The 72,089-nt window shown below is 40.4% G+C and overlaps 2 protein-coding genes across 2 annotated transcripts in view; one reads left to right on the top strand and one right to left on the bottom strand.

The window, feature by feature from the left end:
• The window catches only part of SPTBN5 (spectrin beta, non-erythrocytic 5), a gene marked incomplete at its 5' end in the record, with an annotated part of 88,578 nt that extends 66,474 nt beyond the window's left edge, over positions 1 to 22,104 (top strand). The window contains 22 exon segments of the mRNA XM_085305541.1: positions 886 to 976; positions 1,604 to 1,750; positions 3,048 to 3,185; positions 3,874 to 4,130; positions 4,304 to 4,490; positions 7,431 to 7,643; positions 8,039 to 8,235; positions 8,843 to 9,047; positions 9,811 to 10,005; positions 11,187 to 11,342; positions 11,869 to 12,086; positions 13,593 to 13,782; positions 14,773 to 14,949; positions 15,040 to 15,144; positions 16,158 to 16,778; positions 17,990 to 18,061; positions 19,495 to 19,581; positions 20,005 to 20,096; positions 20,294 to 20,379; positions 20,843 to 20,978; positions 21,753 to 21,894; positions 21,897 to 22,104. Coding sequence (XP_085161667.1) covers positions 886 to 976; positions 1,604 to 1,750; positions 3,048 to 3,185; positions 3,874 to 4,130; positions 4,304 to 4,490; positions 7,431 to 7,643; positions 8,039 to 8,235; positions 8,843 to 9,047; positions 9,811 to 10,005; positions 11,187 to 11,342; positions 11,869 to 12,086; positions 13,593 to 13,782; positions 14,773 to 14,949; positions 15,040 to 15,144; positions 16,158 to 16,778; positions 17,990 to 18,061; positions 19,495 to 19,581; positions 20,005 to 20,096; positions 20,294 to 20,379; positions 20,843 to 20,978; positions 21,753 to 21,894; positions 21,897 to 21,938 — 3,754 coding nt within the window.
• A 9,410-nt stretch (positions 22,105 to 31,514) lies between these two features.
• On the bottom strand, positions 31,515 to 62,954 carry LOC146601463 (cytosolic phospholipase A2 beta-like). The gene is made up of 21 exons (XM_085306866.1): positions 62,847 to 62,954; positions 56,786 to 56,858; positions 55,511 to 55,687; positions 54,725 to 54,861; positions 53,860 to 53,991; positions 52,245 to 52,303; positions 50,491 to 50,533; positions 49,187 to 49,250; positions 48,619 to 48,746; positions 48,387 to 48,497; positions 47,265 to 47,302; positions 46,220 to 46,355; positions 45,110 to 45,246; positions 44,642 to 44,864; positions 43,918 to 44,035; positions 42,736 to 42,873; positions 41,380 to 41,484; positions 40,572 to 40,757; positions 36,858 to 37,024; positions 35,514 to 35,700; positions 31,515 to 32,265 (listed from the first exon to the last, which is right to left on the bottom strand). Exons 1-21 carry the CDS (start codon positions 62,865 to 62,867, stop codon positions 32,021 to 32,023), a joined length of 2,625 nt encoding a protein of 874 aa, XP_085162992.1. The 5' UTR covers positions 62,868 to 62,954; the 3' UTR covers positions 31,515 to 32,020.
• Positions 62,955 to 72,089: the final 9,135 nt, after the last annotated feature.

Here is a 72,089-nt window from a genome sequence, read left to right as displayed (position 1 = left end):
GGAGGTTTCCAAAGCACAATTAAATAGAGGGTGGGATTCAGGGAAAAAGGCAATTTTCCTGTAATTCTGTATCCTGGCTTGGCATTAGGCGTAGTGCTTCAAACAACCCACAGAGGCCTGCTGTGCCAGTAAATACTTCATTGTCATTAAATATCATCAAGAAAGGTCATTTACTACTTTTTCACTGCTCTAAGGGAATTGACCTTAAAGCCCTGCTCATGTTCTCCATTAGGGCATTTGCAGTTCTTTCTGATCAGATCTTGCCCTTTCAGGTGAATTATTTTATTTCTCCTAGCATGTTTCATATTATTTCTCTTAAACAAATGCTGATAGTAGAGGCAGTTACATTCAATGCTATGGTAGAGCAAAAATGATGTGCAAAATTTACAAAGTCCTTGGAGATCTTTTATATGAAAGGAAATATATAAATTCATTAATCTGATCGAACTGTCTCATTCTTGCATTAACTTGAATAAAGTGCTAAAGCCCATATTTGGGGGAGAAATGAGAGAATGGTGTAAGTTTGGTTTATCAGACAACAGCAGTGTCAAATACCCTTATATCCACAGACTTTCCATATAGAAACATCTAAGCTTATGTTTCATTGCCCCTGAAAGACACTAGTGGTGATTCTTAGAGGCAGGTATACAGACTGTATACAGAATAAATGCATACTTTAAACACAACCTTCTGCAAGTAGTCCTTGATACAGTGCCCTGAGCGTCTTCTCTGGCAATCTGAATCATGGAAGACTGCATGTTATGAACAACTGTCTCCTAGAAATGAAGGATTAGATCATGTGGCTTTTAGAGATGAAATTTGAAAACTCATATTCTAACTAATCCACTCTGTGGGTTTTACTTCACACATTTGCCTTCAACTCAGGAAAGAGAAACTACTGGAGACTGCTGCTGCTCGCAGACGTCTGCTAGAGGAATCAAGGCTTCTGCAGAGGTTGCTGAGGAATTCCTTTGAGGTACAATTACATTTGGATTCATGGTGTTCTGGTTTCTTAAAACAAACCATGCTGCATAAGCCTGAATCCCTGAAGGGATCTACTAGGAGAAAAACTAAATAACTGAGTTTGAAATGAGATGAGCTTGGAAAAGACGAGGATAAGAGAGAAAGGATCTTTTTCAGCTTTCAAGTCAATGGTTCCCTCCGGTGCCTAGATGTAAGGTCTCATTCTGATATTCTCCTCAAACTACAGCACAATGCAGAAGAAATAGGTGTATTAAAAGAGAATGTTCCATCATTTGAAAATTAATGGGCAAAGGCAAACTTCCTTTTCCTATGAGATATTGATAATGGGGTTAGAAATATGGATACAGTTTCCCTTTCTCCCCCATAAGCACACATGCACACACACTCATACTGCTTAAMGTTATCTCATGCATGCAGTCTCTTTTCCAGCAGGCAGTGCTCATAAAGGTGTATGAATGATCWTCTTATGAAAGACATAGGAGCTTAGGAAAGCAGAATCTCAGGACAACAACTGATTTTTGTCCTTACTCGCTAGTCCTATGTGCCAGAAAAGAATCTGGCAGACTGGAGCTGAAGAAAATCTGAATTTTTGCCTACTTCTATTCTTTCCTCCCCAAAGGTGGCTGCCTGGATCAATGAGAAGAATAGTATTGCCCAGGATGACAGCTGGAAGGATCCAAGCAACCTGCAGACCAAACTGCAGAAGCACCAGACTTTTCAAGCGGAGATCATGGCCAATAGAAATCGCCTGGACTCCATCAAATCTGTAAGAGGAGTTGGGTTGATGGCAGGGCTTGAAAACTGGCACAAAAGACTGCAGACAGTCTGAATCACAAGATCTCAAACAAGCAAGGSAGATCAATGTCCCTCTTGCTGACACTGTTTGTTTTATTTACCTCTAAGGAGGTTTGAAAACTTACTCCTTTAATCCATCAAGAACTTTCTAGGCCTTCGATAAAAGGCAAGGGATTCTTCCAGCTTATCTGTTGGAGTCCAGTGTGAGCTTACTGTCTGTATTCAGTATATCTACAATGGAAAAARATGGTTGTTTCCAATGAATGATTCATTCCACTGATTTTAGACATTTCTATTTGGGGTGAATCATACTTTGGAGGTATACCTATTTTTTTCCTGCAGGGATCCGAGGTAACTAGATGCACAGTTTCAAGAAAATCAGATGAGTTTTCAAGTGTTGCCTTTGCAGAGACATGCTAGTAGGAGAGATGTGAGAGAAGCCTGACAAACTTTGTCAGATACTTGGCAGAAGCTGTGATCAGATGATGGGTTTGGAAGGACAGACTGTTATATGTTTCTTAAACAAAGTGTCAGCACAACACTTACTAGCTGTATTTTGCAATAGGTAACCGAGCATTAAGGATAAGGCTCCTCCTCTGATTTGTCTACATCCGGTGGTGTAGAAACCATTGTTTCATAGTCATCAACAGTGCAGACACAACAGGACGATTAAGGATGGAGTTACATGGAGGACTCTCTTGCTGTGCTTCCTCTACTTCTTTTTCAGCCAATCTGTAAAGCATCTGTAGGACAAGGATTAGAAATGCAGACTGACTTTTACTGTATCATACAGAGATACAAAGGTACCGTTGTATGATATAGTAAAACTTCTAACGTGCAAGGAAGGGAATAGAAATGGGTAGGTAGCTGAACGATCACAAATAGTGATCACAGAATATGGGACATATCATAGAAATAACATAGTGCTTGCAAACTAGACACACTGCTAGCCTTTAGGTGATACAGCTATTGAATAACAGAGATTCTCTTTAGCCTTCAAATGCCYTCTAACATTGGCTTTGTAACATTTCAAATAACTTCAGAGGCCAGAAATACAGAAAAATCAGTCTCTGCCATAGTTTCAATATGCATTTTGCCTTTATCCCTTTTCCTTTGTCTATGCAGCCTCTTTATTTTATGTCAGGAAGTGATGGCTGCAGCTGACTTTTTGCCTAGCAGTGCCAATAGAATTTGTGATTGAGGCAAATGTGATATATTCTCATACATTCAGCAAARGAAGAAAGTTTTGACAAGTCTCTTTGCTGTAGGAAGGGGAGAAGATGCTCCATGAGAGGCACTACGCCCCTGAGGCCATTCAGTCCAGATTGCAAGAAATGGAAGAGCTATGGGATGAACTGCTAGAAAGCTGCCAGGATAAACAGGCCAAGCTGCAAGATGCATACAAGGTAACATAGAGATACCGGTGGTTGGGACTTGGTGTTGTTTCCAGAGATATCATGGCTGGCTTGGTGGACAGTCTCATCTACTAGTATGTCACTTGATACAGCTAGATTTGATTCCTCAAGATCATTATAGCAATGAAACTACTAAGCACAAACTGGTTGAATAGAACTAGTGGGAAAACTGKGAAGGAAAATGATTTGTAGGATGTGTGGCCTTGTGCTTTCTGCTGCTGGTTTGGAGTCAAGGTTCCAGAGAGGGATATTGAGAGGAAATATGCTCACTCACTGCATCTGTCAACTCTCTGGATCTGTCCCAGTGGCACAAGTGAGAAAAGCWCACAGCTGCACATGACTTTCCTCCCTGTGAGCTTTACATGCACATTCAGACACAGTGTAGGTATAAAATAAAACTTCTCTTTCAAATTGGCCTCCTTCTTAATATTGTGTCCATCAGTAATATTTGTGCAACCTAAGTAAGATTAGCTCAAATGTTCTCTGCATCTGTTCTTGCATTTGCTCTAACTGAATTCTCTTCTCCATTTGTACTACCATCACACCTGGGGAGAGGTCATTGAGCACTGGAAAGTTTCCCTGCACTGTGTGTGTAATCCTGCTTGAAAGTGGCTGAGATTTTATACTATATTATGTATCCTAAAGATTTAATTGACCTTTCCTTTTTGCTTGTCCCCAGGCCCTTCATTTCCAGCGGAGTGTAGAGGATATGGAGAAATGGTTGGAAGATGTGGAAAATGAGCTAAAGGCACCATATAGTAGCAATGATCTGGTGGTTTTGAACAGTCATCTGAAGAAACAAGAGGAACTGGAGGAAGATATCACTGGCCATAGGGACCGGCTGCAAGAGCTTGTGACCACAGCTCAGGAATTTCAGCAGGAGAAGCATTTCCTTGCTGATGAACTTGAAGACAGAGTAGATCAGCTTGTGCAGAGGTGTGTGAGTGCCTGACCTGTTTCCTGCCATTTTTATCCTATTTTTCTCAGCCTTTTTATTCCCTACATCATCTTTTATTTCTTTTTCTTTTCCACATCATWTTGAAAAGACCATTTTGTATTAGTTCATGATCATTCTGTTGTCCTTATTGAATTCCATTTAAAACCTGCAGATACAAACGTCTACGTGATCCAGTGCAGGAGAGACGTGGGAGTTTGGAGGCAAGGAGACTTGAGTACCAGTTCTTCCGAGATGTTGATGAAGAGTTGGCCTGGGTTCGTGAGAAACTCCCGATGGCTTCTTCCAGGGATTATGGCCAATCCTTAGCAACTGTTCAGAGTCTACAAGAAAAGCATCAGGTAATGTAATATGAAAAGCATTCTCAGTCTTTAGAATCACAGAGAAAGAATGGAATTCAMCTGTCTGGCAAGCCTCATCTGCTGTGCTTTGGCTGACAGGAGTCAYGATGCTAGGAATAACTCTCATTCTGGTCTGATTTTTACAACATTTTTTATAGGATGTGTGCATGACTTGGCAACACCTGGGACTCCATGCTGCTTATCACTGCAGTGCTCTAAGTAGCACACCATATGCTGTGGATACATTAGCTCTTTCTGCAAACAACTGAATTTCAAATCCTAAAGTCTGCAGTATGAAATAGTTTTTACAAGCTGTTGTGCATGTTGGTGTACCTTCTTTGGCAACAGATGTCCTCATAAAATGTGCTTTCAACTCATTAAGTGCATCCAAGCATACTCATTGCTCAGATGTCTCAGGATRAGTTCCCAGAGAACCATCTCTTCCCACTCTGGAGGGAGGGAGTTAACAGGATATTATGATTTTGAGCCGACCTTCATTCTAGCAATAGTTTTCAAGATTAGTTATTTTGCAAAGTTCAGATGGGCCATCAGAGACAGTGTTGCCTGGAACACTGGCACCTCAAATACCAACAAAACCACAGCTGCCTTTCTAATTGTTTTGGAGTAAAAAGCACTGTCCCTTTGCAAAAACATGAGGTGGAAGAAAAAAAAATCCTGCTAAAAGTCTCCAGATACTCTTGGAATTTAGTATTAGCAAAGGGCAGCTCATTTAAGTGGGACATCAAAYGCCTCTGAGGAAATCTGCAATAGGGCTGGGAAAGACGGAAGATTTTATAAAGTGAGAATATTATATAATATATATATGTATAYACACACACAYATATTGGGCACAGACTTTTGGTGCAATCTGATGTGTATCTAGAAATAAGAATCTGAACTCRCAAAAAAATTTTAAAGTCTCCAGGGTAAAAAGTGAAGACTGGTAAGGTCGTATACTAGGACAGGGATGAAGTCTCTTAGGAAGTAGGATTTTTATCCTGGGTGTGCTTACAACTTAATGAAGAATGATAAAATGGTTTTAAATGCATCTTCCAGAATAGTCCCAAGTAAGACCCATGGGAATATTGTGAATCATTAGCACCTTCTTAGTATTTGATGTAATTTCTCATATGTGTAAATATTCTGAAKATTGAGRTGCAATTGGTGACTTTGAGAACAGRCAGTAAGAACAAAAGGGTTGTTTCAYCATCATTTGAAAGTGTGAATGTTATTATGCCTGTTATTACTCCTAAAAATATGAGCTGATTGATATGGTAGGGAAGTAGATTAGACTGACAGAAAGAAGGGATGTTTGAGCTGGATTTATCTGAGATAGTATTTAGCCTATTTTAGGCTGCAATGATYTTTGTGTTAATTGGCCAGATTTCAAAATACTTCAGTAATTTGTGAAAATGAGGGAAACAGGCTGTAATACTAGTGCAGAATCAAAGTCAGTTCTTCTTGACATTTTGCTTCTTATTCTCCTCAAAGCAGGATTAAAATATAAGTTTTGAATTCGGAATGCTTCGGTAGCTAGAGTCTCTACCTTTTCTTTTCTTTCTTTCTTTTTCTTTTTTTTTTTTTTTTAAAAAAAAACTTTGACTTAAAGGGACATGTCAGAGGTAAGAAATCAGTAAGAAATTCAGTTTACTGTTAGCTCCACCATCTGTTGTTTGTCCTGATTAGCCAGATTTGCAGAATTCAGCCCATGTTTTGCTACCACAAAAAGTAGTCATACATGAAATGCATCAAGCTAAAAAAATTACTGTCTTGCAAAAGTGTGTTCACATGCGAATGTAACAAGTATAAGCAGAACTGCTTGGGTTGGAAGCAGTGTTTCCCCTTGCACACCTTTCACACTTTTTTTTTTTTTAATCCAGTGGATATAAATGAATAACTGTGAAAATAAGTTCCTAAATGCCCAATTGTAAAGTTTTCTTCACATTGCCAGTTTATTATTAATACACAGTACAAGATGTTTYGTAATCTTTGCCACTGGATTCTGTTCTGCTGTGGTCAGATATGGTGTCACTTTTCAACAACATAGTGGCTGTCCTGAAATTAATAGGGGAAGTTAAAGGCAAGATTAGAATCAGAGCTCCCCTCTTTTGCAGCCAAGAGATCTGATAGTTGAGTTGAAAGAACAGCTCCTGTCTCCAGAGGGTGTCTCTTCTACATAAGATAGCACTGCAGCCTTACTCTGAAACTGCCTGTTTTCAYAGTTCTGAAAATAAATAGACAGAACAGTTGTAAAATGCTGGGGCTTGCTTTGTGCACGAGGTGCTTAGGCTTAGTTAGCTGTGGAACGAACCCAGGTCGAAGATCTGGTACTTGCTCACCCAGGCAAAGACAACCCAAGGGAATATATGGAGGTATGCATGTGGTTTAGCAAATCTGCAAGGCTCCAAAAACTAGTTTCGAAGAAGGTCTTTGAGAGCCGGTTCAAGTAGTTTGTTTCTCCTGCTGTTGTGCTTTTGGCTGCCTATTAGTACATGTTTGCAGTGTTTGCAATGGTTATATGGTTATAGGCAAAACTGCATCTCCTGGAATGGTGCTGGGAAGGGATAAATACTGGTTAGCAGGGGAGCTGATTGTCCTTCCTTAGAAACATTTTACTTGGAGAAGCACGGTGAAATGTGGATGAAACTGGCTATGTTTTAGTGGTGTCTACTGATAAGAGGCTTCTAGTTAGAATCTCTTCCCTCCATGCTCTGAGGAGGATACACAGCAGGGTGCAAACTTTGTGGCTAGATTTGATTTCTGTAAATGCTCCTTTGCCCCAAAACCCTCCACTCTGCTTTGAGTATTCACTCAGACTTCGCATTCCTGATTCCTCTTTCCATACAGAAAACAGATTTGTAATGGAAATAAAGGATTACATTACCTGGTAGAAAAATCTCCATGGCTTTTATTTTTGGTTTGTCATTTTACTCTTTCCAGATTTTGGAGAATGAGATAAATAGTCGTGATGCTTTGACCAAAGTGGTGCTCAGTACAGGACAGAAATTGGTAAGAGGAGGCCACTCAGCCTCCCGTAAGATTATGGAGCATCTGAAGGAGCTGGAGACATCTGTTGAAAACCTGAAGGCAGAGGCTCAGGGGAGAAGAGAGATGCTCRTGAAGTCATATGAGGCCCATCAGTACCTTACTGAGGTAAGGATGAATCATGAAAAATTTTCATTTGGCCTTTATTTGCTTAAAGGACCAGATACTATATTGCTGGGTGTCTWGAAGTCTTGAGATAGCAGCAAAATTAATACTGTTCTGATTTTTCATATCTGGTAAACATGGATACAGTARAGAAATAAGAGTTATTTTCCCTAGGAAGTGCAGTGAGGGATAAACATGTAACCATAACAACTGGCATTAGTTCCTGGGATTAGTATTTTTTGAAATAACATTAGATTTTATTACAGACAGGCCTGCTAGGTGCTTTCTGTTCTCACTGCTGTTTCTCTTTGGGCATCACTGCTTTTCAGTTTGGTTGGTTTTTTTGTGTGTGACCTAAATAACAGCTGTGCTCATGCTCATCACCATATTTCATACAGCTACTGGAGGTGGAGGCCTGGCTAGCAGAGAGGAGCTTCATCTTGGAGACTTCTGATTATGGGAAGAATGAAGAATCCACCCAGGCTTTACTTCGTAAACTTGAAGCCACCAAGCTGGACATKGAGGGTTTCAGGCCCCGGATTGAGAAAGTACAGGAGACAGGCACTAGCTTGMTAAACAAAGACAACCCAGAGAGGTAGGAAAATGAAAACTGGCATCTGTTCCAGATCTGTCAGAAATGCCCACGGAAGACAAATATTGAGAAGTTCAGCCTTTAGAAGCTGTTTGTTGGCTCATTCAGAAATATGACTTCAGGGAACATCAATCCCTCTGTCGCTACCATCAAACACTCCAATCCCCACCCACCCCCCCCAAAATATAATTAAATAAAAATGGACRATTGTTCTGTTCTTTTCATAACTGTTGTTTTTTCAACAACAGGCCAGAGGCTGTAGATCGACTTCTTTGTCTACTGTCTATTCCCAGGAGCTGTCATCTAGTTGTCATTTAATATGAAGGTTCAGAAAGCACCATGCTTGGGAAAGGAAACTGATATTCTTGWCATTTCATTGCTTTTCATTGCCAATTTGCTTTTATATCTGGGGAGAAGGAGGTGAAAAGAGCAGACAGATGTTCATGCAAGATACTTTAATTTCCTGGACTTTATGTCCTGGCCTAACTCACTCATAATGATATCTGGTGTTCTGTATTTTGACAGCATTGCAAATTCAACCTATCAGAAAAGAYAGTGTTCAAAAATAACAGTAAGACAAAGACATATTTCTGATTTTTGTTCTTTGCAGTCCAGCCATACTTTCGAAGCTCCAGGGGATCCTAACAGACTATCAGTCTCTCCTACAGAAGGCTGAGATACAGAGAAAAAATCTGCAAGAGCAATTCCAGCTGTATCAGTTTGAAAGAGAATTCCAGCTGGTGGAAGCCTGGCTTTCCAGTAAACAGTCTGTGGCAGAGTCTGATGACTATGGGCAGGACTTGGATGATGTTGAGGTAAAAAAAAAAAAAAAAAGAAAAAAAAAAAAGAAAAGAAAAGAAAAGGTCATGCATGGCAAAGCAGAAATACATTTACTCTGTTTTTTTGTGTAGCTAGTGACAGTGAAGCATTTTACAATGGCACAATCCGGGCAAAACAGTGCCCTCTGCAGCAGGCACTGAAATTTTTCTGCCTGCTTATACAGGGGTAGCACCCTCTGAAGTAGCGTTCTCCAAACAGAAAAGGTAGGTGCACCAGAACGTTGTCTTTTTCTGGGGATAAGGTGAGGCCACTGTACTTCACTTATGGCCCTAATTATTAACTTGTCAGGACCCAATCATTTGGGCACAGTCTTACAGCACTGTTAGTGGGAAACGCAAAGATGGACCATTCACACCAGCAGCTGAAGAGCTGCAGAGTTCAAGCATGATTTTCTCCTAGTATAGAGGTATACTTCATACTGTCCACTCCTCAGTTCAGTGAATTAATGCTTTCAACAGCTATTACATATGTGGACAAGCTAAACTGGTTTGTTTGGCAACATCTACATCTGTCAGGGTGTAGGTGATTTTTTTTTCTCTGTGGTATAAGATGTTGAGTGATCATAACAATAGATGTTTTCTTCTGACTCTAGACCACTTAAGTTTTTCAGTTGGTTTGTGCTTATAGTCTGCAATACATAGATTTTTGTTCTACAGTAGGGAGAAAGTTATTCCTTTTGCCTCTGTAAAAGAGATAGGCAGAAATTCTTTTATCTGTGTCCCCTCCTTTATCCTGTAGGTGTTGGAGAAAAAATTTAAAGATTTCATAAATGAGGTGAAACCTCTGGGACATTCCAAAGTTCTTTCCCTAAATGAATTAGCATCTAAACTGGAGAAAGAGGACCACAGCAAGACAGAAGTTATCCAGAAGAGAACAAAGCAAATCAATGAAATGTGGGAAAAATTATGCCATGCCATCCAGACAAGGACAGAGGTAGGAAATACATGAAAAACTGGTAGGGCATTGAATTCCCTGCATTTTCCTGTGTCCTTCTTTCTCAAGCCATCAACACTGTTGATGTTAAAACACAAKGTCTGTAGGAGTGGCCTGTTTCTATTTCCTACCACTTCTTACCCTGGCAAGGTTTATGTTTGAAAGATATGTATCAGCCTAGAGTCACTCCGTTTTCCTAAATTCACTGCAACCTGCAGTTTCCTGAAAACCTAAGCCAACCTAATGGTTTACAACAACCAACAGAAGGAAGTTTCACTCTCCGTAACTCTCCGTAACTCTCCGTATCCTCCTTTCCCTCCTGCTTTACTCCTGGCTGTGCAGTCCCACCCTTGTCCCATCTCTGGCACTGACTGGACTCTTTCTTCCACTACTTCAGTTCATTAAACCAGCAAAAAAACCTACTCAGATTTGTTTGCTGGGTTAGGGAGCTGAAGTCAGAGAGAGAATGGGAGATAAGGTGGTAGAGGGCAAAGAGCCAAAGCCTCTGACTTTTGGCAGCAGTTGGCTTTTAAATCAGCTCACCTCACCCTGTAAAACTGCAGCCACAGATCTACTAGGAAATTCAAAGAAGAGAGGACTTACTGAACTTGATATATGTGTTTGCTTTAAGGAGATTGTAAAATGTTGGATGTCTTCTACTCTTTCAGTTACTGTTACATACTGACATTTTACATATGAAGTAGGTGAAGCCCACTATTGTGTGTTAGCAGCAGTTATTCTTGACAAGTATTTTTAATGTGAAATCTGAATGCAAAATGCTGTTAGAACATTTATAATCCTCTCATCTCAGAAACCCTAATTTTCACCTAACTTGCCTTATTTTCACAGTTTGAAATGTACGCCTCTGTCCCAAGCAAGTTTTCTAGGRCTCTTTCTACAGTCAAGATAGGTATCTATACATGGTAGTTCATGTTCTCTATCTTGATCATTCATCTTAAGGATGAATTGCTCTAGAGAGGCATCTGTTTCTTTTYATTGACATAGAGAACCTGGGAAACTAGGTTAGGTTGGAAAACTCTTTTAGATCACTTAATTGGGAAGATGTTTCATTCCTCCACTTGTTCAGTCTGTACTGCATGAGGATATGACATTAGGGTTGCCTATTTTTACACTGCAGATGTGATATATCATATTACCAGTAAATTGTTTCTTTATTCCAGAATCTACAAGCAGCCCAGCAAGTTCATCAGTATGATCATGATGTGGATGAAGTAAAGGGCTGGATGCAGGAGAAAGAAGCAGTGGTGGACATAGAAGATTATGGATATGACCTTCCAGGTGTACAGACACTTCTCAGCCAGCTTGAGGGAGTTGAGGTAAAGAGATCTGTCACAAAGCAGGGGCAGAAAACTGTAAAAAAGGAGATGCTGCACATTTTGAAATCTTTTTGGCTGCCTCATTTGCAGGCCAACAAAAGATAAATGTATTCCATCCTGAAATATCCACTGAGTCTCATAGCAAGGGAGCATTTTTCTCCTATTTCTACCATTGTGATGTTATATTATTACTACTTTTATTTCTCAAGATGAACTTTTCTTCTAAAGTTTATTCAAAAATTGTTGTTGTAATTGCAGAGGTGTCACCTGAAATGCAAGAAGAGACTTCAGCTCCATGCTTGTCAAAATGATCAGTGTGTTGCATCTAAAGAAGCTTCTTTTGTGTTTGGTGATGTTTACAGGCATTAGGAGGAAACTGAGAGGAAAACACTAGATAGCATCATAGTTTCAGCCTCTGCACAATCAGTGGTTATAAAAAATAGGCACTGTCTTTAAGATACGCTTTTGGTAGTGTCTTYGTGTAAATAGAGACCTGATCTTACAGTCAGTTTTGTCTCTGTTCCAGAGAGACCTAGGAGCCATCATGAAAGAGCTGGAGCGGGTTCGGGGAGAGGCTTGGCACCTCAGCCGCACCTACCCACAAGTCAAGGAAAACATTATGGAGAGACTCACAGATGTGAATGAGTGCTGGGAAAACCTGGGCCGAAAGTTCCTGGAGAGGAAGGCAAGACTGAGCCAGGCAGAACAAGTCCAACTCTACTTCAATGACTGTGGGGAGCTGATGTATGTGTGGGCCCCTTGCATTTGACAGTGGRCTGATTTCTTCTCTATCCCTCCTAGGGTTTTCTATATCACACCTGTGGGTGGTATGACTCCTGTCCCAGGTGTTCTGAAGCTTGATTATGGATTTGTTTGAATAATAATAACACAAGGCATCTTCTCGACAATACTCAACAGAATCTATCACACCACAGAAGGGACTATGCCACTCTGCTTCAGCACAGTGTGCATGATAGACCAACATTTTTAGGCTATTTCCTATAAAGTTTTGGAGAATTCAGTCACTTTGGATAGTTTTGGTAGTCTCACTGCCGATTCTTTTGGAAGATGGGGAAATTATTCTAGATATTCAAGTAATTTATGTGCTTTTATTAGAGTCAAAATAACTATATTAAAGACAATCTTCTAGAACAGATTAGTACTTGCTCAAGTGATGGAAGTGCTGGGCACATTTTTTTTAATATTATTACTCATATGTGCACACTCTCCTGTCCATTCTTATCAAGTGTCAATATTTAGTAGTAACTCAGTTGCTGGGAAATTCCATTATTTTTTTTTTATTTTTTAATCTGAATTAGAACAAAAGGCTGAATGTTAAGAGCATCTACAAAACACCTTTCAAAAAATTAAGTTGAACTAAAACATCTCATTTTGATTAAATCAACCATGCCAACATATCTGCAAGCAGGGGTCTAACGTAAAAGTTGAAATAACTGATGAAAATAATCTTTACTGAAAGTGGCAGATCAACATTATTAAAATACTAGATTTTATCATTTTTACAGAATCATAGAATCGGTAAGGTTGGAAGGGACCTCTGGAGATCATCTAGTCCAACCCCCCTGCTCAAGCAGGGTCGCCTAGAGCATAAACTATGGGAATAGAAATATGAGAATTTCAGAATCTGTGAAGTGACTGAAAGGGCTAATGCACCTTAGGAGTAGAAATCGAAAGACAGTGAAGTGGTTACCACGGACTACTGGGCACTTGTAATGCTAATGGATAGATCCAGAGCTCAAATAAAGCAAGATGCATTGGTTTATGCCAGTTGAGGCTTGTGCCCAGGAATACAAAATTTCCCTTAAAACAGCGTACTGACGGATAGTTTTACGTGAGTGCTCTGTATGCATAAGAAGTGCTCTTGTGCATGCTGTTAAGGTTACATGGGCATCTGAAAGCCTGTATGACCCTGTATAAAAGCGCTGTGCTTCTGCTGTTTCAGGCGTTCCTTCTAAGGATTTAAATTCTTGTCACTTTAGTATGTAGAGGTGCTGCCGCTGCTTGTCCAGCAGCCTAAATATTGCAGCATCAGTGGGAATATTATAGAAAGTTATAAAATATCTATAAATGTGTGTGTTAGCCTACACCAATGTATTTGTGTATTTGTATCTTTCATGGTGAAATAAAGGTCTGTGTACATATGTCCACATCCGTGGGACGTATGCCTTCCTGGATAGCTAGAGGATTCCGATTCCTTCCATTTTTTTCTCTTTTGACCCTGCTCTGTAGGGCTTGGGCCAATGAGATGCACGCACTAGTGATATCTGAGGAACTGGCAAATGATGTCCTGGGAGCTGAGTTGCTTATCAAGCGTCATGAGGAGTACAAGCGTGAGATAGAGAAGCAGTGGCTAAAATATGAGGAAATGCAGCRGACAGGAGATGACCTGATGAAGAATGGACATTTCATGTCTGTGGAGGTGTGTGGATGATGGATTAAATATGTTATAAATAAAAGTGAATTAGGAAGACTTATGAAATGGGTGGATGCCTGGTTGCGGTATAGGAAAAGAGGTTTCAGTAAGTTTTCAGAAGAACTTTTGAAATTCAAAGGCATCATGTATTTACAGATTTGCCTCTCACTTCTTGAGACTTATTAAAAAGGAAAGCACTTTCTAAAGTTCTTCCTCACTCCTCTAAAAACTAAGAGCTAATCATAGAAGGAAGAGTAGTCACTGCATTGATTATGGCTGTGTGGAGGAGCAGAAGATTTTGCTGTTCCATAGAAAAGACGTACCACACAAATAAGTTTTTAGCATTTAACTCAAAAGAAGTAGGATAAAATACATCACAGTGCAGATCAAATATACGGCAGGGTGAGGTCTATAAGAACAACAGAATCAAAATATGCAATCCTTCAGAAATTTTAGAAGGAGGAATAACTTAACTTTAAAACCACTATGATCCTCTTATCTATGTAACTGTAGATTTTTGATCTCTGCAATGGTCCCAAACTTGTCTTGAGACTGTCAGTGGATTCAGAGATCACAGTTAAAGACATCTTCAGAATGTATGCAAGATTACATTACTTCCACTGCAGAGAGAATTAGTGGGTTTTCAACAATTTAAGAACTTCCATTTTTGCCCTGCTATAAATGCATAAATTTGTCAAGTCTTCTGGGTTCTCTTTAGTTCCATAATACAAATTGTCTGGATATAAAATTTGACCATAAGACAGCACAGCATGCAGAATATGCATAAAATTACGAAGTATAGCTATGTAAGGTGGAGAATAAATGAATCCAGCTAAGTAAAATGAGGACTCAAACTTCCTTTCTAAATTATGTTAGCATCACAGAATTATCTATAGGTCATTTGTGTCTGAAGGTCCAAATACATGTTTGTTGGATGTCAAAAGATAGCCTAACTGTATCTTTCACCTGCTGGCACTAGAAATGTTATTTTTCTAGATTGAAGAAAAATTGTTAGAGCTGTCAGAGCTGATGAAGAAGGTAAAGGAGAGCTGGGACATGAGGAAAGAGTTGTATGAAGAAAACTGGGAGATTCAGTTGCTCCGGAGAGAGCTAGAACAAGCAGAAGCATGGCTGGCTGCCAAGGAGAGCTTTCTTTCAGATCCTAGCTATGGGGTGAGTACCACCATTTGGCTGAATAGAATGGGTAGGTCTGAAAATCTCAGGCTTAACTTCTGTATCTGTTGTTGATTTTTTTCCACTCAGGATTCAGTGTCTGAAGTAGAACAACTATTGAAGAAACACCAGGATTTTGAGAAGATGCTTGCAGCTCAGGAGGAGAAATTTGCTCAGCTCAAYAGGAAAACTAAGGTGAGAAGTAGAGTTGTATATGAGGCAAGATTTTGTCACAGGACAAGCTGGCTCCTTAGATTTTTTGGAGCCTTGATAGAATGAACTCCTGTGGTGAGATGGCGATGAATGACCAAAGCTGAGCTACCAGAAAGAGCATCTGAGAAAATAAGAGCTCTCTGTAGGTCAGTGGAGCCCAAGTAGCCTGCAAAAGCTCTAGCGGAGAAATGGAAGCTTTGTTCTTCCAGCATGTGTAGCAGAGCACGTGCTGCTGTGTGAGAAACTAGGTGATCCCTCACTGTTACAAAGAGGATGGAGAGACGTTTGATACACTCAGAATTTCAGCAGGTAGCTGCAGTCCCCTAGCAGTGCTGCAGGGTACCGAGCGGCTGAAAGCAAAGCGAGACTGAGGCAGAAGTAGGCCCTTCTCTTCTGGGCATCGTTGTTCTAGAATGGATCATGTTCAGTAACAAAAATATTCATACAGCCTCCCAGATCCTCTCTCCTTTCTTTTTCAAAACATTTACCTGAAATAACCAGCAAACATAGCGTTTGTATTTGGCATTAGGTTGAAAAGAGTTTGAGCTTGCCTTTTGCGCTGTGGGCTTTTTTTTTCTTTTTTCAGATTGGCTCAATGTAGGGACAGAGGTCCTTCTCTCAAAATTTTCTATGAGAATAYTCTTGGATAATAGTTGTTTCTACAGTAGACTTAAAGCAAGCAGTGCCACAATATAGAGACACAATTTCTCTGGAGGTTATTAAAGTCTCAACCTCTAAAGATCTTAGAAAGGGCTGAAATTCACTGTATTTGAGATTAATTTCCATCAATGTTCATAGCTGGTAAAATAACACTTGGCATAGYAATTAAGACCAGTTCTAACTAAACATGCTAGTGGAGGTACAGTCCTTTAAAGTCAGTGCCAGGAGAAGGTGTATTTGAAAATTATTCTTGCTTAACTAAAATATTTTTAGGTAAGTATCCATAAGTGCACTCACATAGGTAATTTCACAAATGTAATATTTGTGTCCTACAGAGGGAGATGAAACTTCTGAAGCAGACTGACACAGAAGAAAATGATCCAAAGGAGAAAGGCAAAATCATACGGGTTCCCTCTCTGAAAAGAAAGACATCTGAGAAAAGAAGTCCATTACCAAGAGCAATAGAGATAAAGAGCACAAAGCCACCACCAGCTRTGCCCTTACCAGGCTTGGCCTTGAGAGCTCCCCTTGAAACTATTTTCTCCCCCATCGAGAAGTCTTCAGCGGCATTTCAACCATTCAGTCCTGGGGGAGTCCCAGAGGTGTTGGGCAGCACCAAAACAGAAATGAAAGCTGAGAGGAGGCTCAGTGAGGTTACCCCTCCACCTACACCAAAGCCAGTGGATCCACAAACTGCATCTTTGAAAAGCCATGGACCTCTAACCTCTCCTTTTTCTCCTACTCCCACAAACCAGCAGCTCAGCAGCGGTTTGTTGGAATCACATTCTCAAGGCCTTTTATCACCCCAAGAAAAAAATGCTAAAAGATCCTCCTTCTCTGACCTGCAGACAAAAGTAGTGGCAACTCCACCTGAGCCTGGCCAAAGGGCACAAGATAAATCACTGAACTTACTGCTGTCTGGTTCCTCTCAGGAGAGATTAGAGAATGCATCTTCTGTAAGTGCTGAGGATTTCTGACTCTGTCCTCACAAAACCTTTGTCTCATGCTACCATGGGCTAGTTAAAATAGCAGAATAAAGGAATTTTTGTAAGAAAGTCACAAAAAGTACTGTGCAGTGGTCCTTTCAATGGACTCCCTCGTGAATCCAAAGGGCAAGAACATTTAATGTGCCTTTGCAGAGCCAACACATTCTCTAGAAAGATAGTTGCCTTAACCAACTAGGCATAACTTAGAAGTGTTTTTAATTTGCTCACTTCTATAGACTAGGGCTAGACAACAATGTTAGGCTGTGTTTTTCTTTCCCAAGTTATTCGTGGTGCTGGGTGCTCAGCAGAACACTTTAAAAAGAACCAGAAAATGCTACCTCAAAAAGAGAAAGGCAGGAATCAGGTGCTGCTGCTCTGCAGGTGCTTCTGCTGCCGGCTTTCCGTCCTGCATCTCAGCCTGCCTGGAGCCCCCTTTGGCAAAYGTGTCCATGTTTGCTCACCATGGCAGGGAAAGCACTGTCAGCTCATGGACAGATAAAAGTTGTTCTCTTCCTGTTTTTCACTTCAAGATATGTATTTGTCACATATCCAAGTGTACCAGTGCAAAGCTATACATCAGTGTAACTCAGCATTTACTGCCTGGTTGTTATAAATAACTGACCAWTTATTTACATTGTAAATTGTTTTCAATCACATAAAAATAACATTCAAAATTAAGAAATTTTMATTTTCTCTAGTAGTAGTTTTTATCATATGGTATCACAGCCAAGTCTTTGAACAGCTCTTGATTTCACAAAGTTTGCATGGGAAGCAGACATAGTAATTGTATTGTGAGGGGGTCACGTCTGCCCCTTGAAAACAATATGTGAATGTACCTTGTTCAGTATAGTCATGCTCATTTACACCTCATAATRGGATGTTGCTCCAACTAAGCAAACRGCTGGATTACAAAAGAAACCTTTAATTAATACATTGTGATAGAGGACAGTCCATGACAAAATTTTTCTAAAAGCGGATACAAATTGTCTTAATTTAGTTAGTAAATCAGAGGTGTGATTGCAATCTAGAGAGGAGTTCCAAATATGCTGTAAATGTAAAGGCTAAGAGGCAGCAGAGATCAGTTCCTCTGTGTGGAATATATCTAGAAATAGCTTCAGAAATTCTAACACATATTTAAGGGCTCCTTTAAAATTAAACAGTAATGTCTTTGTGTGTTACAGGTTTCTGCAAGTCTTCTCTACATGGAGGGATTCCTCGAAAAGAGAGACCAGCTCCTTCCGGGAAGACACCAGGTAGAAACAAAAGCCTCCGCTCTGGGTTAATTCATCTTTCCTTGAATTATAATCCAGCATATGACTTSCACAAGACAAACTCTTGCTGAAGGGGCGTTCAGGACTGTGGATTTAATTCRTTTCCCACTAAAAAAATACAAAGAAGTCTCCACGGACTTCAGCAGTGCTTGATCTAGTCCTTAGCAGAAAGACAATGGGATTTTTGCCTGTCAGGGGAATCATGCAGTACAGGGTCAGTCTACATTTGATGGGTTTATTAACAGAACCTGGACTGTATGACAGTTAATTACACTCCTCTTCAAAAAGTGTCAAGGCTTTGTATCAGTGCATGATGGTTCATCAGCAATGAAAGCCCCRTTCCAATGCTTCTAGGGCTTATAACTTCTAACTGTACTAGAAGTGAATTAAGGTTTCAGTTCATCTTTGGRTAGTGGGTGGAAGAAGCGGTTTGTTTAACCCAGTTGGAAGGAAACTGAAACCTAAGTTCTCATCCTGATAAAGCATATAGCTTCAGTTCAGTAGGATAAGGCTCATAAYAGGGCAGGAAATTCTCTAATATTCACCACAAGTATGTAGACGTCTGAGTGCTTGCTTAGGTATGGCATGCAAACAGGTTGTCCTGGATTGTTTGTCCCACAGACTATTTCCTCCTCCAAAATTTTTAACCTGCAAGAACTCTTAAAAAAATGAAAAACCATACTGAATTTCATCATCTGGAAGCAGAATTAGTTATTCCTTTGTTCTGAATACACTGAGTTAAGTAAGTTTGCTGTGTTAACTGCACTCCCATCTCGCCAACAAAGAAAAATTATGACATATCTTCCTCAGGATTTTCTTCTTCCTTCTCTCTGACTCATCAAATAAATCAGCTTGATTTACTGGTGTAACAAAATAGGAATATATACAAGTAATAGAATCTTTCATCCAGAAGGATCCCATGGTGCAAAGCTACATAGTTGGGGTAGGAAATAGTAGCCGCTTTTGCACAGTGTTCAGGGGATAGTTCAGGAAGTGAAGAAGAATTCAGAAGCCCCATTAGAATGAAACCATATATGGACCAAAACTAGAATATGAAAAGCAAGCGAGGGCCAATGTTCCAGCACCTGGAGAGATAAAGTGGAGATTTCAGTGGTCAGAAATAGATACAAGTTTGATAATCCATCTTCTCGCAGAGATGTTGAGATCACAACAGTGTAGAGCTTGCTTGCCCCATGTTATGTCATCTGCTGTCCTGGCTCACAAAGAGCCCCTTGTTGAATCACCCACCCCATTAACTACAGCAGGCTCTGTTTTTCTAAGAGAAAATCATGAGCTTCTGTGATCATAATCTGGGCAGGTCCTGGCTCCCTATGAAGCTGCCCACAGAAAATTTCACTACTGTAATTAAATATGTAACTATTAATTGGATTTTATCATTGTTCCTATGCATGTAGCCAGGATCAAGGTCTTGGAAATCCTTCTATGTAAAACTGGATGGGCTCAAACTTGATTTCTATAATGATGAAAAAGAAGCCTCTAAGGTAATATCTTTTTTTTGAATCTTTCTAGTAATCTGTTTCTCTATTTAAAATATAATTTAAAAAACAAATAAATCAGAGTTACATTGGTTTGGTTTGGGACTAGAGATAATTAATAATCTTTCAAATGTTAGTTGGGTCAAATCCAACAACTGTTTATGTATAGGAACTGTAAGACTGAAAAATAAGCTTTCAAAAAATTTTCAAACTTGTTCCTCAAAAGAAGTATCTTATTCAAAAATTGCCTTCAAGATAAATGTAATACTCCATTATTCCCTCACTCTTCTTCCTATTGAGTGATCCTAATTGTAATTTTAGAAGCAGAAAAGGCATTGTGGGGGTGTAGTCAGCATGCAAGTTGGAATAGGATTGAATCCTAGAGGAAAGACACAGAAAACATTCTATCATAATTTCATCCTCCTTCAGAATGTATCCACACTTCTATCTCTCAACATTGCTGGCGCCACATGTGAGAGGTTGGTCAAGTATGTCAGGAAAGAGAACACCTTCATGTTACGGTAAGTCATGCAGAGAAGTGCGCTAGTAAACGCCTACACAGCTATTCTGTATGGTTGCATTTACTTGCAGAGTAAAGACTAAGACTGCTGGTAAGCAGTATAGCTGAAATGTCTTGCAGCACTTGCACCACTCATAAAGACAGGAAGGTATAAGGTGAGACTAACCAGAATGCCTCTCCGACTACCCTTATTTACAGGCTGAGAGATGGGGCAGAGTATTTCTTCGCAGCACCTTCTCAGATGCTGATGGAGGACTGGCTACAATCACTACAGAATAATATAGGTAGGTTCTCACTTGCTTCAAGGATGAACTGTGTTGATAGCAAGGGACGGTGTAGAAAGGCAAGAGAATGAAATATTCTAGTGTTTCCTGACCTGTCCTTTTTGCCTATGTTAGATAGCAGTACATGAGTCACCTTGCAACRTAATGACCTGGCAGGAGAATATTCAGGGTGACTTAAAAAGCAGCTTCTCAGTTACATGGCATCAAGTTATTCCCAGAGRGGTGCCTTGCCTAAAGACTGTTTCCATCATTTTAATAGAGAGTTACTTTGGCTCTTGATCAACAGCTTTTCTTCCAAATCTAGCTCTCATTCTAGACACCTCAATAGGCAGTGGCATACTAGAAAGGGTGCCAGGACACAAAGATGACTGGTGTTCAGACAAATTTCTTACAGACCCAGAAGTGGCAGGCTGCCTCTAACTCTACTTCAGAAGGTTTTACTGTAGTTCTTGACACTCTGCAGAGCACAGCAACAGACCAAACTCCAGGGCAAAGGTGCARCCTTTTGTTCCAAACACCGAGACCTCTCAGACAAGATTGCGGCACTTTCCAGAAAGAGACTCTGCTGAAAGACTAACCAGCAAAAGCTCGCTCCTGAGGTAAGGTCTCTGCGCTTCACGGCTGAGCAGGTATTACTGTTATTTGCATTCAGGTAGCAGTCACCTGCAGAGTAAGATTACCTGAACGTCAGAAAGTCCCACTCATCTGTCCCTAATCAAGCAGAATACAGTATTCTTGAGTATGACTCAGTTTCAATCCATATTTGTCATTTATGATGTGCTACAGCCAGTTTTTAAATACGGGACCTCACTGAAGTCAGCTATATCCTGGTCTAGCTGGTGACTTCAAAATGGGACACACAGAGGAATACTTGTACCACCAGCCTCAGGCTGCAGAGTTACCGAAATGGAGTGTCTGAACTGAAGGCTGGGTTGTGTGCAGGCTCACCAGAAAGAAAGTGGCTCCAGTAGGTAAGGGAGTCAGAGCAGGAGTCTAGAAATCAGTGCCTTGGGTCTTCCTCTCAATATTCTCTCCAGCAGCAGCCAAAAGAAACCCAGCCTTCTATCTTAAGAAGCCAGATCAGTTGCCTAAAGTTAGACTGTTTGAATATTTTCCTCATTTTGAGAATCCARACACAGGCATTGAAAATACAGCCACTGCCCCTGTCAGGAAATATGGTCCATAGTGTAAATCAGGTTATGTTGCATTTGGGGTCTGTAGGAATCTTACAGACTCTGATGTGAAATCCTAGTCCCTCTGCCAGGTGGATTTTCGGTGCTGAGCTGGATGCCTAACAAAGTTCATACATAAACATAGTGACTTGAATTCATCCAGATTATCCCTGATTTTCTGGTGATGCTTGTTGTTGATAGGCGAACACCTTCCTTCAAAATCAAACCGGAGAAAGAGCCTGCAGAATTTTCCAGAAATTTTAAGGAAGATGGGACTACCATAGCATAAGCCTCCATCACCACGATGAGACCAAAACAAAATGGTAATAATAATAATAAAAAAAAAAACTGCCTCCGTCTCTGCTAGAAGCAGGAAGAGAAAAATGACATTTGCCACAATGAATGTCATACCCTTCACCACTGCATCTTAACCTAGCTCCTCTGGAAATGTGCTGATACATTTTAACTTAATCACTTCCTTGGAACTTACTTTAATTACCCATTAAATCTAGTAAAGCCTTTAAATATAATTAAGCATGGCTGCCTCTGGTATACTTTTGTGGATACAATGACTCCCTCATTCATCACGTCACCTAGGATGTACCAAAATGTATCTACTCCAGGTTTCCTAATGAAAGATCAAAGGGACCTCAAGGGAAGTGACTCCATGGGATGGAAATAGAGAGCACTGAGCACTGAGCAAAGCTGTGACTGAACAGCAGCCACCTGCAGGCAGCTTTGCCAATGTCGACAGCTAAGACTCAAAAGCGGAGGGTTGTGCAGTCTGTACATCACATAGTTAGAGGTCTCTTAGGGTACATTTGTTATATAATTCCTACAGGGTTTTGTAGCCTCTGGAATCTTTCATTTTTACAATATGTTAGCCAGCTGCTTCATAACTATTTGCCAATTCTTTCTGGATCAAGTTACTAGGGAAAAAAACCTGAAGTTATTCATATTTAGTGGACTCCAAAACTGAAATTAYGCATGAGCAATCAGTCTCTCAGTGTAAAAGGGGAGGAAAAGTAGGATGCCAAGGAGGAAGTACACAAAACTTACCACACCTCTGGGAAAGCTTAAAAGCTAGTTTAATTTTACATTAGCATGAGCCTACCAGGAAGCTGGACTGAGTAGAAAATATATGAAATAGTCTTTGGGGGCTATGCGGGACAAGGAAAAAATCATGTCCTCTAGTGTGTTATCTGTACAAAGTCTCACCTTGTTCCCATTAAACTATTGGCTGTTTTCACACTTRCATTTCTGCAGCTAAAGAGTATGTTGGGTGTGCACCACATTACCAGCTTTTTCTCCCCATGGTTCATGCGGAAAGTTCCAGCAYGATGCAGCAGCAGTTTCATTAAAGGCAAGTGACCCCCAGCAACAGGAGTCTGTTCTCTGGCAGAATCCAGTCATTGCACCATAAAGGGCAAACAGATAGTTCAAACAAGGTTTACCCTTGCTAAATCCATGCTGGGTGTTTCCAATTACCTTCTTTCCTTCGTGTGCTTGGAAATGGAGTCCAAGTCCATGCTGCATGGAGGGGTTGAGGTGAGGTTGTTGGCCACATCTATAGTTCATCAGATCCTTTTTCCTGCCTTCCCCCCCCCCAAAAAAAAAAAAAAAAAAAGCTGTAACATTAGCCTTTATCAGTCATTGAGGACCTCCCCCAGCCACTATAACTCTTCATAGATGACGGAGCAGTAGTCTCTCAGTTGCATGAGACAACTATTTCTGCACTTTTGCTGAGTTTTTCCCTATGGGGAACTAGACAGAACCTTCTCGACAAACACAAACACGCACATGCACATGCACTTCCTGGCATGAGAAGAAGCTCATGGTCCCAATTCCCCATCCCAAYAGCAATGCAGTATTGCTATTTTCTTTTCAGTGGCTAAAACTGAGCACCCAAGTGTGAAGACAAGGACCCATTCTAGTCCACTGACCACAATGAAGCAAGATCTAGAGCCTGATGGAAAGGAGGAGAAACAAAAGAAAGAAAAAATATCTTGAAAAAGTTCTTTACTGTGGAATAAGGGCACAGCTTAAAGCTATTTTCTGGAAAAGATGGTCTGTTTCCCTTCAAAACACTGTTGCTTTGGAAACAAAATGACATGTCAGAAGAGTACATACTGAGAGAACAGTCTGATCATATAATCACGATGGAAGCAATTTTCAGAAAAGAGTTGTCATCATTTTCAGAAATTGAACAGTCACAATCCAGGTGGCCAGAGCTGCAGGCCTATGAAAGACTTCAGTCTTTACATATTAGAGATTAATATTTGCAAATGGAAGGAGTTAAGATMCAGTCAGGTACATACCTTGCTCTCAGGGATGGTCAATTATGCCAGATCAAGTTACTGTGGTCTTGGATGAGATCTAGCTAATAATAACTGCAACTTGATCCCAGATCTCTATGGATGAAAGATTATTGCACTTAATACTTTGTCTCATCTCATAATATTTTTGTGCTCTGTTTTACCTTGAGACGCTCACGTAAAGGACTTCTGGACTCAGCTGAGCAGACCTTTGGTGTAATAGATTTGCCTGCAGTGCTCTGAATGGCACTCTGCAAAGTCACGGTAGTAGATACAAGCATCAACCTTGCTCATGATTTGACAAAATCTTTGGCAGCCACCTGYGTGTCAGGCCTGTGAAGAAGGCAAACAAAAGAGCAGTTATTTCCTAATAAAACGAACTCTTCAGGGCTTGCCAGATTCTTTCAGGGAAGACCTTTAAGCTGTCAAAATGACTCATGTATTAGAAATGCAGAACACCATGGGATTAAATTRTTGAGTGTAAACCTCCCTTTCTGCACCTGCCAATGTACCAATGCACTGCCTGCTATTTCACTGTAAATCATTTTCAACAATTAAAAAAAATGGAAAAGATTATCAGACCTAGGTGGGCTATAATTTAGGGGGCAGAACATATGACTACTACGATCAAGGCACATTTGCAGAACTATAATGCTAAGGTATATGTTCAAGTTGGTAGTTTCTGCAGTATTTTCAGAAGTGTTGCATTTACCAGTTTTCTGAGTAAATAAAGAGGAAAACATCTCTTTTGACATTTACCAGAGGGATGGAGGTGGGAAGCCTGGCACTGTTGTATGTAATATACTGTTATATGTAAGCATTTAGTGCGTTATTGCAAATGTTAATAGAATAAATTAATGCTTTGGGTTTCTAAGCATCCACACCCACAGGTAACCTGGGGCTTACTAGTAAATTATAGATGCAACATGTACAGCACTTTATATTGTAGTGTAGGTCTCTCAGTATTTTTCCTAATAGGACTTCATGGTCTGCTGGTATCACCTCTGGATTGCTCAGTCCTTACACTTTTTTACCAAATCTAGCTTGCAAAGCAGAAGTCTCATGGGCCCTATGATCCCAAATGAGGACCCCCACCACCACCACCACCATCCATGCAGTTCCTATCCACCTCTGTGTGTCTCATTTCTTCCACCCCATAAGTTACATCTCAAGGCCAATGTCCTCRCCAGCCCTGCACAGAACGCCGCAGAGGCACAAGCCATTGCTTCCCACAAGGTATAAGCTACTATTGCTCAATAAAATCTCTAGTAATTGCCAGCTGTAACTGATGAAAGTGTGGCTTTTACACTGAGATGTTTATGAGATATTTCAACACTGCTTATTCCAGAGAAGCTTTCCCAGCAGAATCACCAGAGAGGGTGACAGGCTGTGCACATCATGATGTACCTCAGCAGTGGAAGGACCTCCCTCCAGGTGCACCAGAAGTAGGGGTATTGTGTGCTTAGTCTGAGCACAAAGATAAAATTACCRGTCTTGTTTTGACTGATAAATTTGATATTGATAAAAGTCTACAACAGTGCTAACTACCAGGACTCAGTTAGGAACAAACTGAAGCAACACCATGTAATCATCTCAGGCATGAAGTCTGGTTTGGCTTTCCAACCAAGCCTGATTGTGCTCCGTCCTTTGATGTTTCTCCCCTTTTCCATCCTGCAAACTACTCTTCCGGAACTGGTTGATGTCCCCTGAATGTGGATTATATACCTATTTTTTTGTTACCTATATCAGCATCATTATTAAAGCTGCTGCTTCTATAGGCCTGGGCACTTATGGTTCTGCTTGGATTTGTCATTCTGCAACATATACTATTTGGCTGACTCTCGCCAGCTTCCTCTCTCCTCTAGTACTGGACATTAAATTGTTCTGAGGCTCTAGGAAAAACTTTGTGTCCTTGAATATGGAACTGTGTGGATATGCTATGGATTATTACACGCTTTTTCCGGAGGAATCTGGACTAGATATATGCAATTGTTACAATCCTGGATTCCCACAAAAAAGACAGTTCGTAGCTTTTGCTCAGGGTGTGTTACAGTGGCTTGGAAGTAAGGAAGTGCAGTGCCAGGGAGAATGAGAGCCAGGAGAGGCAGGTTTGGTTCTTCCAGTGACTTTGGGTGGGAGAAATGAAAGATCTCACATGAAAGTAAGCCAGCAAGCCCATTCCCTCTGCCCCTTCTTACACATACAAACCCACCCTGAAAAAAAACCAAATCAAACCATATCTAAGTCATTTCTTCAACGTTAACAAATATCATGGTTTTTCCCTAAYACATCTCTCAACGCCCTAAGCATTTCTGCTTCCCAAGGGAAGATGTGCAAGCGCAGCAGTGGGCTCTGCTGAACACCCTGCTGCCCCAACTCGCACCCAAGCCCAGGCAGGGCACTGGGAGCCCCACGCATGGCTCTGGGGGGGACTCTGACTGGCACAGACCAACCCTAGGCACATTATCAGCACTACTCACAGTGTAGCACAAAAACCAAAACCAATTTAAAATCTCTCTCTCTCCCTCCCTCCTATATATGTAACTGCAGCAGATTTTCTTACTAACGAAGGCTGACAGCCTCATATCACAGAGCTCATTTTTTTTCCTGTTGYCTCCACAAAACCTATTTGTCTCTACACCAGACAAATGTCTCTGCTAAAAGCTGGTTTCTCCTAGGAGGCCCTATCTGAGTGGTGATTTAGCAACATGCTGTACTTGGAAATTGTTAGAAGGTGTGGACAGTAAAACGCCTTCTTTTTCTTTGGGGGCAGAGGAAGAATCACCAATTAGGGTAGGTTTAGAGGTGTAGCTTCTCCCTGTGAACAGGAATGAGATGGTCAGTGCTCTTCCAGGGGAAAGCCCTAGCCTGGATGCATTAAGATGCAGCTGGGATTCTMACTTTTGTAGCCCTTAAATCCATATGGCTAAGAAGTATAATAACAATAACAAATAATAGGTAAAGGGAAAGTGGCAGACATGCAATTAAAATGGGTCATGAGCTTTCTTCYAGCAACCAAACACTTGTGTCTGGAGGCTCACCTCTCCACCAGGCTAGTAGAAAGCAAGCTTCATCTCTCTGATGCTGAAATAGCATTTTAAACCAGTGAAGCAGAGCAGACCAAAAGGAAAGACAGAGCTCAAAATAACATGCTGGTATGAATGCTCACCTGAGCCTCAACTGCAAGTCCTGCTGCGTGGGGCTCAGCTTGGCTTCCGAGGCCAAAGGGAAGGAGTGATCAACTGAACCCCTCCAGCGTAGGTTGGGACCTGCATCGCCCTTTTCAACTTAAACACTTACCTACTGGTAAAAGCACTTGGATTTTAGACATCATGAAGGTATGGTGCGATCATGGCTAATTTATTTATTTATACTTCTCTCTGTTGCTGAGCCAAAGAAAAGTTACCTAGCACAAATGTGAGAAGGGCATTTTAGGCTCTTCCTTGAGCAGTGAGAGATTTAGTTTCAAGTCCTTACTCACCTGACAAGGACTTGAGACTCAGTCCTTTTTTTTTTATTTGTTCTGGAGCATGTGTTTCTTGCTTTTTGTTGCAGTTTTCTACTTTGTATTAACTGATTTTCCAGTGGGAGGGAAAAAGAGTGCATAACACAAGGTTTAYATAAGTACTTACTGGATAAATGCAACATCTAAAGTTTAAATTTGTGTTTTGACTGATTCAAATTATTCCCAACAAGGTGAACTAATCATTTGGGGAAGGGKGGGGGGGAGGGTTGGCCAGCCTGACTCTCTTATCTGCTGTACCTCTGCTGGTGCTGTTTTCTTTCACACACAAAAAAAATAGAAAATTTATAGATTTTTCTTTCRTTGTTAATAGATTTTAACTACTTTCACTCAGAAAACAATATTTACAGGAGGGAGGGGTTATCTTTAATGAATAACAATGAAGTTAAGGGAAAGGGTTAGACTTCGGCACATACCTAAAAACAAAATCACCAAGAGGCAATATAATATCATCTCTTGGTTGTGGCCCAGTACAGCTGTGCTCCTACACTCTTACGCCAGTCCACTGAAAAAGTTTTATTGGCCTCTAAGATAGATTTTTTTCCACTTTTCCAAGGCTCTCAATGCCTTGGAAAGTTCTTGTGAGCCAGAAGTTCTGATTTGTCCAGSCAGTCCTGAAACCAGTAAATGTTCCACAAACCACCAAGCAGACAGCTAGCGTAAGTAGCGCTGACACACATCAGTTACTGTGGTCCTCTATTTAAGTGCATAAAGATTTTCTGGCTCCAGTGCTCATTATGCAGTATTTTATTTTTAAAGATTATATTATTAAACAGTTTTAGAAGATGCAAGCAATTTCTATAAAGAGTTGTTAAGAGAGAGAAAAACTTGTTTCCTCTGTGTTTGGCAGCAGATAGCAAGCTCTGTATTTGTGAGATTTTTCCAGAAGAACATCCATCCAAGAACAGGGATCTGGGTGCATTTTGGGTGAGCTTTTTGCATGTGTGAATTCAGCTTCATCAGTCATGCACACATGAATCCTTCAGAGCAGCATGGACCTGCTTAGAAGCATGCCACGTGCCTTGTCAYGCATCCCTTCCCATGGTGAGATGCAGAGAGGTAGCTTTCTTCTCGCAGTACCCGCTTTGTTTTTCATTCCTTCCAGTCAGTCATTTGACAGCACATGGCATAAGGCCAGACAAGAAACAGGGTAAAAGAAACAAACACATAACATTTGAGGAACAAGCACACAATATTGCAGTGATCCATTCCTTAAGACCCCATATATACTGCTAAAGAAAACAGGACCAAGGAGCAGACCTGAGCACTGGTCTCTGATCATCCCTGGTTCTTCACTGTAACTACGCTCCACAGTTTTGCGGCTTTGGGCTGTGCAAACCCTCATGCTCTGAAACAGTAGGCAGGAGCAGTTTGGGAGACRGCATGTGCCACCACCACCTCCCAAGAAGCTGCATGTACAGGACAACCAAGGCCCGTTCCCTTCACCTTGCAGAGTCCTCCAGCACCATCTTGGSAGGCTTTGCCCACACAGACACCCTCAGGTCCTCCTACCACCAGGCCAAAACATATTTCCTCAACTTCATGCTACCAAAACCAAAAAACAACCAAGTAAACCTCCACAACCACCACTCTGATGGACAATGATACAGCCCTCACATAATTTCAGATTCCTTGAAACCTCTCCTAGGTATCATCTTTTAAGGCTACAGGAGAGGCCAAGRGACATGCATGTGGCCAGTCTGTGCCTTTTGTCTGCAAGATCAAACAGCAGCTCCCAGTCCCACTTTATTTAGCAGTGTAGGCACAGCCTCAGGGGACAGTTCTCCTGGGTAAAGGGACATTACAACACTCCTCTACTTTGCTCTTACAGCCACCTCTATTTGCTTTATAACGGGTTTTAACAGTCCCTCAAGAAAGTTATTCTCCACTGACCCATGTGGRTTACTTGAAAATCTTGTTTGTTTTGGTGCGTCCACATTTTATTGTGCATTTCTGTCTGTATTAGCAGCATTATGAATGCACCAAGCAAGTCCCAGGTACTGGTTGGTGGAGCATTTGAAGAGACCCAATTTTCTCAGTCCCCGTGAGGTGACTTGCTGCCAAGCACATGCTTGCAAGGAGAGCTAAGGAGCATTCACTCTGGCCTCTGAGAGAAATGGGGATACTCTGCAGCAGTAGCAGAGTATGAAAATTAGACGGATGAGGTAAAACAGTATTTCTCATACTGACATGGCTGAGGCATAAACAAAAGGCAATTACACACCTTCACTGGTGATCTATTTTGTAAAGCATTGGCTGTATTTATGGGGCTCCCTCCCGAATCTTTCTTCCTGAAGGCCAAGTCTCCCAGCTTCGGTTAGATACTGTTTTAAKGTCTAAAGAAACCCCAGCTGCCTCTTGCGGAGGCCACCAGCGTCCCTCACTGCCCGAAGGCCTTCGAGCACGGCTGCAAAAAGGGGCGCTGCTCCTGCGGCCCGCAGCAAGCGCGTCAGCCCCAGCCCTCCCTCGGCTCAGCCCCTCGCTGACAGGGCCGCGCTGGAAGAGGCAGGCAGCAACGCGGCGCCCAGCGCGCCCCGCCACGAGGGCACGGGCCCGCCTGCTCCCAGCGGCAGGAGGCAAAGCCGCCGCGGCGCCGAGCACGCGGCGATGCTGCCGAAACGAGGCGGGCACCAGGCCGCGGGTGCGGGCGCGAGCTGGAGACGGGCTGTGTCCTGCGCAGACGGGTAACGTGAAGGGGTTTCTTCACGAGATCGGCCGGAAGAGCGCGAGACCAGCCTGCGCCCGTGCTTGTGCGTGCGCACAGCCGCGCATCTGTACACACGTGCACCCGCCCCGCGGTGTACCGCTCTCGTCGGCGACAGCGTCCTGCTCTTCAACTCAAAACGGATTTTCAGTTTCTCCTGCAGCCAACGTCCGATTAGGTCTTACCAACTCATGGCCTGAATTCATTTATACAGTTGCATTCACAGCTGTTAAAACTCCTCACAATGCTGGTTAACACAGTAAATAAAATTACACACAGAATATTCGGAATACTCCTGAGACAGCTGCTCTCTTATTCACTGTTTTTACTTGCAGCAGAAGACAGCGTTCAATGGATGCAGGGTTAAGGCAACGGAGCCTTCTCTAAACACTCGCCCTCTGACCTTGACTGTGGGCTGTATATACCAAAAAGGCAGACCCGTATTTCTCTTTCTTTGTCTAATTTTCAAGTAAAAGTAATTCTAGATGCCAGGTGAATTTCCAGTACGTGTGAGACGTGTAGGATTTTCTTTGGAGGTCCCAGTGAATATGCCCAAGGCAAGTCCAAATCCTTTGGTGCTATAAAGCAAGGTATCTTTGACTTCAGTGGAGTTCTGTTGTTTTGCACCAGATGAAGATCTGTTTCATATTGCTCAGCATCCTTTCATACCACTTTTTTAATATAGCAGAGAGCTATAAAGATATTCCAAGCTCCTAGCACAAAGTAATGATGTCTCTCACTGCACTCCAAAGCAAATGAAAACCAGGCATCATTTTCCCCAAACATTTTTCTCCAGCAAAGAGGTGTGAAAAAGAAGTCCCTTTTTTTATTTGTCTTCTTCTATTTTAGTGTAGCACCTATTAAAAAAAATACCTTGCCTATGATGTTAGGGTTAGAAGACTGTACAGGGAAAAAAAATCTTCCAAGTGTGAAAATACAATACACTCCGTATTACATGACTCAGTATTTTACCCTACATTCAGTTCATATGTGTATGAAAGCAGCATTAGCTTATATCTGTCATTATTATTAAATTAAATGTACCTGTGCCGAAGATGRTAAGTCCCCTGGAGCTTCTGATGTCAAAAGCTTGTTTCAGACTTCTGACATTTTAATTCATAAAGGCACTACCCAGTATAAATCACTATAATCTCTCATGCATTATGCAGAGTTTTTCCTCCTGCCAGCACTCAGATGAACTGTACTCACTCCCTGTAGCTCATGTCATCTTTCCTTGAAATGTAACTGCTCCCCTAGTGGYGGTCTAGAGCAGTGTTTCTGTGCCAAACTCCCTTAGGGCAATGGAATAAAGGAATAATTTCTAAGTAAGTCAGCAAGGGAAATTAGCCAGACAGAATGTAACCGTCCACGTTGCAGTTTGGCCATCGTTCACAAATATATACGACTCTTTGGCCTGACTTCAGAGGTGAGCCCACCAAGGCCGTACAAATCTAGCTGCTCAGCCTATCTGAAAACCTGGGCACGACTGAATGCAAATGGCCAGGACTTGGTTTGTAATGAATGAATCTTCCAAAAGACACTGATAATGGGCTTGACATGGTGGGAACAGAGGCATACAAAGAACTATTACTACCACCTCCACCTTTTATTTATTTATTTATTTATTTAATAACACAGGGATGTTCCTGGAAGATCTCTGCTAATCAGGACCCAACTTCTTTACAAATAAGACCCCAGTGTGATGCTGTCATGGTCTGAAAACGTGGCCAGGGAGGGGGGGAGAGGGAGTAAGGGGGCTAAATAAGCCCTTTTGAAAGCTAGGAACTCGAACAAGACACAATGAGAAATGTACAGGTTCTTCAGTTTCCTTCCACTAATGAACACTGCGATATGTTGTAATGTAACTGTGATGTGTTGTAATGTGACTGCCATAGCATTCAGTGGAAAAATAGTGCAAAAATCCAGCCTAGGCATATTCAGCTCCAGAGTGGCTAGGCAGATTCCCAGTCCTGCTGCCTCTCCTCCGTTCCACCGCACTCCAGATTGCCTGAAGGAGCATGTCTTTATTATTGAGGATGTTGTACCTGCTCAGGTTCACCAGTTTATCAAAATTTTCAGAGGAGTAGATTAGCTTAACAAGGTAATAGGGTGAGCATCTGTTCTCCAGATTTACGTTGCCCTCTTCCATCTCCGTGTGACAACGCCTTACCCCTGCAGAGGAAGAGAAAAGCCACCACAATAAGCTAAATCTGGAATAAAATACACATGGTGTTGGAGAGGATTGATCTAGTTAGCAGAACTAGCTGTTAAAAACAGCCTCCAGGAAACTGTGCTCCCTGAGACTRCAGACCTCACCCCCACATGCCTTGAAAAAGTCATTTATGGTCAGCTTTCCCAGCTGCTCTTTCTTTCCCTTCCTGCTGAGTTTTAATTCAGCCTTGGAAATCCTCGAGGGGGGCTCAGAGGAATTGTTATTATCTGCCCCCTTTGTCCTGCTGCTGCAGCCAGTCATTACTGGGCAACATACTCCTGGGTCCATGTTCTTTCCCAAGTCCTACCCGGCTGATTCTCAGACAGGCTACACACCCAGAATACCTTCCCAAATTCATGATTAGAGCTAGCATTCAGTATATCTGCCAGCTAGAGTGAGTGGACAATCTAGAACATATGAGGAGACCTCGTGATGCTAACCAGGCATAATTGCCTGTTCTCATCCACACTCCCTGTTGCATAATTTTTTTTTTTTGCTAAGTAGCAAGACACTGTGGTTATCTCCAAGGGCCAATGACTTCAACAACCTCATATTTATGCTGCTTTTACCTAACTCCTTACAACTTGAACCAAATGTGGCCAAATCAGAAATGCAATGCAATATGATTGGCAGTTGGGCAACAAACAGACTGCATTTGAGATATTATTATTAAGATATATACAATGCCCACGAGAACCACATAAAAATGATACATGAACTATGCTTGAGACATAGCAGGTTTTTTTGTCTAAGCTAGTGGTTTCTTGATAGCATGACCTCAAGGTGTTGGGTCCAAGCTGCCACTAGAARTGGCTGTATCACAAAAGTCCAAGCTTTGCTTCATTGAGCCTCTCAATATTGAGAGAACCATATAATCTGCACTGTCTACATCCATGCAGCTGCATCTGTCTTAAGCACACAAAGCACAGATGATAGCTGCCATGCAAATGTGCACATTGAAAGCCATTTTTTTTCTCTTTTCTAGAATTTAAATACTTAAAAGCAGAAAAAAACAAATACGCATATTCCACAAGGTGTCTCTCAGCCATTTAGAAATGAAAAGCTCCACTGTTAAACTTGAAATCACCAAGTTGCCAAGAGCCCTCCTCCCCARTCACCCACATCAGCTGCTGGTTGTCAGCTTGACTGATGAATCACCCAGAGACATGCAGGTGAGTATCACAGCTCAAAGATTTGGGCCTAGAGCACTGAGAAGCTGCAGCAGCTGCTTTACTCTGCATGATCTTGTCCATCCTTCATTCAGAGTGATTCTAAAACACTCACCTGTTTTGCTTGCTAGCCATTGTTAAGCAGCCAAACCTGACTGCCCCTTGCCATCTGGACTATCTCTGGCCTCTCCCTAACATGCTTAGTCCCCTCTACAGCATACCTCCTCTATCTGTTCATCTGCGGAGTTTCTAAATGRAATTTTGTTGGTGTATCTGTTCATGCATGTATTCTCTGAACATGCAACTGGTGAATGTCATRGCAGAAAAAGAGCATTACTTAACTTACTGTTTTGTTGCTGTTCAYAACTTTCCCCAAATGTTCCCTCGGAGACAGACATTTTGCTTGTTTTGGTCCCAGAAACAYGATATGGTTTTGGGTTAAGCTGGAAGGAGAGTAAATGCCCTGTCTCTTGTGCTGAGCAGTGGGGACAGAAATTCTCTGTGGGCCTGGTAACTCAAGAGGGAGTATGTGTGATACTTCAGGATTGGTTGCTGTGAGAGCTCCAAGCCAAAAGGAAGGTCTGAGTTTAAGGAATACAGGCAGCAGAGACATCAGCAAAATAAAACYTGTTGATTTTTGAAGAGACACAGACTCTTGGGAGAACCTGGACTTTAGTGAGGCCCCCTTGTTCTTTGCTGCTTCATGCCTACAGTCAAAGAGAGCACTAGAAGGAAGAGCYCGCTGCCCAGGGACTGCTGAGCCTCCCAGGAGAATGGACCCAACTGCATGTGCCCCTATAGCAAAGCAACATCTGTCACTGGAGGAAGGATATGAGTTGTGGTATCTGAGAAACTTACAGACTTGCTTTCTGTCAATCGTACACAGTCAACAAACTCTTTTGCAATGTTCTTTAGCAAGTACTGGGTAAGGTCCTTCTCTGTGAGCTAATATAGGCTTTTCCTCAAGTATTCCCCAAACCAACAGAGCTATTCCTTAGCAGCTCTTTCTATTCACTATCTTTTTATTAAAGCAAGAAACCTCCTTGTCCCATGATGCCTGCACCAACACCACGCAATGGCTAGGCCAATGTAGAACAATCAGCAACTGTTAGTCTTTTCTCTGTGCCAATTAATCATAGCATGCACTTCATCTCCTACCATTTATTCTTCTGACCATGTCCATAACAGAATTACTGCACTCAGCTGCTAGATAAKCATGTGCCTATTCCTTCTGCTCTGACTCCCTCCTGACTCTCAGGCTACAAGCATCATCCTTACCATCACTGGACAAAGGAACAAGGGTGTGAGAGAAACCACCTCTGCCTAGCCTACTTGTTTACTGCTGCATCCCAAATTGACATAGGGTAGGGGAGGGAAGAAGAAGCTGGTCTAGCACAGATGATTTAGGTCCTTTCTAGGCCAAGGAATTCTAGCCTTCCCTCTTCCCTAACATCTTCCCACTGCAAGTAGTACCTTCTCCAGTAAGTATTGTAAAAGCAACTTCAAGACTGTGTCTTGAAGCCATAGTCTACCCTTTAATGCATCACTGARTCTGTTGTGGTTTGCTAAACTTCTTCTTGAGCTGATGTGTGGAGGCTGACCTGTACAAACATAGATCTGCCTCAGATACTTCTGTTGCCTCATGGGGATATGCCATTAAAGAGAGCGAGCATTTCACTCTGCAGATGGGTAACATAAACCAGGTTTTGGCGAAAAGGTTAGCACAGGTAGGTTAACAGGAAAAAAGCGTTAACACGTCCTTCTTCTCTGCCGTGGTAGGAATTCATGTATTTCAAGCTTAGCGCAGTATCCTAAACTTGGCCTGAGAGAGGACTGGACATCCTCATTCATAGCCCAATGGAAGTGGCAGTCCCATGTATATGACCAYAATAGGTGGGGGACAGGGTGGTTTCACTCACACAAGGGTTGTACCTTCTCTTAGAGCTATTGCTACAMAAGACAAATAGGATTCTTGTTGTAGAAAGACAGCTGGCTCAAGCTCAACTAAAATGAATAGTTCTTATTGACTGTGAACTTACCAGGCTCCTTGAATTCYTTAAACGTATCATTTACCAGGGGAAAATGGATTACTATAGGTGCTCTGGGGTCCTCTGCATCTGAAAACACGTAACACTCCTTTGGGTTCTTCTCTTCTTCTTTACTTAGCTCCACTTTGGGGAATGGGATTCCTTGTATCTTGCAATATTTATATGTCATTTCTAAGTGCTATGGACACAGAATGAGATCACCTTAAAGTCATTACTGAGACAATAATCAGGTTTATTGGGATAACACAAAAACACTGTGGCAACCAAATTTAATCGTTGGAATGACTCTGCAATGAATGTATGGTCCAAAAAAGCCAAGAATAACCCTTTCTGCCACCACTCACCACAAGTCAGAAGACACTTTCCCTCAGCCTGTAACATGTTTTACAGTTAGAGGGAGTGACCAAAAGCACCACCTAGAATATATCATGAGGGCAGAGCAGGAAAATAACAGTCATGTCTCTGGTGCCCAATTGTACTGCAATTCCCAGAGGATCCTAGGCAGTGTATGCTACAACCCTCTAAAGAGAAAAGAGCACAAGAGTTTCCATAATTCTGATCTTGGTGAAAATTTCCTTCTTGTTCCCAGATATGGTAATCGGCTTACTCTTGAGCCTATGATTAAGATTTTGACTGCCACATACTTGAGAGTTTTAATAACAAAAACATCTGCCATATTCTGTCTTACGTCTTGTTAGTCAATCCCCAACCTCCTCCCCTACAAACACCAAAGCCAAATAAAGGGAAAGGGGAGTAATTTTCCTGACCACCCAAGTGGACCTGTAGAAGCCGTGAAATACAAGATTAAACCTGCATAAGCAATACAACCTACTTGTATTGCTCAGTTGGTTAGAACRTGGTGCTAATARTGCCAAGGTCGCRGGTTCGATCCCTGTATGGGCCATTCATTTGAGGGCTGGACTAGATGATCTCCAGAKGTCCCTTCCAACCTTACCGATTCTATGATCTATTTGGGGGCAGGTTWAGCTCTGTTGGTTAGAGCATGGTGCTGCTAATGCCAAGGTCATGGGTTCAATCCCTGTATGGGGCTATGCTGAGGGTTGGACTAGATGATGTCCAGAGGTCCCTTCCAACCTTATGATTCTATGATACAGTGACCAAWCCTCATTCAATCCTCCATTTCAGAACACCGGCAAACTCCATTACTCACCCCACAAGCTGACTTTTCTAATGCTCAGCAGTTACACATTTTCAGAGCAACTGGTCGTTTGTACCATGAGCAGCAGATATTAATTTGGCTATTGTTAAACTTCACAGCTTCACAAGAAGCAGCACAGGGCTGCAAGGAGCAGGATATGTCAATCATCTTCTTACCTTGAACACATTTCCCAAACCGTAATCAAGTGAGATAATGACATCCACATTCCTCTCTGGATTGAAGAGTGCTGCACCACTGGTGTTAATGAAATAGCCAACATCTATCAGGCAAAGATATTTCTCCAGTGGTGTCAGATTGTTAGGAAAAGAATCCAGCACAGTGTCTGAAAAACATTTTGAATACAATTAYTAGTGCATTGGTAAGAAACAAGTAATCACTAATTCCGGCGGTATTATGTGTTAAGGGCAGCCCCACGGTTGCCCTCAAAAACAGGCTCCCTTCCCTCCGTAGTGCGACCCAAGAGACGTGGCCTCAGGAGCACACTCTCCAAACTGCACATCTGAGCACATCTGGCCTGTTACGACGCTCCCCCGGGCACGCTCCCCCAGGCAGGCTGCGAGGCAGCCAGGCAGAGGGTAGGCGAGACACAGACCCCACTGGCCTCACGGCTGCACTGGGGATTGATTTTTCAGAGAAAATAAACAGAGCTGATTTTTTCCCCCTGCTAAGAACTGAGAAAAATGCAAACAATTTCACAGTGTAGCAACAAATCTAACAAATGCAGTAGTACATCACTGCGCTCTTCTCCAGATGCAGCCATTAATCCCACAGGAGATGTCTTTTGCTTTTGCACTCTCAGGATTAGACTCCTCTCCCAACTCAAAAACTCTGATTACAGCCTGCTTTCAGCAACCTCTCATGTAAATTATATTAGTCATTCCACAAAAAAAAAAAACATGTCACGTATTCAGCATAAAATATTGCTTGAATTAATTAAGCCTCACATTTCACCTCAAAGCAGGCAAAAGTGGGTTATACCAAGTGGTAAGCTGAGATCTAAACTCCTGACAGCCAGATCCTTAATTTCTCTGCTAGCAATCCTGTCAGGCTCCCTGTAGACTGCAACGCCACCACTGTTCTCCTCCAGAAAATACCACTACTACATTACTAGTCCCATGGAATAAGAAACTTTCTGCCATGGTTTTAAATATAAAAATAGGGTTTTGAATGATTTCCTCAAGTYCAAAAAATGAGGTAGCAAAGCCCAAAGCAGACCCAGCAAGCCTTGATTCATAGAATCATAGAATCAGTGAGGTTGGAAGGGACCTCTGGAGATCATCTAGTGCAGCCTCCCTGCTCAAGCAGGGTCACCTAGAGCATGGTAGACAGGGTTGCATCCAGGCAGGCCTTGAATATCTCCAGAGAAGGAGACTCCACAGCCTCTCTGGGCAACCTGGTCCAGTGCTCCATCACTCCCACAGGGAAGAAATTCCCCCTCATGGTCCGGCRAAACTTCCTGTGCTTCAGTTTCTGCCCATTGCCTCTTGGCCTGTCACACGGGACAACTGAAAAGAGTTTGGCCCCGTCCCCTTGACACCCTCCCTTCAGGTACTTGTACACATTGATCAGATCCCCCCTCAGTCTTCTCTTCCCCAGGCTGAAGAGGCCCAGCTCTCGCAGCCGTTCCTCATACGGCAGATGCTCCAGCCCTCTGATCATCTTCATAGCCCTACACCAGGCTCTCTGYTTTAGAGAACTGTTGACCACAGATATAGTACAGGTAAGTTCCTRCATTTCATTTCTTTCAATCTTTCTGCCTCCCTGGCCTCATTCTGTACTGTTGATTTAAACTGAGTAGAAAAACTCATTTGTTCCACAGCCTGGAATGTTTGACAGCATCTTGAAGTAATAACTCATATTTTTTTCCATCCCCTCTCTGTCAGATCTTTACAAAATCATTTGCTTATTTTAGCATTCATGGCTGCTGGGAATTCTCAGATTCTGATGTAATGAGAGACATTTTCCTTGCAGTTCCTCATAGAAGAAACAGAGTGTGCTTTTTGGTTTTATTTGGCCAGGTGAATATTTTTCGTTAAAATTCCGTTACCCTTATTTTCTTATTATGGAGATGGACCAGTGCACCCCTTCTCTTATTCACAGCTTGATATGTGAATCAGAAATAAGCAGTTCTTTGAGACAGTGTCTACTTCTATTTCACACCCTAAAAGAGATGTTAGAGAAGTCCTTCCGAAGGAATTCCCTCAAAAGCATGAGCCCTACCATAAATGTATTATCCTGATTGCTGCTATGMGAACTCAAATTTATCATCAAATTCACCATGAAAATTAGGCTTCTCCACAAGCCATTTAAAGTCCTGTTCTAATGTGTCATATAATATGAGCTGCAGGCAAGTCTTTAAAACATAGTTATATTCTGGAAACTTCACCATCATATCACTTCTGTTCATAGAGCTGGCATCTCCTCCTGCCTCTCTGCTAGAGATGGATCCACACCTGTTTTTTCTTTGGTTTCATACAAGTAGGAAAAAGAGCCTATAATATCTGCTAACATTTCCCACTCCAAGTTTTTTTTTTTTTCCTTTCCTTTTCCCACTCCAGACTATATACTTTCCACTTATTTTACTTTATTTGTAGAATACCTACCCTGAGGTAGTCTTTATTATCCCTACGCCCTCTTCCTCTATATCCTCCTTGAAACCTGCTTCTACTCATCYGCATTTACAAAATTGCTAGTCAAAAAACATAAGGGAAAAGATTTTTTTAAGATATACTGGCTGGAAATTTTGTCCTTCACGAACCTGCTTAGGTTGCTTGTTTTCTCCCCTCGCTCATCCTTCTTATGCMGTTTTTTTCTTACAGCAGGCTCTTTTAGGACTAGCATTTTTTGCTTACTGAATATTCTGAAAGCATTTAGCCCACTGTGGGCTCTGCCTTAGGCTGCAAAAAACTCCATCGCCTCTTGCCATCGTCAGCTAAATTCAGGTAGCAATGGCAGCCAGAGACAAACGTGTTGTAACTTGCACAAAACAGGGGAGAAAAAATGCAAGTTGCCAAAGAGAAGGATTCAGAGGAGGCTGACAGCTTAACTTGTTTTCCTGCCGAAGATTAAAATTAATACTATGGGGCCCTCCTACACTCTACCCGCTCATGATATATGGAACAAATGAGGGAGCTGGGATTACAGGAAGGTTTGTGATGCACAATAACTCAACTTCAGCACCTTATTATCATTTCAGACAGTTTCATAGATTCAGAGGTAAGTCTGTTTACTTTGCCCTCCTGTAGAGTACAAGCTATAGAAAAACACCATTCAATTTATATATCAGGTCTACTGATACGTAAATTGAGGTATAATATAATCTGTTTGAGGTATAATATAATCAGTCTAAACCTCAGTGGCTTTATTCTTCTGCTGTTGCATCTTGTTATGCCTGTTTCTGAAGGGTCAAAGAGAGGTCCCCGGGTAGATAAATCAGAAATACCACATATACGTGCAGCTGCATGTTTTCAACCAATCCATTCATTCATCCCATCCACACAAGCAGCTGCTATTTTATGCTTTCATGTTACCCTGGTTTCCTGACCTCAAAACATTCTACTCTTCTCTGAATCTTTGGACTATTGTATACCCGTACCTATACAGAGCGATAAGCTTCCCACAGAAGGGCGTGTGGTCACCCAAACTACGGGTCTCTTTAGGAACTGAAAGGGTGGTTGATCTGCTATCCTCAAGAAACAGACACTACCAAACATAGCTGCATCTCACCAGATTTCCAAAGCCTGAGAAAATATCTCTAAATGCAAGATTTCCAAAGTCTAAGGAAAAAAAAAAAGAAAGAAAGAAAGAAAAAAAGTCTAAAAAAGGCTGAGATGTTACTTGCATATTGCAGCTAACTCTGTTGCAGTTACCTTTCCATTCAGTAAATTCTTTCTGGTGGATATAATCCTTACGAAATTCCAAGCCTCTCAGGAAGTTATGAGTCTTTCCCAGCAGTGGACGCTTTGTCATGATGTCCTGAAACATTTCGTACAATTTTCCGGATAAACAAGATGGAGGTTCAATGACAGTGATATCCCCCTCAAGGGAATGTTTTTCTGGAACAGAGAGGGAAGTGTGAAAAAGCACATTGGTGACCTGTATGCCATGCATCTCTGCTGGCTAGCTGTCCTTCCCATCTTCCTGTGCACCCCTCCCCTCCTCATTTCTTGCAGTCTGCTTGAAAACATATGCACATGATCATATTCATAAACAAAGACATGTTTGTTTTTGTTTAAAGCAAACACAGCTTTTGTTTTTTACTTTTTCAGAAGACAGTTGCTTTAYAATTTTTCCTATGAGCAAAAGGCACCCTTTTTATTTGCACAAATCAGAGCTCAGAGCAGGAATCATTTAATASACTGTGAGCAAATTTTAAACGAAAAACATTTGCAATTAGCATGAAGTGTGACTGTGTTTTTTAAAAAAAAGAACAAAAAGAGGAAAATGTCACGGAGTATGCAGAAAAAGTGGAGTTTGTTTTCCATATCATTAGTTGAACCAAAGTCATTCTGGTGCAGATGAAAATCATACTGGGCGATCCACAGTGATGCAACACAAGATGCACCAATTTAGGGAGAATGTGAGAGATTATCTACAAACAGTTGCAATAGTATATCTTTCTTAATCCTCTCTTTATAGGAAGGACTATGTGGTCAAGACTGATTTTGAATCTCTTACCTGTATCTACTATATCTTTGGCCCATCGTTCCCAGAATTCATTTGGATTTGAAGACCAATACAAGCCATCCAGCAAATTCCTAGTAAAGACATTTGTCCAAAGACCTGCAAGTCAAAACATAGGGGAAAAATACTGCACCAAATCATGTTAATAACTATGATGTACTTCATCTAAATTTTGTATTACAAGTACCCACGCAATATATTATGTGAATTGACCCTGCTGTGACTTTGCTTGAGGAATAAGTCTCACAAAATTCAGATTTAATGATAACATTTCAGTGCTCTTTCTCAAAAGCTGTCTACCAACAGACCATTCACTTTATACTACAGAGTAACAAAACAGAGATATCGGTCACCCAAACTATGTTTTAAGAGTGTCTGCTCTGTACCTTTGAAAGTGATTGTAAGCAGATTTCAGAAGCATGGGTGAAGCCATAGAAGCTTAAGAATTTTCTTTCAATTGATCTAATCTTTAAATTTATCTATGGATTGTTTTTTTTCCTTTCAGGCATGTTTAGTTTCTATGGAGTTCAACCGATACAGGATCAGAATGGAATAGGCTCCAYATGCAAGTATGCTTCCGCAGAAGAAAGAATTAGCATTTTTCATGAGGCCATGCCAGGCACTCACATCAGAAACAAATTCMATCTGTACTGGACTTCACAGTTAAGCAAATATGTTTTGATCTCTACTGGATCATTTTTTTGATGTCAAGGGCTTCAGTTTTGACAAGGATTTCAAATCTGCCTGAGGGAGAGAGACTCCACTGACTAACTGCTTTTTGCATTTTCCTTGCCTTGAGAGGCAGAGCAGCCATTCAGGGCAGTTGCTGGAGGTTAAAAGGGCTTTCTTCATCCTTACAGGCATGGAAGATTAGTGGAGGCATCTAACACCATTCTCAACCCACAAAGCTCAGATGGTTTTCACCTTTGTAGGCGGTCTCAGATGAGTAATATTTTATTTTTGGCTCCTTCCAATTATAATCCTGCAATACCATGCCTCCAAAGAGTCTGAAGAGCTACATCACTTCACTTGCCTATGAAATGACTGGCTGAGGGGAAAGGGGTTAATATTTCCTCATCTTGCCTTCTCTACCTYCTTGCTTGGCTCAGAAAATGGGAAAGGGGACCCTGCTGCAACTCTCCAAACCTGCCTGGAGGAAAAGGGAGGAGAGGAGGAAAGCAGCTTTACAAGGAGCTGAAGTGCACACAGCAGGTAAAAAGTGCATTTGAATCAAGACCAAGAGCAGAYCTGCTGGCAAGGACCGTTTTACACAGAGTAGTGGCTAGTTAGTACCAGATCCATGATTTCTACTATATTTTAATTAACTTTATTTCTTGACTCGTAGGTTACCTTCCAGATAGCAGATCCGAGATTCTGGTAACTTCTTCACTCGCCTTCCCATGAAGAACTCACTGTCAAAAAATTCTGAAGGAATGGAGGCTCCATATTTTGGTATGGCCACCTCGTAAGGAGAAAACTCTGTCCATTCTGCAAAGGAATTGACACATGGTATGTTTACTGTAAAACAGAGTAAGAAGATAAAACCTCTCCCTACAGATAAAGCTATCTACAAGTTAAGCGAGTTTTGCTAGTCTCAACAGCTTTGTACTATCAGTAGCTTGTAGTGCAAGCTATACTGTATATTTCCATAAAAACTAAGAGATGATTCACATACAGAAAGAACTAGCTTTTTCACCTCAGAAAAAGGGTCTAATGTTAGCTTCAAAAGTTTATATTTATATTTCCATATAAAAATTCTGGGATCCCACTTATCTCTGTAAATCAGGAGCATTAAATGTACAATGGGTTAAGTCTGATCCAACCTGCAAGGAATGACCAGCATGAAGCTCTACTAACCCATCAGTCTACATGATAAAACAAAGCAACTTGAAGAAACATCAGCTCAGAACTAGAAGGTATCACAATATCACAATATCACATGTATCACATGGTGATACAGTTTCCAGACTCAGCCTCTCTCTCTTGTATAACTATTGTAGTAGAACAGTAGCCATAAATCTAACCTAAATGTAAGTACTAAATGGTTTTTCTTTCTGGTATCTCTCATTTTAATACCATTTTTTGAATGTAGCCTGCATCTATTGAAAGGGTCAGATCATATGCATCATATCAGTCATACCCATTTCTCCATTCTAGACATTTTCATACTCTCATTTGYGTAATATTTAGGGAAGTGACAATAGCATTTCACAGTAGCTTTACAGACTAAGGAACCATCRTAACAATTTTGTGTGTGTGAAACTGAAGCTGAAAAAGATTACACAATTTGCCCACAGTCACACACTAGAACTTCAGCCCCAATGTTCTGAGATACTCTGTTCATGTCTGAGGCCATCAGCTGGCAGATCTGCTTTCTCTTATCCACACTCAGTAGTTCCAAAGAAAGAAAAACATTTTACTAGAAGATGAATCCTGAGCAAGGGCAAGCAACAGAGGCTTTCTCCCTGCCACACATCCTTTGAAATCCTCTTTAGTCCCTACACAGAGTCACAGGTAACTAGAAATACTTACCTCTAAACTTGAAAGTGCTGAACTTTTCCTCTTTGACATTGAGGACCATATAGAAAGGCAATGGGTTTTGGCCATGCTCCAAAGCCTTGCGCTGGTCTGTGAGTTTGCACTTTCTTGGCTAATCAAATACATATAAAAAAAGTCACARTAAGCCTCAGGAGAATTAAAATAAACTTCCTGAAACAAGACAGAACTGTGGACACAATCAACCTGAGCAGTAGCAGATGAGAGATGTTTTAGTATCCAAATAATGGTCACATTTTTGTAAGAGGCTCTTCCTTTGTGTTCCTGTCTTTTGGATACACACTAACCTGTTCAATAATGTCTAAGTGCTTTGATTGTCTTTGCCCGAAAGATCTTTACTATGGCTCAGACTAATGTTCTCAAGAAGACAGATTACTCTAGTTCTTAAGTGACCACCTAGAAAGAGCCTTTAAAAGATCTGATTTTTTCAAGGGAGATCACTCAGTGCTTTCTGAAAGCTTTGCCATTGAAGCTGTTGCCTGTTGAGCACTCCAGTACAGAAGCACCATCAAACCATCAGCTGCCCTGGAATATCCTGCCTATAGGATCTTTTGTTTACAAATCACACTGGGATGCCTCTGTCACTTTGGATTTGTTCTAAACCTTATCCGTTAGAGATTTGGGAGCAAAGCTCTAAAAAAAAGAGAGGATGTTTCCCAAATCTGTGGCAGGACCAAGCTCCTGGCAATATGGTACATACCTCATCATGTAAGAACATTTCCTGAACAAGTGACCACAGGGCTGTAAAAGATGAGATGTGTCCTTCTTTTGCCCTTTCAGTTAGTTCCTTGTGATAATACTTTAGATGCTCCACAGACATAATGTTGGCCTTGCATTTTGTTACTTGTTCTTTCACTGCCTTGAGTGGCCCTTCCAGAGTCTTCTGTGACCAATCAGCGTCCTCATACAGGTCTGCTAGGGTCCTAAAAAACAGAAATGCGAAAATCATCTATTTAACAATAAAATTACTGTTTTTATCCATCTACTTCCATCAAAAGAGAGAATTAGCAAGACTGATAGAGAACCAACAGTAACAGCTTTATCAAGTAATAAAGTTCACTAATTAATAACATAAGACTTTGAAAGAGACACAACTCTATCAGTATGTGGAAATGTGGTGTCATACTCGTTCCTGATTCCAAATACAAATCCCATCTTCTATACATACCATGTTGAGCCAGAAGCCCCAGTGAGATAGGTAACACAGTCCAATAGATTTAGTTTCTGAAGAGCTAAGAGGTGGCCAAACATTGCYGACATTGCTCTGAGGCCTCCACCTGTTGCCATAACAGCTATTACTGGGACCTGTTAAAAACATAAGCATTATCTTCAAAAAGTTACTCATCTGACTGCTTGGAAAAGTCTAATTCCAGCTTTTATGATTTCCTTAGCAGACTTCACTGGGGGACAATGAAATWAAATCCATGTTCAGCCAGTCTTTACAAGTACCTTCTTTAAATAAAACTCCAGATACTCAGTGGGTTCCCTTAATCTCAAAGCTTAGATGAGTTTTAATATTCAGTGATTTTAACTCTTCTTTCTTCCTTTGGTCTTTATAAGTGGAAGTGCAATGATTTACACCGGATAATTATCTGATTTTATTATTACCAATGAAAGCTTAAATAAATAAATGGAATTAAGAATTGATTCAAGTAAGTCCTGAGCAGAGTGCAAACAAAACGATTCTTTGGACAGCATTCATTCAAAAAATAAAATTCCAGCAAGAAAATCAATGTTCACTTAAAAATTCACCCTGCATTTTGGCAGCAAAATATACTTCAGTTGGCTGCTGCTAGAAAGTGTTCTTTCTCAGTCTGCAGTATTTTGAATTTTTGTGAAAAATGTTTTGAAAATGAAAAAAAGAAAATGAGCCTAAAAGGGAGAGATTAAAATGATTACATAGATTTCTACGTGAGGTAAGTTTCAAATACACCATTTTCAAACCTGGTTTGGGCTGTCTGGCTAGACTGTCTCATGCRGTGAACTAGTGTATCATAACTTGCTGACAAGCTGCATCATACCATTGGAGACTTTGGACTTGAGGAGGGGTATATTATGTCCATATGGGGGCATAAGAATATTTGAGCTGAAATTTTAGGGTATACTACTCAGAGAACTTCTGTTTCAGTGCCATTCAATTAAAATCAATGGGTTTGTCATCAAGATGCAAAAACTACCAGAAAGTTTGTAGGGAGTTGTGCCAATTCTAATTCAATAGCCTTGACATCAATTTCTATCAATAGCCCCACATCCCATGTTTGGATTCCAACTCACAGACCTCATGTTCATGTAGATCTCTTTCCAGATGAAGACGCTTTTTCAGGGCATTGGCAACCACTCTCTTCCTTTTTTGCAAGAATTTCTCTTCTTCGGGACACAGATTATACCCCAAGCGCACATCTAGTTTTTCTGTGCTGGAACATAAATAAAYCCAGAGGCACAGGACTGATGTTTAAAATGTAACGGATCTACTTTCAGCAACTGCAGTTTATTAAACATCATAAAGAATCGTGATTCACTGTTCTGATTTAGAGACTGAAATGCAGATCCCAGCTTCAAAAAAAGCAACTACTGCGCTTCTATGTGGTCTCATTAATTTCTGATGTTTTAGTGTAAGTTCTACTGGCAGCAGGACAGCACATACAGAAAGAGAAAGGCTTCTTTGTGTCCTTCACTAGCTTTGTAAGCTGAATCCTTTCTGTTTCTGCTTCATATAATTTCTGAGCTAAAGGTGACCAGAACCTAATGCTATTTTCCATGGAGGTTTGTACCACGGATCTCTAGAGTAAGAGTTTAATGAAAAAAAATGTCTAATAATACTGTTAATATTTGTTCTCTAACAACTCATTATTTCACAGTGTAACTTCTTGTTTTCCCTAGCTAATGCTTCTTACTGTTTATATAGCTGCAACYACAATTCTGTTTTCTGAAAAAGACATGTTTGGTTTGAGTAATATATAACATCTGGCTGTTTTGTTCATGTCAAACTCTCTTTTCCCTCTGCCTTATTCCTGCTTCATTGTCCCTTTTGAAAAAGCCTTCAATCTTAGTCTTCAGTTCTTTGACTCAAAGGACATTCTGACCAACTTCTTCACTGTTTGAAATTGCTGTCATTTTCCTTGGCACCTTGGTATGAYTCTGTTGCCTCGAAGTTATTTAACTGCGCTATGTTGTGGTGACTCTTGCATGATGACTTAACTATTGCTCTATTTTGCCTCTAGCCTTGTGCATTCCTTATATCTAAATGAAGAATAYGCTGCTCTAGAATTCCCTGTTCAAAGAGCAATAAAACCTTCAGAGAAAAAAACAGTCCTCTTTCTTACCAATCATTTARCTGGAGGTACAACTGCAGGGGCACATTCTGTAAGCAAAGAAATGTCATTATTAAAAAGCCAGACATGATTTAAAAGCAGGAATGAGAATGACTCTGGGAGAAAGACAGAAATTTGAAATCCTGATTTTTAATCACCTCAGAATACCCTCCCTGCTACATTCCAAATAAACACCGAAAACATTCCGCAGAGAAGCAAAAGAAGCAGAAGAAGTAAAAGTGACTCTAGGAATGGGCTATTGAACAGGACTTCTACTTCACCCCTGTGGACCAGCCTAGCTCAGCAGTAATATCACACTACCACCCTCCTATTCCTAAGGATAAAGAACAGTAATATCCTGCTAAATGCAGTGTTAAGAAGAGGGAATGCAAATCACCATATACTTCTAAGAGGCTATTGAAGAAAAAAGATTCCCATCAGAGGGGTGTGGAATCACACAGGGTGAAGCAGATATTCATTCTCCCTCCTCTTTATGAGAAAGGCTGCTGAGAGATTCTTTTCCTCCTATTTTTGCCTCTCTCCTGCTGTGAGGTCTGACAAGGATGTCTGGCKACTGTTAGCAGATTCATCTGGCCATGTAGCAGTGTTACTCCTGCTTTTAAAAAAACTTAAAGATGTACTTATCCACCAGTTACCATCATGACTGTAGGCATAGAAGAATGCACCAGAAGTGTTCACTGAGGGTAAGATTCATTTCATCTAATTTCAGCTATCTAAAATTTAGGTATATAGTCTCAGCTAATCTTGCAGGCTTGCTTGAGATGGTGGAGATAGACTGAGAGCCCAACAAAGAGCAACCCAAAGCCGTGCTGAGGATGCAGAATATTCTCATTCCGCTATATAAGGCTAGAAGTTGGGCTCTAAATTTAGAGGCTTAACTTAAGCATTTAAAGCTAGCCAGGATGGATCCCCAGTAATTAATTTTATTGACACAGAAATGATATTTCTATAAGAAACTAACCATTCATTTGCATAAAATTCCCACCTAGACTTACTAATTGAAATGTTTTTTTGAAATCATACAGTGTTAAATATAGTTAAATACTGTGTTGATTAACTGAGGGTTACTTTGCTCATCTTTCAAAAAGTTCATACAGATGGTGAAGCACTTACATTTCTTACAGGAAGGGCTACTTTCATTCTATGCCCAACAGGGAGAAGTTTCAGTGGTACTGTTAAGGTGTCACTTAAATTGTTTTTGTCATCTTCCTTATCAGAAACCTTCTGCAGAGAGCAAAAAACATGTTCTTTATTCACAAAACAGAACAATCCTGTTTTTCACTGTTTCCGTGATGCTGGAAAGGAATGAGTAGCATGAATAGTGGTACGGTACAGTGCCCATTACCTGCAGCTTGACTTTTAGCACTGGCTCCCAAGCTTTCACACAATGGAAGTAGAAAATATTTGTGTCCTCTGTAGTCTTCTGTGTTCCTTCATGAGATGCAAGAACCATAAGCACGACATTTTTGCCCTCTAGATAAAACAGATTTGTTCAAATTAGTTACTAGTGCTGAGGCAAAATAGCTAACAAAGCGAACTTTCAGCTGGAGTTTCATTCTCTGTGACAACTCCTCCATMAGCTGCCATACTGGCAAGTGTCCTACAGCACAGGCAGAGGTCCTCATATGATCACTAACTGGTACTACTGCCTTTACCCCATGGCTTGGAGTGCTCACAATGTCTGCGCTCTCTCATACCTCCACTACAAACTTGACTGGATCGAAACTTGATAGTTTCAGGGAAAAGACACAAGAGATCAGAGTTGCAACCTGGGGCAGTTCAAATACTTTCTCTGGTCTATATTTTATTGTCTTTAGTAGGTGTTTAGTCACCTTTGTATCTTAACGTGCCTCCATCTGGAACTGACTACGTTGATTTTGTTGCATCCTCACTTCACAGAGAAATGGGCATACCTTTCAAATATTTCTTGCTTTCATTTCTGTCCACTTGCACTTCCAAGCAGCAAACTTCACGGGACTGTGAAAGATAACAGTGGAAAAAGCATGAAGATACAGCAAACACCCTATCTGCTGTACATAATGAAGCATCATGCGGATAGTCCTTAGCTGTAACACAAAGTCAACTAAACTGGCTTCAGTACTAAACTGGCTTCAGTACTGGAAACAATCTAGTTGCACAAGAGTAGATTCAGAGCTCATTATCTCTTGACAGTGTTGCACTAGCCCAGTTATACAGCTTCTGAACTAACTTGTCCACATAGTGGTACACGGCTGCTGGTGATCATACTCATTCAAGCTATCCTGAAATCAAGAATCTCTGTATTACACACTGTTGCTCAAACACAGCTACTGATATATCTGATAATTATTTAGGAAGGGTGAGGGGAGTCACCTGATGATGACTTTCTGTGTATTGTGGCAGTGATTAGTCTATGTGGCATCCTGTTGCTGGTCTTGATGTAGGGAGATCAAGACCAACACGAGTCATTCCAGTTCACCTTTAATAATTCATGCCAGGACAGATTTCCAGGCCATTTCAGGAACAGCTCATGCCAGTCATTACAGCTCTCAGGCGTCACCCAGACAATGAGGGGGGAAGAACAGAATATGTGTTGATCTGCCTCAGAGGTAACAAAGGTTAGCATCTGGAAATCACATGCATGTTTGGAGTGGTTGGCATGAAGTACTTTTGTACTCCTTAGCTGCTGGGCCAGCCCAAGGAGGTGGCTAGTGTATCAYGTACTGACTAAGACCACGAGAGGATGCTATGTTTCAAAACCTAAAGTAGCTCTTTATTAACAGACTCATTTCCAGAAAAGTTGTCACATTAGATAACCTTCCAGTCATGTGCACATTGACTACTTAACAGTGCYTTCTACAGACTCACCCTTTTACAACCTTTTTTTTCCTGCTAAGTGCCATACAGTATTACATGAAATACCAGCAGTATTTCACTTTGAACAACGATCAGTATGGGGCTCTGAAATATTAACAAACCATAACTGGGAAAAATATTGACATTCATAGCGTCTAAGCACTTCAAAAACAAGGCCACTATTTCTGCACAGAGAGGGCAATGTTTAAACCACAAAGAATGGGAATCATTCTACATTTATCTCTTTATAATGCAGACCATGCACTTATTTATCATGTTGGCTTCTGTTCTCTCTATGAAGTGTCAGATGATTTGAGGGGAAGTGGAGAAAAACAAAATGAAGGAACTGTCACTCAAAGCTAAGTTCCTATGTGAATCTTACCACTAGGACATCATTGGTAATGAGGTGCTCTGGAGGGCCAGGACTGAAAAGACAGAACCAAAAACAAACAAACAAACAAACAAAAGCTTTGTGAGTATCTAGTATTTTCATTAAATAATAGTTTTATGACCTTTCCTACTTAGAGCTGAGTATGGTTAAGTTAGTGTCAGAATTTGGTTTTGAAAGTCGTAGTACTTGCTCACCTGCTAAGCACATAAACCACACTGTAATAGCTCAAAAGAAGACAGGTAAGTTCGACCATAAAAATACCAAAGCTTAAAACTACGTGTTAAGACAAAGAAGAACAAAAGGATACTGGTCTATATGGAACCTTGTCCTGCCCTTAACAAAAATTACCATATATAATTTAGGGAAAACAAATATGGCTATTAATATACTATGTGCAAATATTTATAAGGAAGGATATTTCTGACTGTTCCAGAGTATAATTTGCAACTGGTCACCAAAAAAAATGGCAAATAAATATTAGGTCACACTGTGCTACAAGTGTGATTGGAAAACACACAGGTAAGCAATAGAAAGTCTTACTTGGTAAGACCTAGATTTGTCACTGAATGGATATACCTATTTTATACTATGAGTAAGCTATACAGGCTCCTAACAGCACCTCTCATTAAGGCTAATGTTCCAATGGCACTACGTTAAACACATTTGTAAGTGTTTTCACAGATCGGAAAGGACCATTAAAGTTATGCAGTTTGACTTTCTGTGAAGTCGAGAGTATTTTACCAAGCACTTCATCCACCCATGTAACTTCTATCTGAGCTGTAGAATGTATTTAAATGARCTCAAGAATGTACCCAGGCTTGACTTCCAAGAATGGAGAATCCTCACCCTGTGCCTTGTAACTTGCACTATGAAAAACGTTCCTCGTATTTCTAGTTGGAATTTGCCCAGTGCAGTTTCCAAGCACTGCATCACATTCTGCCTTTTTTATRTATCTGGCAGTGATTGCTCCCCCATTTGCAGTGGAAGCTTATAGCACCTCCTAAGGTTCTCATAGATATACTAAACAGATTTTTAGAATTACATTGTGCGGGAAATTAACCAAGAACACTAGTCATTTACTTCAAGACTTTTCTGATTTTTGAGCAGCAGCAGTCCTATTTACGATTCGTTCTTCTTCATGTAGTTAGTTTTAATTGGATAGTATTTCTTTTTTTCTTTTTTTCTTTTTTTTTTTTTTTGTAATGCTAAGCTCAAATATGCCATATAATGCAGTTATTTTTTTAGCTAAACTTGTGATAGCATTTAAAAGTGGCACACAGTTCATTTTACAGAATTTGCTCTCCTCCAAACAATATTGATTATTGCTACTARCAGGGTCTTATTTTTATTATTTGTTGGCTGCATCTTTTGTTAGTTTAACTAAGCATTGCCTAGTGGATGACCTATCTAACATTRTCTGTGTCACCCTATGTATATTTTGTGACAGTAATACAACACAAGTTTTCTGGTCTTTTTGAAACAGCACAGTGTTCAAGGCATTGTTCAATTAATACCAATAGCTTGGGGAGCACCTCTTAACTCTTTCATGCATCCTGTGTGCAAGTTACCACATCTTGCCAATGTTACTGCTTTTCCATGATTAGGACATAGGTGCCAAACAGAAGGCAAGATTTGTAAAAAACATACTGAAAGACAGAATTAGCKGGGGAAGTTAAGGTAAAATAAAATTGAAACAGTCAGTTCAGTTCACCGCTAGGAGGAAGAGACTTTATAATTTTACTCACATTTCTTCCATCTTAAATTCCACTTCCAAACATTCCCATTTCTTAGTGCACCTCTCTTTCTAAAAAGAAAAAGGTAAAATAAATATGGCCTATTGGAGGCTGCAACAGTCTAATAGTATAGATATATCTGAAAAACACTGTTTTTCCACAGCTAACATCTGTTCTGCTAATGTGACCAAAAATCCTGTATGTTACCTCTCCCCAAAGCTGAGATCGCAGTGAAACTACAGGCTTGGGAAAGGCATGTAAGATTAACATTCTCCCACTGTAGGATGTATAGAACTGAACAGACTTCCAAATTATAATCAGAGAGGKAAAACTTTGCTGACACCAAAACATAATAGCTTGCTGCAAAGAACATGTGCAGAGGTGCTAGACATTGAAGTCCAGCAACAAATGTGACTCATACCAGTGTCATTTGCAAGTACAAACCATTTAAACCACAYTCCTACTGAATCCAGCAAAGATAAAGAAGTAGGCAGAAGCAYCCTTGACTGAGATGGTTACTGAATTATTATATTCCTCCACAAAAATTTGTCTACGATCTCCCTGTGTGTACACAACAACACACATCAGGAGGTGGCTTACATATAAAGAACAGGCTAGGTGCCTTGATGCTAAATATAAGGTYGTACAGGTTTTACATTTCATTTGCTACATTTTCTCAGTTCTTGGACTCGCTCCTTTCCGGACATTTGCCTTAAATGTTGGTGAATACTTCACATCGTTTTACTGAAACATTTGCCCAGTAATCCTGGGCCTATGTGAATTAGAGCAAAGCTGACAAGCTGGATGCCCTGAYTCATGCAAACAGTGGATCAGTGTGAAATGAGGTGAGCAAGCAGTCAGGAAATGTTGCACTCTGGTGATATTTGCCTAGAGAGCCAGCAGCATAGGAATCCTTGGCATCAGCCTGCAAGGTCAGTAGGAGGATTTGTTACCAGCTTTCTGCATTTGAGAAGAAGCAGCTCTTCTTTTGGGTATGGACTGTCTCCCACCTGCAATGAGCATGTAGCAGTACCTCAGTCCCTGCTCAGAGATGCCMAGGAGTTGTCACAGAACTATCCTGGCTTTGTTCTCTGAACCAATCTCTTAAAGGAATACAAAAGATGTTAGCAGAATAGGCTTCCCTTTACTGTGGGCTAGGGAAATGGGAATCAGCTAGAAGGAAACACAAGACCATCAACAGGAGAAGCCGAAAGATTCATTTCATTCAAGTAGTAAGTAGATTGTTTTCACACTTTTAATAAAGAGTTGTTGTCTGAGAGGAAATGTCCTTGGAACATAGCCAAAGTAGAAGCCAAAAGGTAAAGAAGTTACTTATTGAGAATAAAAAAGTTAAAAATGACTGTATTTACAGATACTAGCTCTTAACTTTTTTTCCCCTCACATGGTTTCATGAGAGAGAATCTGGTTCATTTTCTGAATCTGCAAAGAGAGATTAATGAAGTCATAAGAATACAACATTTAATGATATCTGATATGATCAGGTATTGATAATGATATCAATATTTAAGGATTTTTTTTTTTTGTGTAGACCCAAACCCCATTGAACATGGGAGCCAATGCAGACAGCAATGTCTGGCTGAGCTCTCCCTGAAATTTCAGTCCTTACCTCCGACTTCAAAGCAAATGTCTCACGGACTGTCTTTCCAGGTTTGACTCTAGCAACGTTAAAAAGAACTGTGAACTGCATGTCATCTTTGGTGAGAGGATCTTCATCACACACTGTCAATTCTAAGATGTTCTGGTAGTAGAAGAAAATATGTAAGAACTCTATCAAGCTGCCTTTGTACAGAAACTGAAAAAAGCTTATAGACGATTGACTAGCACAGTGGCAAGAATAGAGGAACCTGTGCTTTCATTCAGGGGTCTGCTAACACGGGATGCACTCGTTAACTGAACTCAGTGTTGAGATATTGATCAGAGAATAGAAGACAACTACCCATAACAGTGAGCTCCCGCTATCCCAGGATAGAAAAGACAGCAGTGCTCACTACCTCTCACTGATAACCAGTCCAAAGAACACTTTTCCAGTTTCTTCATCCCCAACATCCTCTCAAGTATGCAGCCCAAGGTAGGATTAATTTAATCAGCTGAAGTAATCACAGTATGACTTTGTTGTCTGCATCACAACTACTCCTCTAACCTTCCCTTACAACCAGCGAAGGGAAAGGTTTTTCTAAATTAACCATCCAAAACAGGCCAAATGAGGCGTGCTAAAGTAGTACTCCTTTCTCTCTCAGGTGACAACAATGGGAGTCTGGACAACATCAGATGTAGTCATTTATCGCATGGATGTCTATAACTAGCTGAGGGGAATGCCACTCTATGTCTGTTATTTCCTGCTAACCAGTTAGTTGCAAATTCCATTAAACAAGTATTTTCTTAAGTTACTTAGCACATTTGATCAATAGGGTGTTAGGTTAGGACTCCCAGCTATTCAAAAGGGTGAATTCTCATTTTTTTTTTTTAACTACCTCAACTTCACTCTGGATCCTAAAGTAGAAAGTTTCATTCCAGATAGGGTCATCAGAATTCTTGATGGTTTTGGTCTGAAGCTTTTCATTTGAAGCAGATGGCAGCCACAAGCTCACGTAGCAGTCTGATGCAGTCACTGCAGCAGAAAAATATTAAAAACCTGATGCCAATATTATAGATGAAAAGAAGGGTAAGGTCATGATTCTGGGGACTAACAAGTACTTTTTTTTTCTTGGTAAGTAAGAAGATAATTGGCTGGAAGCAACCAAGGAGAAGTATCTTACTCTACTACCTCATCCCAGGAAAACTACAAAGGGCAAGCAGGCACATTCATACACACGAGGTACACTAAGTACAGTATTTCCCCTGTGAAGAGAAAGAGGTTTAAAAGACCCCAGTGAAGGTTCTTCAGGCATATTCCCTACCATTTCATCCAACTAAGTTTAAAAAGGATTAATAGAAACTGGAGCTAATTCCGAAAAGGGCTTTTAGGATGATCAAAGGAAAGGTGATCATATTTTACACAGAAGSTTAGGTGAGACCAGCTTGCTTAGTCTAGTGACATAGACACATGAAGGGGACACGACTGCTGTCTAGAAGGGGTAGATACTAGGGGAGAAGATCTGTTGCAGCTAAAGGCCAATTTGGACCCAGGAGCACAAGGGAATGAAGTAGTCAGAAATCTTCATATCATTTCCAGCCTGCATTTATTCCTTAACATTAGTGCACTCAATTTTTTGAGCAGCCGTCCACTGCGAATAGTTGGGATGGGAAAGCACATTTACTTCGTGGAGCTTGACAACGGTGTGAAAGAAAATCTCCAGGGTGATGTCTTTCAGAGCGGGAATCTGGACTTGACTGAAGAACTCTATTGCAGCCCAAGATGCCTAAATACTTCAGACTGGTATCAAGCAGTGAATAACATTTCCACGCAAGGTTTTGGCAGGAAAGTGGAACAGACCCTTCAATGGAGTAGATAGAAGAGATCATTGAAATTCTTAGGAATACAAGCCTTGTCATCATATAATTTTTTAATGTCCATGTCTAGGTGTTGCTGCATGGTACTTCCCACAGAAGTAAAAGAAGCTGTTCAGCAGACAGTTAACCAACCAAMAAGGAATTCACACTCTCTGGTCTCTCTTGCATTCAGGCTTTGCCCCAGATTCTGCTTAGCTCTAACCAGTAAGATGTGAATAGTCTCAGCTGTAATTCAGAGATAGCCCACTGTGAAGCAATGCTTTTCTGGCTGAACAGAACATTTTTCATTATGGGAATACGCAGGCCACAAGTTTCAAGAGTGTGAAAAAGGCAGCCCAGGGTCTTTGCCCTGACTGAGGAACTCACAGGAGACCTTTGCAAAAAAAGCAGCTGAATGGCTGATCCATGATACACCTTTGAGAAGGGGTCATAGAAGGCTACAAGAGTGACATAATAAGTTACATAAAGATGAATACAAAAGTTATACACAGAAAAGTCTGTTTCAGCTGCATCTTAAGCATATGTTTAGGGCTGGCTCTGCAGCTAGCTTTCCTTATCCAGAAACTATCAATATAATTTAACATGACTGGGGATCTGAGGATGACAAACATCCCAAATGACAGCAGTTTTCAGAAGGCTTGAAATCCTTTAATTTACTTGTGACTATGGTGTATAATTGATATACTTTAATAAAAGGTTTCCATATATACATGGACTGTGTGGTGAAATTGCAGTCCATGACATGCTTTATACCCATTCTGAACATCAAAAACAAATAATTCAAAGCAGATTTGCAGATCCCACTGTTTTCACAAGGTCTACCTACTCTGCCTTCTCCTGCTAGTCCAGCAAAATCACTTAGGAGTCTTGTGTTTTACCAGCTCCCTGAAATGCACTCTATCTAGAGTCTCCAATGGTACCTAATGGTACCTCAGGCATTTGATCTAATTATAGCCCTGGCATTAGCACTTGTATTGCTTTGCTTTATGCATGTTACTTGTATACCTTTAGAACTCAGGAATATTGCTCATGGTGTATAAATTCTGGAGGTGACAAAAGAAAACAAACAAACCACAACTCACAGAGGTCTCTTGACTTGATGTTCTTGGCTTGTATGACTCTTACAGAAAGCATGTGGATGGGACAAACCTTCATCTGCAGAAAAAATGAATGCAATGAGTTTTATCAGCTCAGGATACAAAAAACATACATATTTTAAATAATACAAGGTACAGTCTGTCTGTGGTATTTGTCTATTTGAAGTGAGGGAACTAATCTCCAATGGTAATACATCATGTTGAGATGACAGCATGATCACRCAGTGGGCAAAGGCAAAGAGGAAGTAAGTTAGGGATTCACTGATGCCATAGCAAACCTCTGCAGTCATCCTAGAGGTGCCTCTTTTCATGCAATCTAGTGCAATCATGGTCATGGTGATAGTTGTACTGCCAATCAACTGAGAGACCTGTGCCATGGCTGGGTCAAAATTGGGCCTTCGGAAGGCAAGGCTGTAAACTTGGAGCTGCCTGCCTCACTCTAAAATAGCAATGACACAAGGCCAGGACAGGGCAGTTACTGCAGAGTTTTAAAAGCTTCTGATGTTGTATCCCAAGCAGGGCTAAATTTTCGTAATGCTCTGAGGCAGACCGAGCTTACTGAGAGGCATCCAGAAGAACGCACTACCGACTTTGAGTGGYTGGAGCACTGGCCCAGCAGAGACCCTTCAGATGAAGAAAAAGTGCCCTGCTTTGCATGTGTAACATCACAGAATCACATATCATTAAGTATTTTTAAAAGCAGATAGGACTTTGGACACTTYGGCAATAGAACCGCTTCACCTCCAGACATAGGATTTACTTTTATTATAGGCTAACTATCATCATAAAGCTTATTCCAAGCTACTTGTTCTTGACTCTAACAAAAGAATTAAGCTTCCCAGGCTAGGCTGGTCAGATAGTATTTGTCATTTTAAAAAGATTTTCCAAGAGGCCTGAATCTCTCTTTTCTTCTCATTCACAGACATGTATGAACACATATGAACCAACATGTAACAATTTTAATATTAAAAGTGGGAAAATATCCCTTTTTCAGATTGGAAATTTAAAATTTATTCTTCATTTTCTGTTGAGTTTTTCATCTGTATTTTTTGCATATTAATATGATTTATCAACAGTAATAATCAATAAAAATATACAGTCCTGCTTCCACTGATAAATTTAAACAGGTCCACACTACGTTTGAAATTTTCCATTTTGAATGGCAGTTAAAACTAAATACTGACTGAAACATCACATCTCCTTGTCTAAATCAAAGAACCACATCATACTGTAATGAAGTAATTTGAGTTTTGTTTTGAAAGACGGCACCATTTTCCTTACACYGAAACATCAGCTTCAAAGCTACCTAGGAGCTGGGAGCTAGGATTCTCTATACAAGTACTCACAATAATTTGAGTTTCTCTTAAAAAGAGGTATAACATGTTGGACATTTTACCAGAGATGAGAACAGTCTTTATTTGGTTTCATTCAGTTTTGTTTAGAGGTAAACTACATGACATCAAATGAAGATAATCTGGATTCTGAATYAGCATATTCAAATAAAGGTTTAGTATTAAATTTTATGATCTCATTTTTAAAGCTACATCTACTTAAATTCAGATTAATATTCAAGAGTCAGCCTAAGCACAGAAACTGTTGTTATTTCTACAAAATCAGAGAGTAATTTGTCTCTTACCTTTTAATCTTTGATTGAAACACTTCTTGTGTAAAAGTGCAAGATACATTTGTTCTCATGTGACAAAAACTGTTTCTACTGTGTTTTCTTCCTATTTGGAACTGACATATTTAAAATCTTCTACATTCAACAGATTTTAGATATTACAAGTTCCAGTTAGGACACTTCCAAATTATTCCAGTTGCCCACTGAAAGAGTTTGATTTGAATTTTGCCATGCAAATAGTTATTTAACATAGAAGTACTAACTGGAATGCTCAGTCAGTATTCCCAGTGGCTTTCATTAATATGAAGTATTGGATTATGTATCCAATTACAGCGCTGACTGTTTTTAATTAATATGTTAATTCTGTATTAATTTGTAACCAAATTCCCCCTTGCTTAGTAAAAGCCAAAATCATCTTCAGAATTTGCCTTCACCAGAGAAATAGATATTTGTACACAATTTACCTTGCACCTTTCAYGACAAAAATTTCACATTTGCTTACAAAAATGACGCATGAGCAGCAGWTCATCATCAAAGTACTCTAAATTGTGATTCATGTCATTCTTTTTCATCCTCTCCCACTAGACTCAGTGAGTGCCTTACTCCTCTTCCTTCCCTTTCAACAGTAACCGGTGCCTCACTTAAACATGTGAAGTTTAGGTGGAAATTACTCCAGTCTGGGGTTGAACTGTGTTCCAAACTGGGCCAATGCTTTTTCCATGAGAAAAAGCCTGGACTCATTTTCTTCTACAGTGGTCCAGAACAGCCTGTTGGAGTCTGRTTTGGGTGGCCTAGAATAACAACTTTACACAAAGGGTGTTGATATGCCAAAACACACTTTAGAAAAAAAATAACWGTGGTTAGAGATAACATTTGCTATTTTCATCAAAAGCAATGGGTAGTACCATAACGAATGCACGTGGATAAGCACAGGCACTGTACGTGGACAGCTCTCACGACAGTCTTGCAGTTGTACTAYTCTTGCTTATTTTAGCTCACTTGCCTGTATGCACCATCATTCCYTGCACAGGCACACAGAGTGTGACAAAACCTCTCTGTGAACAGCCAGAGCCAAATGCAGCTTTCCAAGAAGCACMTCACTCTGTTTTTGCCTAGAAATACAACCACCCATTTTTGCCTGAAAATTAATAGTGGCACTGAGGCCAACAGCAGAGCGCAGGATTCAGCTAGTTATGTATATTTGCATCCTAGATGATAACATACCAGACCGATGTCCCAAAGAACAGCCTAAAAAAATGCAGAAAAAAAATCCTTTCACTGGATTGTATTTAGCACTTAACTACGCTTCTGTACTTTCAAAGCAAGTGGCGAGGAAGACATTTTAGGTCTAAAATACATAAAATTTAATAAACAGGAGATGAAGCACAGGTCCCCCGCATGGCAGAATCCTCACAGTTGCATCAAAGTTTAAAGAAACTGAAAATTCACATCCATTCTAAGATCTCAATGGTCATATTAACATTCATTTGCTGACCTATGTCTGGCTTCCAGAKAATGCCTGTCCCCTCCAAGAAGACACAGAATTTACCCTCTCTCTGCTTACAGGCAGTCGCTTCAAGGGTTCATCCCCAGAACACAGCTTTGAGAGAACATGAACTTCTTGAAGAGCATTAATAACGAAGAGCCTAGCAAAACTGTCTTTGGATGTCAGTAGAAGAAGCAAAACCTAACTACGACTCATACCCTTGATTCCACCCCTTACTGCCTCTCCAAGCTGCTCCTAGAATGAGGTCTCCCGACTACTTTCACTAATAATTTATTCTTCTAGAGGAGTAGTTTCTGCAAAGTCTGGAAACCTGGGAACCTGTCCCAGCACCACCTTTTCAAGCTCTTGCTTTTAAAAAAGTCCTTGTTTGTACATGTTGGAAGTCTAACTAGAATCTCAGCATTTCACTTCCCCCCCCCATGAAACCCAAGCAAATTGCTGAGCAGAGTGAGATAACACCAGGTTTCTATACAGAGAGTTTGCTGTCAGCGTTCTGACATTATGTAAATAGCTTTAGGGACATCAGTCAGCTTTATCAATATCTTTAGGCATGAATTATTATTTCCTCACATGCAATGCTGTTTGGTTTTTTTGTTTGTTTGTTTGTTTGTTTTTTCCTCCATGCTGTACAGGAAGAAGAGATATTCAATATCTTATATACAGGATCTCAAATCAAATGTAATCATTTTCTTATCATTTCTTCTATTTTAGATACTGAGGATTTGATTCACCCATAATGTGGAGGCAACTTACCAAATTAAGAATAAATCCATAAGCTTTCCAAACCAAAAAAAAAAAAAGAAGGATCTTCATCTTCCCTATTTTCCACATAGATTCTTTAATACTTAACATGGCTGAGTTTATTAGCCCCTTTATCAGGGGCTTTTGCTTCTCTCTTAGCTTTGGCTGAAATTGGCAGTGATTCCCAAATTAGTGAGAAAGACAGATGGTGGGAAAAGGGACTGACTAAAGAAATACACGAAACCAGGAGAGGGGATAGAARGAGAGAGCATGACCATTTCCTAGGGAATGACAACTATCCAAAATCTTAATATTGGAAGTTGAGCAGTCTRCTGGTGAGTCTAATTTGCTTTACAAATACTTACTGTAATTTCCTGTTGCTACCAATAGATTGTTTCAAGAGTCATCGAGGATTTGGGATGCATCCCCTCTTTATATTCTACTAGGCTGTTTACACGGATGAGTGGCTAGGGCCTATAGCTTTACTTAGACAGAATTTCTGAGTGTTTTAYCACCTAACAATTTCTCCATAGCTCATAAAACTGCTAAGACTGGTTACTCTCATGTGAGCAGAAGAAAAGATGCTGTTGTCAATACCAAAAGCATTCCTAACAAGTTGTAAAGTAATATTGCCCACCACTTCCATGCTAACCTGCTTGCCTTTTTAAACAAACAAAAAGCTGAGACACTTTTAGTAGGCCTTCCTAGGGAGTACAAAGCATCCATGCTTTCTAAACAACTCCYCTTTCTGATTTAAAAGGAAAAAAAAAATCCACAAAACCACTATCCTCTGACTTTTGTCTCTGTTTTCAAGCTTATGCATACTGAAAAATGCATTTGCCTGACAGAATGACATAGCTACCTGTACTACTCCATGAATATACTTCTTTGGGAATAGAAACTTTCGGATCTAAAGCTATGCTTGTACTCTAACCTTTCGGCTGTGTTGCCTGTTAACCAATAGTCTGTCTATACTCACGGGACAGCAGTTGCAGCGTTAGGTTGAAACGCAAAAACTTTGTTTTCCCTGTAAGAGAGACTTTCTAGATAAGCTCATACATAAGCTGTCTACCCATCTCTTAGCTCTAGAGTTATCTTAAAGATACAATATAGATATATAACATGGACAGATAATACTTACATCTAAGATAAATAGATAATTCTAGATACTAACAGATAGGTAAACAGATTAGATACAAATTTTAGCCAGAGAGTATATTACATATATAATTTATATTCTTTATCCTGAGCATCCAATGTTTGAATATTTTTAATCTATCATTCAATCTATCTATACAAATTACTGATATATTCCTGCATCTTTAACTTTACCTACAAAGATTTCTGTGGCGTTAAGTATAGTATATATTCTTCAGTCTTATTGATTAATGACTCCATAAGCCATAGTATATTCCATTGGTTTTCACCATTATTAAAAGCCCATAAAAAACATATTTTTTTCATTCACTGGAAAATTTGACACRAGGTTTGATACATGAAGAGTGGTCAGTTTTTAAATAATTCAAATCCCACATTTCAGACATTGCATCTATTTTTTAAAGTTATACATGAGAAAATAACTCACAGCCAATAATTCTGTTCATTTATACCGAAAACTATCACTTAAAACCTCTGAATGGAACTTACTATTGGAAAACTCAAGTTCAGACATGATATACTTCCACTAGGATCGCAAATGCTGTAAACATTGCATTAAAGATAGCTAAAACCAGCCAAACACCTCATTAGAACTCCCCCTGCAGCTAAAGCAATATAAGTTGTGCTTTGCTGTTAGAAAAAGCTGTTGATCTTTTTTTCAGCTGGAGCAAGCAATGAACATGTGCTGTGCTGAAGAAAGCATGTCGTAGGGCTAAAGTGTTTTCATCTTACAGTGARGTAAATTCACCAAGACCAGCCCCGTCTTCCTTCCCGGTGTTAAGCTCAGCATGTACACCTCACGATAAAAGGACAGGACCATGCTTGTGCCGAGGCTAGCTCACATATTTGCTACCCTGAGATAAAGGGGGAAAAGTAAATTTGCGAAGCTGCACCACCAGCAGTTCATCCCTGCACCTCAACGGACGCAGCGGTAGGAGTCTGCGCACGAGAACTGGAACAGGGAGTTCCCAAGAGCAAGGTGTCGGGCCACAGCAAAGAGCACAGCTGCAATCTCTTACCTTGGCTGGTGGGCTCCCCATGACACACAAGTCAGTGACAGCAATAGAAAACGCAATTTGGTCAACAGGTCTGTTGGCTGACAAACACACAGCTTGTTGTTACCACTTGAAACAACCTGAAAGACACACATAATTTATACAGACTCTGAGCTCCACCCTCTGCCTCCTCTGTATGGAGAAGAGAATCTGCCTACGTCTGAGACCGGGAGATCTGCAATGTCATAGGTGAGAAGAAAGATGTAGTTATCACAGCTTTGCCTGTCGCTTTATTATATTGTGCGCTAGGTGACCCTGCTTGAGCAGGGGGGTTGGACTAGATGATCCTCTGAGGTCCCTTCCAACCTCAACCATTCTGTGATCCTGTGATTACCTCTCACAATTTGTTATTATCTCAATAATACCCGTCAGGTTTACAGGTGGATGGTACCACATTCAGAGGTGCCTCCTCCCTTCTCTTCCACCTAGTCAGTAACTGTTTAGTTCTTCCAAAAAGTACACTACTTTAGAGAAAAAAGAGAAGGGATAGCTAAATCTCACCTATTAAAATTTCTAGTGGAAGGCCTAACCACTTCTGAAAGCTTTATTCAGCCCTTTTTACAGTAAGGACTTGTTTTAATATATTGGTGGGAACCTTTCTGATGAATAGTAAATCAAGCTTTCTTATTTTGGAGCATCTACTGGAAGAGATGATTGCCAGTGCAGGGGTACTAGTGGGGGGAACACTGCATACTTTCTGGGCTTATTCCTTCTGACCACTTCTTATAAGAAGAACATGACAACATAACATCTCCCTGCTTCCCATCCTATGACCTCATCAGTTTGCTGGTGACAGTATTGGGTCCTAAGGCATCCTCTAGAGAAGCGATGGGCACATCTTCTTCCATCTTTCCCTTGCCTAGCTGGCAGATAATCTATGCAGTGCCTGTTAGGGTGCTACTCCTGACCATCTGTTCTGGCTGCATCTGAATTCAGACTTACAACCTCTTGTTGGATGTCCTGCAAATCCATTCTCAGAAATGGCCTGGAAGCCACCATGAACTTGCAGTAAGATGTGTCTATCCCCCCACACACACACACACAATGACCACAGCAAGACCAGCCACAAGAAGAAAGAGACCTAAGTCTCATGCTCCTGGGTACATGCAAGTAACAACCCATAGCTCAAATAGACATTTTTAGAAAGACTCTAATGAGGCTGGCAATGTAGTCACCATGCTGCAGAGCATAGGACTAGATGCAAGATTAGCCAAGAAGCAAAGTAAGAACCTGAGTACTTAGTTATGTTGTCATCTTTGAAATACCAAGAAAAAAAAAGAAATATTACTATCTTAAATAAATCTCTGCTATGCATGCACTGCAGGTTGAAGGACAGCTTTAAAGCCCCTAGTAAAATCAGCCAACCTCATTAGAAAGCAAGCTGAGGACATTCAGAGCAATTAACCACAGACTCTCATGCTTCTGCAGTATCATTGCTTAGTCAGACACATTTACAGGAGCAGTCAAGACTGCAGTGCAAGCATTCTTCTTGATGCTTCCTTGCACACAAGAGCCTTTATCATTCAATTTTCAGAGGTATAAAAAAACAAAGAAAAGCTCTTATTCACAGAGGAGTTTTGATTTCCCCCTCCATATTACTGGTACAGCTTTGATCACGGTTCTGCTGTCGTAGCTAAATTGAGAGTCCAAAATAGTAGGCTGAAAATGTACCTCCTAATGAGAAAGCAAATGGAAAAACAGCTGGAGAAAAGTGAACTCCACTCAAAGAGGAGTATGTCTGCCTAGAAATGGAGCAACAAATTAAACATGTGACAGCTGCAGCAAGGAGATCCAGACTTTAATGGAACAGGAAAGAAAAAAAAAAGCTCCCCAAGTGCCTCAAATCAAGGTGCAATAGTTATTTTGGAGATCTCTGGGACTAATTTTTCCAACAGCTTCTCCAAAAAGTTAATGTTTCCAGTAAATCAGCATGGCCAAAATACATAAAGCATTTTGTGTTGCTTGTCAACAAGCATACTGACAAGTACCACATACATTTCCATCTGGACTTGACGGAGATGGGCTAGGTGATGTCAGGCCTAACTATAGATTCAAGAAAGGTATAGGATGTGGAAAGTGAAGAAAAGAAAGTCAAATGCATAAAGAAAGGACAAATCTAAAGGGTTATATCTAAAGCAATGAAGCCATAGCACAACGCAGTAGTGAACTAGCCAAATAGTAGGCAATATCTCCAAGGGGGTACAAAAAGTGTTTTCCCTTCCTTTTTAACAGGTAAGTCCTAATCATCTTGAGCTTATATTAATGGAATTGTTAGATCCAAAAAATATAATATTTTATCTGTGGTTACAATTGGAAAAATGCTCTTCAGGAGATAAAGAGAAGAGAGATGCTAAAAAGATTCTAAAAGTTAATTAACCTGGTCTTATTCTTCCCTTTGAAACTGAGTCTTATTTCTTTTCTGAATTAGTGTAAATAAAGCACTGGAAAGAAGCTAAAAGAAAAAGAAAGGCATAAAYAGACATACCAAACTACACAAATTAAATTGCTTCATACACTACCTGATGGTACTCAGATAAAGCATACCAGAGATAGTATGAAACAAAATCAGAATGGAAGGAAAGCAAGCCCATGCCGTTCCCAGCATGCACAAAATAGAAGTTAATTAATGCAGTGTTCTGCTTTATGCAGCTTCCCCAGTGGGCTGCCCATTAACTGCCCCTTGCAAAAAGCTATTCACAGTCATGGTTAAGCTGCCAGAATCCAAGTAGTAGTGTGACAGCAACTCTAAATGGCGGTCATTTATATCATCTTACTGCTGGCATAAACTGGAAAGCTAACTGGGACAGAGCTTACAAAAGGTACTGAAGACTCATTGGGTGGAGTTCATTATTTATCCCAGCACTGGCAATAGCACAGAAAAATTTCATACAAACATGTCTTGGCTTTAGTGTACAAAGAATGAAAAAATTTTCTCTCTAGCTCACCCCAAACTTTTTTTTTCTTCACATATATGTTATTTAACCACTGTGAGAGAACATCCAAACAAGCTAACAAAAAACCTTTATTGAAATATGCATCAGTTGTTCAACTGAACGTTGCCATGGTGAAACTGGAAGTTGAAAAGCAAAGCCTCAAGAATTTATTAGGGGCCTTTCCAAACTGGAACATTTAATTTTGAAATAAAAATCTTTCAAAGTTTCAAGGTTCACACACCCATTTTTTTTTTTTGAGTAAAAACAACAGAGCTAATTTGAAATTATTTTAGATCTTTGAATACTTTGCAATCATCTCTTTTTCAGTATACCTAAGATAAACTCGAACAAAATGCTGAGTTGTCTTTCTGAATAGTAGTCAGTTGATAGCAGCATTAATAAATGAACACTCTTTCTGGCTATCAAGGACTAAACCTGTTTCAGAAAAATAAAAGGTGCTATATCCTCCTACCCATCTCCTGAACTACTGCAATCTTAAATGACAATATGATACAGTAAAGCCAGTATCACTTGCTCTTTATTCTGCCCAGGGTAAGAGAGCTAGCAATTTCCTAGGTACTTTGCAGGTATGGATGTAAATGTGGCAAGATGATGATCTTTGCTGCTTCAAGATGGGAGGAAACTGTTAATTACTTATCTGGGGTATCTGAGGACTAGACTGCTATCTTTCCAAGACATGTTGATGTAAAGCCATGTGTTGAAATTCATTGTGTTTAGAAATTGTTCTTATTCTTTTATTTTAAACCAAGAGATTGCAGAGCACCTAATTGAAGTAATTAGGTAAGACTTATCAATGTAATTCCACCTAAGCCAGTTCCTGAGACGTTTATCTTCAGATATTACTCAAATAGTCTGGCACTGATGTCAGTAAGAAATTGCTTGAGTAAAGCCTTCAGAAGAGTTAAGTAAGTATTACACTTCACCATCTGGCTGACAGGAAGAATTGATTTATGGCTATGGTATTTAGTTTCAGACTATCAAGAGAAGGGTTTCTTTCCTAGTTCTTCACAACCCCTTGTATTATTTGAATAGTCACTTTTTTTAAAATCAAGAGAATAGCATTTGTTTTCTCCTATTGTTTCTCAGTTTATATAAGTTCTGTGGGACAAGACCTACTAATAAAATGTTTGCTGCTCAATGCTGGGTGAGCGTAATTAAAAAGCAAGGCTACTATGATAGTATGACACATGTAGCAGTATTTCCTTTCTAGCCTCCTTGCTGTGTAACAGCTGAATCCTGATGGCCTCATTTAACCCTTACTCACCAAAGCTTCCACTACGATCTGAATGTGATCTTATTCGGGGTTTTACACATTTGGAATAAAGATGGGATAGAATCTGAGCACAGCCCTTAGATGTTGGCCCAGAAAGGGCTAGAAGAGATACAAAAATTTATTTCAAATAATATGCAAGTCATCAAGGGTTCAATTCACTTACTCCTGGCAGTAACTCGCTATCCAAACAGCCCCCCAAAATTAGCAGTACTAAGGACAGTAGCATCTATTCTCAGCATGTCATTCAGTATGTTAGTATAGTTAATAGCGAGAGTTTTTAAATAAAGCTGGCAGCAGCCAAGCTATGTCCTAGTTTGAAAGACCTCAGTGAAGTATAAATTCAAGAAAACCACTTGCACCTGAGCTCAGAGTCAGGGCAAAGAAATACACAAACACGGCCARTTCAGGGTGCTCTGAATATATTAAAGTGCATCAGCAGTAGCTCTAGAAACACTTTCAAGACAGGCATGCCAGTCACAAAGAAGCAAATATTGACACACGATCCTTGCTAAATATCTGAAAATGCTTAAGTCTGAAACATATTTGACAGTGAAGTTTCATGTTGCAGTAAAACTGATGTAACAACTAGTKCTCACCAGGTGAGGAGGTCTTCTTCTGATCCCAGTCCCAACAGAGTTCTCCCCCTATTTGCAGTATTGGCTCTGGCACCTCTGGCCAATTGCTAAGCTGATTTGAGGTGCTAATCAGTAGAAAATTATTCTTTTTCTGAGGACTTAGGAGGACTACACTCCCTTAGTGGCAGGTAGCCATTAGGTTAGCTTAGCTGTAATGTAAAAGCTCACTTTGAGTTCAGCAGTGGGAATCTYACCAAGAGCAAATACCATAATCCACAAGATCTGCCTAAAGCATCAAGACTCTCTTAAGAGAATGAATATCAAAGGTGGAAACGACATTACGTCGTGGAAACGACAAGCCAGAGCACACCCCTGAAAATGGATCATTACAATTCATTATCCCCAGTATCAGTTTTTCACTTCCTCTCTGGATGGTTCATCTAAAAGTTATTTCAAGTTTGTCAAAATTGGGAAATGCATTTTCCCTCCCTTTCTTTATGTATTTATGTTCATTAACGTGCCCCCCTTTATTTTCTTTTTTTGTTTGTTTGTTTTTTTGTTTTTTTTGTTTTTTACAAAATATCTAGACATCAGCCAAGCTACGGGAACAACTAAAAWCAATAATCAGGTTTTGACTGTCAGGTTTTGACTGAAGTTGTTAATTCTGGGAGTTTATGAGCTCTGCAAGCTTACTTACAGTAGTTAAGAACCCTGCGTCTTCCTTCTAGTAGATTGTAATTTCTGACAGCAGAAGATTATCTCATGAGGACTTCATGAACTCTACAGAGTCACACAGATTTTAATACAAAAGCTCTTTTTCATTGATACCTATCTCTAGGAAAAAATATTTCTGATGCAAAAATTCTTCATTTAGCTATGGATCCRTGACTGTTATTCTAGCTCATTTGGGTTGATTTTGTAAGAAAAAGAAGTCGCAAAGTTTTTCTAATAGTGCAATTGGGGATTCAGTCTGCCGAGAGCACTCTCAGCCTTATCTCTGTGGTATGAAAGCAGCTTTTTGTCACCTTAGCCCAGTGTAGAAGGCAAACCGGTGTGAGCAGAGAGCCTGGCACTTGAAACGCACTGAGCTTTTCAATTAGTCTCAGGAAAGCTAGTCAAAACTCTGMCAAGGCACAGTCATCCATGGAGCCTGATTCTATCTCTGAATACCTATCTGCATGTATATTAAGGCTGTTTTATTTTTTATAATTGTTTCAGCAGCATATAAAACATAACACTTGAATGCAATTTTACATCCTCTCATTCTAGTAGAAAATAGTATTTTTTCATAGGCATAGAATTTTTAAAAATTTTTTAATTCATTTAATATCCTGGGGGTTCTAAAGCTCCTAAGATTTTTGTACAATGCTTCTTGAAATCTGAAAATCCACAATAGTCCTAAACTCCTACCAAAGTCAACAGAAATTTATAGCCTCCAGCATCTCAGTGAGGTAGGACGGTTTAACTTTAGGCCTCCAGTGTTGATGGTTTATCTGGCAGGTGAGGCACAAGATGGCCAATGCTACAGAAGATTTTCACGTAGGTCGAGTCTGTTTGGAGCAGAACATTAAAATAAGCCACTTACACTGCCTCTTTGGCAGAAGATCTAGGATTATGTGCCAAAAGTCTAAAATTAGATCTTCTTGGCCTAATTGACCAGGGAGAGTCCAGGCTGGAAGAGATGCATTCACTCAGAGACTCCAGCTTCTAAGGGCTGGGATCTTATGGAAGACCTAGGTTTCAAATGGTTCCATAAACATCTGTAGGAATCAAGCCTCACCCACAGCCTACTGATGCAGCRGAGCATAAAACAGTAATGGTGCCTTCTCTGCAACATGTGCAATTTGAACTCCACAATCTCTCCCCATACAATAGATATGTTGTAAAGTGGCAGAGACCCTTGACTTGCATGACTCAAACCCACTAATGGCCGTTCTTCTCCAAAGTGTACTCATACACATAGTGAATACATTTGTCAGCTAAGTATTAGCAAGCAAGTTGTCAATCACAAAAAGTCAAAATGTCCCATGACTTGCCTGCACCATTGCTGGAAACTGGAATGTTCATCCCACAGAGTAAAAAATGTTGCCACACTTCCCCTCACCTTTCCCAAAAAGGTTTTACTCACATATATAAGAATCACACCAAATAAATAAATAAATAAATAAATTCTGAAAATTCTGGGCTGATGCCTCAGTTTATATGCCAGGACTCCACCTACATAGCTGTTTTGCTCTCATCTGGGTGCCCAGGCACTCCAAGACCTGGGCAGGCTATGAGGTAGGAAGCTAAGGGATGTAGCAAGCTGGAAGCACAGGAATCGGCCAACGGTTGAAGGATATCTAAGGGGCAGCTCATTCAATTGCTGACTAGCCTAGGGGGTAGCTGCCCATAACGGGGAGAAGCCAGCAGTGTCATGAGATCACAGAATAGTGGGTAGCCAGTGGAACAGGCCAGATGGGTTTGCAAGGTCTATGCCATGACAACTTTCCAAGCAGGTTTTCATGAAGCTGGAGAACCAGCCAACCCAGCAGTACAGAATCCAATCAACATTTTCAGAAGCAGAAGTGTTGCATCAGAAAAATTATGATCGGCTCCATTCATCAGGCATCATTTCCTCATGTATACTAAAACTGTGAATGGGAAGTACTTGTCTGTTGCTAACACACCTCATAGTTCTTCCTCCTTCTCAGGCTTGATACACAAACAGCTGACAACAYGGACAGATATGTGGACCACGGAATGCATTGTGCAACTACCGTGTGCTCTTGCTTACAGGAAAAAGAGGAGAGAAGAAATGAGAAAGAAAATGGTAATGCAGCCCTTCCCCCTCTTTGCATACTCTTGACTGTCGTGGACACTATGTACATCTCTGGTAAGTCAGAGAACAATTTGTACAGTGAAATGAAAGCAGCTACAAATAGTTCACCTGAAACCTAGGAAACTGGAACATTTAAGAGAAAGACAAAGTGGAAATTCAAAGAATAATTACCATGATTCTATTTTTACAGAATATTATAGGCTCTTCCTCCAGATAACTATCATTTAAGCACATTATTTTTGGACATTTCTTCATTTATAAATTCAAATATTGTATATTGGTGCTATTAATGTCCTGAGAAATTTAGTATATTTCCCAGTAAATACCTGTATCATGGAGACATCATTATACAGATGGTCTAAGGAGCATCAAAATATCCAGCAGCAATGGCACAGGTAAAAAATGTGTCTCATCCAATGAACACATACTTAAACATGCTTTTTGTTCCACTTAAGACATTATCTAGCCTTATATGGCTCTGAATCACTAAAATGAATGGTTGTATTACGTTATTAYAGATGTAGTTAGCTGTTAGTCGCTTGTCTCCAGCAAAACAACCTCGAAGAAGAACCTAGGAGTCAGAAAGTTAATTAATAGTTTTACTCGGCGTCAGAGACTGTCTGTGAAAAGCAGTGTCCAAAGCAGTTTAATTTTCATTCAATATACCCATGCACCAGAAAGTCTTATTAATGACTTCACCATAATAAATTATGGTATCCATTGCAAAATCAAGAAACAAAAGTATTGTAAAGCTGATCAGTGCGTTCCTAAATATGAACAGATGGTTATAGCTGTCTATTAACAACTCCTTTTGTACTTCACATTTTGAAAGAACAGTATGGATGAACCATGGCAATCTATTTCAGCCGCTACAGACAGGAACATGTATTGATTTCTTAACTCCGATCTGGTCGTGACTATCCTAGTTTCACTTCCTTCCTCTTTACATGTGTAATCATCACCATTATGCAGCCTGTCTGTGTCAGAACATTACTTAACACAGAACATATAGATGATAGAGTATCTCCRGGTTTCTGCTGCTAATTGGGTGATGCTGCTGAGCACTTGAGTAGAATCCTCTTTTCTTACAGCATGCACCTTTGTCCCTCACCACTCCAGACTTATTCAGGGGAGCTTGTCAAAATTCAGCCAGTCAAAAACCAGTGTACAGCAAAATTCTGACATTTCAAAGTTGTCTGTTCTAAACTGGAACAAGAAGTTCTACAAAGATGCAGAAATATCTTCCTGCTCTGCAGCTACTGATAATTTATTCCTAGATTTTGTGATTAGAGAGTATCAGCTTTTCTGCTGTCCATTTAGTTATCTTATGCATTCAGACAGTCTAAAGCCTTGATCCTCTCATGCACATACTCCTCTCATGAACAGTCTAACTGACACTAATAGGATAATTCACAGTTAAAATATCACCTTAGGTGCATGAGCTGGTGCTGGTCCATGAACTGGTGCACAACTAAATAACAAATGAAGGAATATTCACAAAACATTTACTCAATCTCCCCTCTCTGCCCCCTATAAAAAACAAACAACATAGCACTTTTTATTCATATACTTGATTATTGTTTA

Source organism: Rhea americana, unplaced genomic scaffold, assembly GCF_003343005.1.
Source record: "Rhea americana isolate MKP2758 unplaced genomic scaffold, rheAme1 scaffold_102, whole genome shotgun sequence".
Lineage (NCBI taxonomy): Eukaryota > Metazoa > Chordata > Aves > Rheiformes > Rheidae > Rhea > Rhea americana.
The sequence above is the reverse complement of the archived record's forward strand: the minus strand, read 5'-3'. Positions and strand labels throughout refer to the sequence as shown.